Source organism: Lampris incognitus, chromosome 4 (genome assembly GCF_029633865.1).
Source record: "Lampris incognitus isolate fLamInc1 chromosome 4, fLamInc1.hap2, whole genome shotgun sequence".
NCBI classification, from domain to species: domain Eukaryota; kingdom Metazoa; phylum Chordata; class Actinopteri; order Lampriformes; family Lampridae; genus Lampris; species Lampris incognitus.
In genome coordinates, this window is record NC_079214.1 from 19,184,849 (window position 1) to 19,256,937 (window position 72,089).

At 41.7% G+C, this 72,089-nt stretch overlaps 2 protein-coding genes across 4 annotated transcripts; both read right to left on the reverse strand.

The window, feature by feature from the left end:
* Nucleotides 1-10,260: 10,260 nt before the first annotated feature.
* trpm1b (transient receptor potential cation channel, subfamily M, member 1b) lies at nt 10,261-31,748 on the reverse strand. The gene is made up of 8 exons (XM_056279099.1): nt 31,177-31,748; nt 22,578-22,657; nt 20,495-20,533; nt 19,574-19,781; nt 17,696-17,909; nt 15,418-15,542; nt 14,923-15,094; nt 10,261-10,439 (listed from the first exon to the last, which is right to left on the reverse strand). The coding sequence occupies exons 1-8, from the start codon at nt 31,177-31,179 to the stop codon at nt 10,261-10,263; spliced, it is 1,020 nt and encodes a 339-aa protein (XP_056135074.1). The 5' UTR covers nt 31,180-31,748.
* Nucleotides 31,749-32,940: 1,192 nt separating this feature from the next.
* zgc:123258 (uncharacterized protein LOC641502 homolog) lies at nt 32,941-56,824 on the reverse strand. 3 transcript variants are annotated; one of them, XM_056278225.1, is made up of 17 exons: nt 56,645-56,824; nt 55,997-56,107; nt 55,316-55,498; nt 53,813-53,902; nt 52,853-52,986; nt 51,058-51,212; nt 50,844-50,940; nt 50,090-50,191; nt 48,462-48,543; nt 47,397-47,471; nt 46,469-46,525; nt 45,860-45,913; nt 38,034-38,133; nt 36,227-36,307; nt 34,897-35,057; nt 34,306-34,339; nt 32,941-33,527 (listed from the first exon to the last, which is right to left on the reverse strand). In XM_056278225.1, exons 1-17 carry the CDS (start codon nt 56,696-56,698, stop codon nt 33,487-33,489), a joined length of 1,611 nt encoding a protein of 536 aa, XP_056134200.1. In that variant the 5' UTR covers nt 56,699-56,824; the 3' UTR covers nt 32,941-33,486. The 3 variants fall into 3 exon arrangements, with proteins under 3 accessions (XP_056134200.1, XP_056134202.1, XP_056134201.1); XM_056278227.1 differs by lacking the exon at nt 45,860-45,913; XM_056278226.1 differs by lacking the exon at nt 34,306-34,339.
* Between the last annotated feature and the right edge of the window lie 15,265 nt (nt 56,825-72,089).

The window sequence follows — 72,089 nt, forward strand, 5'->3', positions numbered from 1 at the left end:
AAAGCTGGGTAAACCATTTATGCTTGCACATGCACAACTCACATTTACGGTTGACGCAGATTTGGCAGAGACAAGAATATCTAACACTTCCTGTTTTGACTGCAACCTAGAGGAAGTTGTTCCTTTACAACTTTCACATTTTTTGGATTATCAAAATTCTTTCAATAACTTTTGATCATGTCACTGCCCAATCTGAGTCAACCGTAGATGTGAGTCACGGTACGGAGAACAAACATTTTTCAAAGGTTTTGAATCATAGCCACAAGGCCCACAACTGTGCACAAAAAATATTAGCTTGATGGGTCTAGTAGTATGCAAGACTCATACCCAAATACATAATGTTTTGACACTGTCACTGTCCAATCTAAGTCAATCGTACTTATGCACGACTCACATCTATGGTTTACTCAGATCAGGCAGTGCCAGGGAGCAGTGTTGGTCAAGCAAGCTAGAGAGTGAGAGTGAATGAAGAGAGAGAGCGGCGGTACCAAGAACAAATGTTTTGAAAGGTTTTGAATCACCGCAACCACAAGAACTTCTTGATCATGCAGTCATAAATGAGTCATAACTGCACAAAAATATTAGGCTGATGGGCCCAGCAGTATGCGAGATTAGCTGCAGACAGATACACACGCAAACACACACAAACACATGACCAAATGCAATATCCCCTCCAGGCTACCACATGGCAGAGACACTTATTAAACATACCCAGCAGTAAGAAAAAAACTAATTGGTGATGCCATCAACCACATATGCAACTAACAACTGATCGGAATTTTCCTTTTTTTGCTGCAAGCAGATTGACTTGGGTTCAATTTTCCAATGTTAGTGATCCATTTACATTTACTTACATCTCATAAGTATCCTTCTACAGTACTTTGAAGGCCTTAATGTCCATTTCTTGAAGGAATGTTTCCTGACCTCCAGATACTATTAATTATAATTTACAGAAACGGGCTAAAAAGTAATGGGACTGACATATCGGAGGAGAGTAAAGTTACCGAGATAGCAACAGTAAACAACGGTGAGCAGAGCCTATGGTTGATCCATTGCTTCAAATGTTAAAAATCCTTCCTCTGCTTCATTTATAGCGATTAAAGTGGATTTTTAGCAACAGTAGACAACTTTTTTGCTTTAACTTATTATGAGGTAAATGTTGATTGCGCAGTGAAATGGCATTAGAATAATGACACCATCGGCATTTAGAATGGTTCTCTATAAGCCTTGCTTTCACTATGCAATTCTGTTTGCCACCGGGCACGATTTTTCCTGGCAAATCGATTTAACTCGTCAGCCGGAAATGCATCAACCACCCACTAGCGCGCTAGGCAATGGCAGATGGTGGAACAACCGAAGTAACTGTAGAAACTCTAGCCAGCAAAAGAAAAAGAACCCAGTTGACAGAGGAGGCAAAGAAGGCGAAGTGGGAGAGTGATAGAAACAGAGGTAAAACAAGAGTGAACCTCGGACGGGCATTCGCTTGACGGAGCGAGCTCTGGTGTTGTATCGAACTCAGTTTCCTCCATCAATGGGGAAATGGCCTCCAAACATTGCTCTCCACTCATGGAGTTCACAATTGTGAAGTGACAGCCATACTATCTGCCGAGAGAATTCACTGTTGTCGTTACTGTGGCCATGTACTTGCCCCCGAGCGCTAATGCCTCAGAGGCACTAAGCGAACAACACAACGGCATCAGCAAACAACAAACCACATACCCCAATTGATTTTTCATTATTGCTGGGGATTTCAATCAGGCAAACCTAAAGACTCTATTTCCTACATTTTATCAACATGTAAAATTTGCCACCAAGGAAAACAACAAACTCGACCTCATTTACACTAATGAGAAGAATGCATACAGAGCATTCCTCCGCCCCCACATTAGAAACTCAGACCACATCTCTGTTATGCTAATTCCAGCATACAGGCTACTTCTGAAACTTGCCAAACCGGTTCAGTGACAGATCAGGGTCTGGCCAGAGGGGTCTATTTCAGCTCTTCAGGACTGCTTTGAGAGCACCGACTGGGGTATTTTCAAAGCAGCAGCCTCCTCTGGTGAACACATTGATCTGGAGGAATACACAGTGACAGTGACAGCCTACATCAATAAATGTATAGACGACGTCACAGTCACCAAAACCATCTCTTCGTGGCCCAACCAGAAGCCTTGGCTGACAGCAGAAGTCCGGGCACTGTTGAGGACCTGGAATCCTGTATTCTGAGCCGGTGATAAGGCAGCACTCAAGACAGCAAGGGCCAACCTGTCATGTGGCATCAGCGAGGCAAAAAGACAATATCCACAGCGAATCAACAGCCACTTTGCTGATAGCAGAGACGCACGTCACTTGTGGAAGGGCATCCAGGCCCTCACAGGCTACAAGCCTCCTTCTCAGACCGGTGGCAGGGCCCCCACCCTCTCAGATGCACTGAATGACTTCTACACACGGTATGAGAGACTGAACAATGTGCCGGTGGTGAAGACTAAATCCCTGATGGATAACCAGGTTCTGCAAGTGACCGCAGATGATGTGAGAAAGACCCTTTCCAGAGTCAACCCACACAAAGCTGCGGGTCCAGACAGAACCCCAGGCCGAGCCATCAGAGACTGTGCTGAGCAGCTGGCAGATGTCCTTGCTGACATCTTCAACATCTCGCTGTCCCAGGCAGTCATCCCCACGTGCTTCAAGTCTACCGCCATCATACCAGTGCCAAAGAAGTCCCCTGTGTCCTGCCACAATGACTACCGCCCGATTGCACTGACTCCCATCATCATGAAGTGCTTTGAGAGGCTGCTCATGAAGCACATCAAGTCCAGCCTCCCCTCCACTCTGGACCCTCTCCAGTTTGCATACTGCGTTAACCGCTCCACAGAAGATGCCATAACCTCTGCTCTTCATCCAGACCTGTCCCACCTGAACAGCTATGTAAGGATATTGTTCATTGACTTCAGCTCAGCTTTTAACACAATCATATCACGACAACTGATCAAAAAGCTGAGCCAGCTGGGCCTTAACACCTCCCTCTGCAACTGGTTGCTGGACTTCCTCATGGGGAGGCCACAGTCAGTGCAAATTGGCAAGAGCTCCTCCAGGACAATCACACTGAGCACCGGCGCTCCACAGGGCTGTGTGCTCAGTCCGCTCTTGTTCACCCTGCTGACTCATGACTGCACAGCACCATCCACCTCCAACCTCATTATTAAGTTTGCTGATGATACCACAGTGGTAGGTCTCATCAGCAACAACGAAGAATCATCATACAGAGCGGAGGTGGATCAACTGGTGACGAGGTGCAAAAATAACAACCTCTTCCTAAACATAGGAAAAACTAAGGAGGTCATTATTGACTTTAGAAAGACCAGTGCCCACCATACCCCTCTGACCATCAATGGAATGGACGTGGAGAGAGTCAGCAGTGTTAAGTTCCTGGGAGTTCACATCACAGAGGACCTCTCCTGGTCCTCACATGTCACTGCGTTCTCCAAGAAGGCCCAGCAGCGTCTTCACTTCCTGCGGTGTCTGAAGAAAGCGAGTTCCCCCCCACCCATCCTCATCACATTCTACAGAGGCACCATAGAGAGCATTCTGACCAGCTGTATCACTGTCTGGCATGGGAACTGCAAGGCCTCCAACTGCAAATCGCTACAGCAGATAGTGAAGATGTATGGAAAGATCATAGGAGCTGCTCTCCCATCCATCCAGGCCATCTATGATGCACGGTGTACCCGGAAGGCTCTCAGCATCGTGAAGGACCCCACCCACCCTTCCCACATCCATTTCACCCTCCTACCCTCTGGCAGGAAGTACCGGAGCATCAGTGCTGCCTCCACCAGACTATGGAATCGTTTCATTCCTCAGGCTGTGAGGTTCCTCAACAGCCTGAACACTTAGACCTTTCACAAAATGACTTTTTGACTGTCTTTCTCACTGTCCGTGTCAGGTGTGCTTGTGATGCTTAGGTCTTTTTTGCTTTTAATGCACTGTTTTTAATATTTATTGTGTGTTATTTGTTTTTATGCGACACTGTGGTCCTTGTGAAACATAGTTTCGTTCCCTTCTATGTATGAGACATGCATATGAGGCAATGACAATAAAAGTAGTCTAAGTCTAAGAGATCTGTTTCCCCCTAGCCAAACGAAAGCGTTTGCATGGAAACAGGTTAGCTATTGGTAACAATTAGGTTAAGGTATGCATTAGGTTAAGTTTAGGATTAGGTTGAAGTTAGATTAAGGTTACATTGACGTTGGGTTAAGGTTACTCAAGCATCCCAGTGTTGTATCGAACTCGGGCTAGAGGGGAACAGAGATCTCGACGGGGAAACAATTCGATACAACACTAAGAACTTGAGAGGGTTCCAAACTAACATTTAGTTGGCATTCTTACTACTGGATCAGTAAGTAACACAACCTACCTACTTATTAATACTACCGGATGTTTTACTCTACCTTTATCATAGCACTGAGATTGGGGTTTCTCGTTCAAATTGGGATTCTTACGGTTGTTTCTTGCTTTGGACAGTAGCAAGGCTGCTAATAAACGGAAAGTGATCTGGTTGTGCTTGTGACAGCAGCGCAAACAATAAAAAAGCTCAGAAACGCTAAGGGGTAAAATTGAAAAATTGTCTACTGCCGCTTTAACAGGTGATAAACCAGAAATCGTAGCTCAACCTGGTTGGTCTAATTCAGCTTTTAGACATGAATAAGAGTGCAGCTAGGCAGGTTGGGAAAACATTGGTGTTATGTGTGGTCCATTACCGTGTTGTAGAGCTCCTCCAGTCGACTGATGGTGAGGAAGCGATGCATGCTCACACCATTCTCTATAAGTAGCTTGACAAAGTCCACCCTGTCCATCACTAGTGCATCAAGCATTGCCTGCTCAAGAGAGCCAACCTATATACATAAGCAAAAATAAGCAAATTATCATCACGTATTCTTTCCTCCAACCAAATAATTTTTATAGGAGAAAAATTAAAAAGATGAGGACCAAAACATTGCAAAAATTGAATCCCAGAACAGCATAAATAAATATTATCTTTCCCTGCATTCATCCAAGAGTCAAGACTTCCACATCTTAGATCAACTTCATCTGAGGGTTGCTTATAAACAATGACTCTAATAGGGTTCATATTACAGTCAAGACGAATAGTTTACAGGCAGCCCGCTCAAACGTTGTCCCCTGGCTCTTCTGTCTAAAGATTCTGGGCAGCAGTGAATCTGGGGTTATTCTGGGTAAATCTAAAGGTTTTGGGGCTAATCTTAAACCAAGCAAACATCCCTGAAAGCTGCAAATTGCACAGACATGCACATAAATAAATACACAGACGTACCAAGAGCTGCTGGCCATACACAAACACATGATTCTTGGCAATGTCTACACGGTCCCAGGCAAGAGTCAGCACAAGCTGGTCGAAGGCAGATGCATTTGTGCCTAAAACAAAGTAGAAGTGGACATGACCACCCGCCCAGGTAACACATACACATACACTACCGTTCAAAAGTTTGGGATCACCCAAACAATTTCGTGTTTTCCATGAAAAGTCACACTTATTCACCACCATATGTTGTGAAATGAATAGAAAATAGAGTCAAGACATTGACAAGGTGAGAAATAATGATTTGTATTTGAAATAAGATTTTTTTTACATCAAACTTTGCTTTCGTCAAAGAATCCTCCATTTGCAGCAATTACAGCATTGCAGACCTTTGGCATTCTAGCTGTTAATTTGTTGAGGTAATCTGGAGAAATTGCAGCACAAACAGGCTCTAACAGATACTATTTAATGAAGATGCCAGTTGGGGACCTGTGAGGCGTCTGTTTCTCAAACTAGAGACTCTAATGTACTTATCTTCTTGCTCAGTTGTGCAACGCGGCCTCCCACTTCTTTTTCTACTCTGGTTAGAGCCTGTTTGTGCTGTCCTCTGAAGGGAGTAGTACACACCGGTGTAGGAAATCTTCAATTTCTTAGCAATTTCTCGCATGGAATAGCCTTCATTTCTAAGAACAAGAATAGACTGTCGAGTTTCAGATGAAAGTTCTCTTTTTCTGGCAATTTTGAGCGTTTAATTGACCCCACAAATGTGATGCTCCAGAAACTCAATCTGCTCAAAGAAGTGCCCATCCAACCAATCCAACTTGTGGGAGCTGCTTCTGGAAGCGTGGGGTGCAATTTCTCCAGATTACCTCAACAAATTAACAGCTAGAATGCCAAAGGTCTGCAGTGCTGTAATTGCTGCAAATGGAGGATTCTTTGACGAAAGCAAAGTTTGATGTAAAAAAAATCTTATTTCAAATACAAATCATTATTTCTAACCTTGTCAATGTCTTGACTCTATTTTCTATTCATTTCACAACATATGGTGGTGAATAAGTGTGACTTTTCATGGAAAACACAAAATTGTTTGGGTGATCCCAAACTTTTGAACGGTAGTGTATATACACCTATGCGCGTGCACACAAAAGCAAACACATTCAACAAAGTACATCCCAGGGAAGGAAAGCTGTGTTAATGGCGCATTTCCTGTTGGCTAACCAACAGGATTAACTGTAGAGAACGCCCAGATCAGAGGAAACTAACACAGTCAATTATACACACAGGCCACACAGGCACCAAATAATCCCCTTCTTGTCTACTGGTCTTTTCCAATCGATTGGCAACTGCTGAGGTTTATGGATCTTCTGCCAGTTTCATGTTGGTGAGTAGCCGCATGTAGGCTACTCGAGGAATACTAGCATGGAAAATGCATGAGAACCATTCGGTCAAATCCAAGCTCTTTTACTTTGTACAGATCTTGGTCAACTATTATTCACAAATAATTATTGCCATTGGATGTCATCTACTTGGGTGGACCAGATGGGTGGCAGTTAGTGCAAGACAGTGTAAATGCACATAGTTTAAAACAAGTGTACATAGCAAAATTGAAGTAGCTTGAGTTTTAAAAATTCTTTTTTTATATAATCCATTGCTGACAAACGATAATATCACGTTTGGAATTTAAAGGTTAAACAACAAAACAGGAAGGAGAGAGAGAATGCCACAAAATGGAGAATTTAACCATCTTCCTTAATTTCATTCAGTCACTGCTATGAAGGTCATTACATAGGTAAAAGAAATAAAAAAACGAGAGAACTATGGATTGTGCAATGAAGGCAAATATGTCTCTCTATTCACTCTAAGCATTTCTCAAACAAACTGCAGAGAAAAAGAAGGGAGATAGGACAGAAGCATCCATTTAAAAGAAAAGACTGACAGTCTTGAAAGAATGAAGCCCTGTGAATACTGGCAATATGATCTCTTTGACCATGCAAAAAGAAGGGCACACTGATGGGGAGGGGGCGCAATTATCCAAACATATCTATAACACTATAAAAACATGACAAAGACAATCCCCTTTTAATTATATGGTCAGCACCTTCTCCCAAGGGATATGAAAAGACGATATCAAATTGACTTTCAGTAACTTTTGTTTCTAGAACATGATATACTTTATCAGAGAAGAAGGGTAAAAAAAACCCACATATGTGAGAAGACACTTTCTAACCTTTAAGTAATGCCCGCAGAATGGCTACATCAATGTCCTGGTGATCCTCTGAGCTGATGTGAAACACAGTGATCTGTTTTTTCAAGAAGAAGAAAGCACACAATATCATGTTAGCACTGAAATCTTGATTTTTAAACTTCCTCTGATATTCCATCAACTGATATCAGTTGTTAGATGGGAACTCTGGTTATTTTTTTCTAATGTGTTAACTTATAGATGAGAATGCTTAAACAAGTGATACAAGATTTGTAAAATGTAAAATGGCCAATATGGAGATAAGGAACAGCTCTTTCTCTGGTGTTGATTCCGCAAATAAATTAATGCAAAAATAAAAATTAAAGAGTTTGACTATCAAAAGTAAGAAAACAATGCTCACACTACAGATTTTCTCCCTCCAATATGAACGTTACAAATGAAAACAAGCCGTTTTGGCCTAAAATGTATCAAACCTGTTTGGCTGTTACACACCATCAGTTTTTGTATCAAAAGCACAGACATCAGTATAAAATAGGAAGAGTATACGTACATATACAGTGTAGAAATAGCATAATGCAGCTAAGAATTGAAATGAATTGGTGAAATAAATATAATCTTTTATTCAAGGTTCTTTTATCTTCCCTTAGATATTTTATTACATCTGTTGTCAGGGCACTCTGGGTCTGACTGTTGTTTAAATTGGAAAATATGAATCTTACATAATTTATAATGGAATCCCGCAGTGAAACTGCAAATGGGCACATTTTTACCAGTTCTTTGCTCTTCATGCACTCCATAAGTGTCTGGAAAAGATGAATGGCATCGCTGTGGCTGAAGTTGAATGTTTTCTTGATGGTTGCAATGATGTCAGCTTCGACGCCATCAGGAAGACCCCTAGATAGGATTAAAACACAAGTTCATTCATTTACTCTCCAACTGTATGCCTGTATACAGACACACAGCCAGAGAGATCATCTCCTAACTAGAAGTTTACAAGTTTTATCCCTGCAGCAAGTCATACGTTATGGCAAACTATGCTTGAATTAAATAAGACATTAAACTTTTTAACCTTTGAAGATTTGGATAAGAGCATCAGCTAATTACTTAACAAGTAAATGTACTGTCTACTAGTTTTCCTTAAACCTTTTCTTTGCCAGGTGTGCAAGGACTTGTTGCCCTAATTCTAACACTACTGAACTCTGAGGTATTCAAATGTCTTTTGCACTAATCTCATTGCACATGTATTGTTTTTTGTGCTGTACACGGTGTTTAAATTCACGCTAATAAGGGTGAAGATACAGTTTGAACTACTGGGTGGTAAAAAAATAAATAAAAATCTATGTACACACAGGCACAAAGAGCAAAAATTTAAACACAACACTTGTTTTTGCCCCCATTTTTCACAAGTTGACATAAATGATCCCAGATTTTTTTTATGCGCTCAATGAGCTTAATTCTCTCAGATTTTGCACATTTGTATACACGTCTAAGTATTTCATCTGCTGCCAACAGAATCCAGTTGACAGGTGACATCAACATGCTAATTAAACAGCATGATCATCACACAGGTGTCTGTTATGATGTGCTGCAGCACAACATCATGGCAGAAATGCTACAGATGTTCAGAGATCATGCAATTGGCATGCTGATTGCAGGAATGTCTACTAGAGCCGTTGCCAGAATACTGAATGTCCATTTCTCTACCATAAGCCGCCTCCAGACTGGCCTCACAACTGTAGACCACGTAACACCACCAGCCCAGGACCGCTACATCTGGCTTTTGCACCTGCGGAACCATCTGAGACCAGTCTCATAGATGGCTGATGAAACAGTTGGTTTGTACAACCGAAGTATTTTTAATCAACATGTCAGAAATTGTCTCAGGGAGGTTCAACTGCGGGGCCGGTGTCTTTACCTGGGTCTATCCCAGAATGCTGTACGGTAGGTACCTTAACCATCCCGACTGGGCAAATGTTCACCGGCGATGGCCCCTGGCACGCTGGAGAACGGTCCTCTTCAGTGATGAATGCCAGTTTAAGCTGTATCGGGTAGATGGAAGGAAGTGTGTATGGTGCAGTGAGGGTAAGCGGTTTGCCGATACCAATGTTGTTGAAAGAGTGGCCCATGGAGGTGGTGGGATTTGGTACAGGCAAGCATATTGTAGGGACAAAGCACAGTTGTCAATGGCAATTTAAATGCAGAGATATCAGGATGAGGCTCTGAGGGCCATCGTTGTGCCATTTATCTACCACCATCAACTTATGTTTCAGCATGTTAATGCACGGCCACATGTTCCATGGCGCGCATACTCACATGCTTTATCAATGATATTTTTTCCTTTTGAACACCACTTGAAATATGAGAATGGTCATGAAACCACAAAAAATATTAATGATAATTTCTACTGCATCTGCTGGATGAGGCAAATGGTGGTCACACTAGATACTGACTCGTAATTCTGTTCCATGAACCCACTTTGTGTTTTGGGGGGTATCTGACTGACCGAAGCATATTTGTAGTCGAAATGAAGGGAAATCAACAGATAAGTGCCTAATAAATAATTTTCAGCTGATGCGTTTCCACTTAGTAAGTTCAGATTCGGAAAACCTTTGAATGAATTGAGTGTTGCATTTAAATTTTTGCTCAATATATATTAGTAGGCTTATGAGTGAGACAGCAGTAGACAAAAAGACTGCATAAGTGTGTTTGTGGATGAGTGTGTGTGCGTGTGTGTGTGTTCATCCTACCCCCCCTCTTCAGTCTGCTTGTGGACGTAGGCCAAGATGTCAGCAGCACGGCCTGTCCCCTCACATACCACCACTGGGACAGGAGGACTCTCTTGGAGGTACTCCAGCACAGTGAGTATCACATTTGGTCCCCCCTCAAAGATCAGGGCTACCACAGGAACACCCTGACCAATCCCTGCAAGCAGACGTACACATACAACCTGCTTACCATCTAGATTAATTATTCCTCCAACGTGCATCTAATCTCTAATAACAGTTAGCATGAGGTTCAGAAGATAACAGCTAGTCAACCATTATCACCCTTGGCCAGTCTCAAAAAAAAACAGACTGACAACAAAGGGGATATATAATCCGTTTTGGCCAAGAAGCCTGGCATAGAAGTGTGATGATGTTGCGTGGACCAGCCGAATTACCATTAACAGTGCTCCTTTTATAACATCCCCAATCCATTAGATTTGCTGAATCTTTGGACTGTTTTAAGCGGCTTCTAAAAACCAATTTTTTCAGGCAAGCCTTTTTATAGACCCCCACCCCTGCCTTCTGTTTTGGTTAATTTTTTGCTTGGTCTGTTACTCCCTATGCCATGTTCTATAGTCATTCAATTTATTTGATGTATTTATTTGTATTTTGTAGAGTGTAAAGAACTTTGTAACTGTGTTTTTAAAAGTGCTATATAAATAAAAATGTATTTCATCTGCTACAGTTTTGTGGACTGCACATTTCACAAACCTCACTTTTTGGATGAAAATAAACCCATCTCACACTATATTTTATTGTTAAAAACACCAGAACCAAAAACTAATCACAAATCAATTTGAATGACTTTTTTTTAAGTGAGTACTGGAGGGATGGGGTTTTCCCATAAAAGGCAATACAGAGCTAGAAAGTTTGAATAATCACAGAGCTATGCAACAAAATCATAGTATACTTTTATGTGATTTACAACTCACCAGCTGAATAGTCCCTATGCAGGCAATCCCATTCATTTGGTAACCAAGGGTATTAAAATAAATGCTGCGAATTATAGAGTGCTGCAGGGATGATGTATTTTTGTAGGCCAACCTGGAAGTTAGCATCACCCTGGTTCCCTTGACAAAAAGCCATTTTTCCATTTGATTTTGGATTACGGCAGAAAATTAACTCCGTAGCAAACACAAGTTTGTGATACTTACACGTTTTATTCTGCAAGCTAGTATTCCCGAATGAACACCACTTTTATGATTTTTGAAGCGTAAATGCAATCACTAGATGTAAAAAGCTAACATTAGGCTATAAACGAACTACAACTTGGTCGCATGACTTCAACATCTAAGCTTCCAACTCACAATTTCATTTGGTGCGCTTACCTTTTCTACAAAAGCCTTTCCTCTTAGCGTCACCTGATTTAGCTAGTGGCCATGGCTGTGTCAATTGCCAGTCTCACATGCTCTTTCAAAGACAACCAGAAAAGTGTAGATAGGGGCGAGAACTACCACAAGTCAGGACATGTAGAGCAGTACAGCCTACGTAGATGCTGGTCTACTTACAGGTGCTATCAGGGCTAGCATGAGGGACAAGGTCTATCTTCCCCTCAGTCAAATCACTCAAAAATATGACATTTCCATCCACTGTTACGCTGATAACACTCAGCTTCATCTCCTCCAGAAACCAAACAATCAGTCCAGTTTAGTCAGCCTCTTGAACTGCCTTGAGGACATAATGTGCTGGATGGCAAAAAACTTCCTAAAGCTGAATGAAGGCAAATCTGAAGTTGTCCTATCTGACCCCCCTGACTCCGTTAAAGTGTTTACCAACAATCTTGGCAACCTGTCCACCCTCATCAAACCTCATGTCAAAAACCTTGGTGTGATATTTGATTCTGCCTTCAAATTTGACAAGCAAGTTAATGCAGTCGTGAAATCCTTTTTTTTGCAGCTTTGCACTATTGCAAAAATCAAGCCGTTTCTCTCTTATTTTAAAGATACGTACTGTAACTATTGTTTCTATGAGTATGGGCGCAGCCCTCTGGCTCCATTATATAATGGAGCTATAATGGAGCCAGTGGGCTCCATTATAGCTTTAGAAAAATCTTCTGGGAGGCGATTGCACGGCCTCGTCTACATAGAAAGATTGCGGTCATAAATTGACGTGAATCTTTTCAGTGCTGCGTGCATGCGTGAGGGGATAAAGCCACTAGCGATAGCCTTAGAGGGCTGCACTTATACTCAAGAAACTATGGTTACAGTAGAAAACTATCATTCTGTCCCCTCTATTGACTGGTGGCTCAAAACCTACTTCTATTCTCTAGAGTTTGAATCCTCCTGATGTGGCAGATTTTTGGCTTGTGCCTATGTCCATGTGTTGTTTATGCATGCCTACGAGCTATGTGCCTTGTTTTCTATGTCGGTGTTTCTTTTTAGCTCGGAAAGGAGTCAAGCCAGACATTTTGGCTGAGATGGACATTATAGCGGTGGAACACGTGTCTTTCGGTTTAATTAAAGACATTGTTAGGGGTTCTGTTATGCTACAGTATTGTTGTTTGTACTGTTATTTGTTAAAACATTTTCCAAAAGGTTTGGTGTGTTTTAAGCATGTTTGTAATCCCGAGGAATTTGGTTGAATGAGGTTCTATTTACGCACTTTTTGTGACATAACAGCTTGTGACAATTTTTTCTTATCATGGATAAATTATAGATCTATGTAAATGCTCATTGTAATAGACTCCGAATCCGAGACAACGCCCGAAAGCACTGTGAAACAAAATCACAGAAACAGCATACTAGCTCCAACAAATTCAAGATTTGACATTTATTTAAGATTTATATTTATAATTTCTTTGTCATTTCTCAATACACGCATACGTTGAAATTCAATTTGTCCTCTGCATTTAACTAGTGCTGCATGATTAATCTAATCGCAATCGTGATGTCAGCCTGTGCAATTATATAACTGCAAAAGCCTACGATTTAATTAATTGTGGAAGTGTGGGGGCAACACGTACTTGAGCAACATAAAGTCATTGGTTATATTACAGAAAAGAGCAGTAATAATTATTCATAAAGTGGATCCAAGAGAACACACCAACGGAATGTTTATTAAGTCAGGATTAATGAAACTTAAACATTTAGTTGAGTTACAGACATTGTTAGTTATGTACAGGGCAAAAAGCAGAGTATTACCAGAATATTTACAAAAATTATTTGTTTTTAGTTCAGAGGACGAGGACCATAGAAGGAAATTTAATTATAAACATCAGTATGCACGTACTACTATAAAGTAGATGTGTATGTCAGTATGTGGCGTCAAACTGTGGAATTCTTCAGAGAACGATCTAAAGGGTTGTATAAATATCTTTCCGTTCAAGAAAATATATAAGGACACAATAATTAGACAATATGGAGTTGTCAGGTAATGGGTTTTCAGTTGATGGTGAATTATTGTGTATGGCTTTTTGATTCTTTTTCATTTCTCGTGTTGCTGTAAGTATTGAGTAACCAACTGACTGACAGAACATCTGTTCTGTTGTTTATTTATCTTTGAGTAAGGGGCAAGCAAAGTAAGATTTTCTTCTCCCTGCTCCTTTTCAATTATGGAATGTGTAAATTGAGTTGTGTTTGATCATGAATTGCTTGTTGCTCTCTGGAGCTGTGCATTACCATGAGCGGAATAATAATGAAATGAAATGAAATAATATATTATAGATGAGTGATGTGTATCTACCCAACACTACAGTAGTTTTCCCCCTGTACACTCTGAGTGTGGTTATTTTTTTATAACCATGTTGCTGCGATTATGGGGCTTGATGATATCTGCAGTTTAACTCAAGTGTTTGCTATATAATTTTTTTTCATGCCCAATTATTGCTTGAGTGTAATATTAATCTGTCAACTGATACTAGGTGTGTAGTACATTTGCTCAGTGCGCGTTTGAAACTAATATGGAGGCTGCTGAGATTGAGGCCTGGTGTAATGAGAAGGGTCTTTCCACTAGCTATGTTTGTGTATTGAGTAATGTGTCAGTTGAAATTAGCAATGACACTTTATTAAGAGCACTAAATATGTTAAAGCTTTTGGGAAAGTCAGCTGATTGACCACTGCCTAAATGAAGCTGTTGGAAAATATTTTGTGCTAGTGCAGACATCCAGTGATGTAACTAAACTCACAATACCTGATGCAAAATGCATACCTGGAGAGGTTGGTCTATGGCCAGTACATGTGTTTAAAGCTGCATAGAGTACAACTCCAAATGCTGTTACAGGTGAAGATTTTCAGTCTAAGTTGCTCTCTTTTCTGAGACATGAAGGGAAAACTGGTTGATGTGAAAAGTCTCATAAGCCTCTCTGATCATAAGATCTGTTGATCTGAACTCAGAGCTGGTTTCTGCTATCACCTCTCTGGTAGACAAATGCCACAATTTCCTTCGGAGATCCAGGGTTATCGTAAACTCCGTATGTTCTCCAGAGTCAAACCTACACCAAGTGGGGAAGAGGATAATGATGCTTGGGCTGAGCAGACATCTCAGGTGTTAGAGGAATGGCAGTGCTCAGACAATGTAAAAAAAAAAAAAACATCACTTGCCCTGGCTGATCGTTGAGAGGTATGTTTTTTTCCCCTCTCCCCTTTTCATCTCAACTTGGCATGTCAAAAAGTTTAAGTAGATTTTTGAAGAGTTTGCCTTACGTGCATGAATTCTTTGGAGGTTGATGTGCTTCTCCAGTTCCCGCCGTAGTTTGACCTCGGCACCATACTTGCCAACTGTCCCATCATCTACCAGAAGGAAGTGGGAGTGGACGTTGTTGAGAACGTTCAGTTTGCTGAGAGGGTTCAGGAGGGTCTGATATGGAGCTATTACCTGTAAAGAGGGTGAGTTGGAGGTTGGGTAGATAGGGGGTAGATAGCATGGTGGTTGTAAAACATTTTAAGAGTTAGGAGAGGGAAAGATAAATAGAGTGTTTACTCCTATATAAGATATCCATAATTTGAACACAATCTTAACATTGACAAGGTAGCTGTTCCTGAAAAAATAAAAATTACCATGGATTATTTGAAATATGAGCAAAAAACAGACCTTCAGAAAAAATACTTAAACAATATAAGAAATGATTAACATTATGTATAATTTCATACTAGGTGAAGTAGTAAGACTAGACATGAAATCTGAGGGTTGTGTCTCACGTCTCTTCCAATGAGATCGTTCCTGTTCTCGATGACCCCCCAGGGTGCAATCCCGATAGTGCAAATTTTTTTTGCCGATCTGGAACTGTGTTCTTTCAGTGCATCACCCACATGCTTTGCAACACCTTTAAGGATAGAGAGTGGAAAAAAATCAACTGATAAACTGATGTAGAAATACAGTCACATTTGCAAAAATTATTTTAGCCTTACTCGCTCCATATTATTAGTACAAAAATATTGACTCAAAACTCATATCCTAAGGGTCAGGCCATTTAACTCCAAACTACTCAACTACTTAATTGAATATATAATTGTTAAGTGCAAATCAGTGACTGATTTGAGGAAAAATAACTGTTTGGTAGACATTGCATTAACAACACTTATGAAAGGTGGTAGCCTTTCTACATATCAAAAGTCAAGAAAACTTTTGATCTGACAACATAATGGACAGTCTGTCTCCATTTTGAATGTTGTCCATGGGAATAGTCTTCAGTACATTAGTACTTGAGTTGCAAGCCACACCAGTCCCCAGCAAATTAACTCCATGGATACTACAGTAATTTGCGTGCCAGAAGTCCATTCTTACTGGCCAGGGTGCAAAAAAGGCATTAGAAGTAATCACTGCTCTGGGTAATTGGCCATGTGGGTAATGATTTAAACACTATGATCAGATCACAGTGTCTTGACAGTGAACTGCAGCTGCAGACACGCCTCTGCTGTGACACACAAATAAATGACACACTCAGAACCTAGTATTATACTGTCTGCTATATCAGCACACTGAACAGAGAAAGCACTATGGGTGGTAAACACCTAATGTAGAGCTATGCCCTTGTAGTGGCTATTTGTGGTAGTGTGTGTGTGTGTGTGTGTGTGTGTGTGTGTGTGTGTGTGTATATCATGCCTTTTCCAGATTTGAACACGTTCCTGAATTGTGACATAGAACTTCACTATTCAGGAACGCTTTCAAATATGGATTTCTACTCCGCCATAGGCGTTGCCTTTAATGTACAATTGACAAGCATTTGTGTGAGAGAAATGACAAGTAAATTTTACATACGTACATCTCCTTTGTCAGATTGTGTGAGTTGAAGTGACATTACTTTCACATTGTACAAACCACGAGGCTACAACTAACATCAGCTGACAGCTAGCTGATTGACTGCCGCAAAAGGCGATTTAGGCCAGGGCCATTTAAAATGAGCTTGTGGAAAAAAAAAACATGCAGTTGGAATTAATGACAGCAATTTTTCGCCTCAAGAAACCCCAAAAGAAGGGGCATGGGTTGGCAACTCACCAAAGTGAGATTGATGTGCAGTAATATCTACAGCCATTTTACTCAAAACTGTCAATCTGCACACAGGTATTTCAGACTAGCGAATTACTTTCACTGAATCCCAAAAGCAATACACACAAACACTGAGAATGAGAGAGTATTGAGCAGCGTGATCCTAAAAATAGCTATATATTCTGTTAATCACAAACTAGGATGTAGTCATTATGCACTATAGCCATTTTATTACCCAGTGAAATAATGACAGTAAATCATACCACTAGCATAGAAAAGTGTATCAACCCTTTAAACTGTCTAGTAAATAGACAGGGCACAGATACTAGATTTGTTAGTTTTATTATTCTATTTGTATTAATTAATTTATTTCAATTCAATTTATTGTCATTAAAAACAATGTGCACGCTCATGTTAAAAATGAAATGAGGGCTGTGGCTTCACCAAACAGTGCAAGGCAGACACAGACAGACACAGCAAACACAGTATAAGATATACACACATGAAGACCAAAAGCTAAAAATAAGTTAAAAAAGAGCAAGAGTACAAAATATTTAAAAATATCTACATATCTATCACAAGTGATGCAAAGAAAAATGTATTACAATTTAACAACCTAAGGTATTTTCAATGGAGTTATGCTTGTTTCTATTCGTGGCAATTCATTCTGCAATTTTGGCCATACTGGCCAATACTGAGTGACAAAAAGGACATACCCTCAGGCAAGGGCCAAGCCCATACAAACCCACGTGAGATGTGTGTATGAAAATGCAATTCCCTAAAAATTCCATGTCATTACAGTTATTTTATTTTCAGAGTACGCAATCTTTAGTGGATGATAAAGATGGTATTCAAGAGTGATACTAAATAAGAAAATTCCAATTTTAACCTGTGTTGACCATACCTTTAAATTTTGGCTAGTGATGACAGTTTCATAAGAGCTCTGTCAGAAGTACTTGCCATGTGCTGCAGAGCCAGAACAGTGCATACCTGTGTTTACACCTCCAGTAAGTATCCAGGCCCCTGTGGTGACAGCCGCTTTGATCAGGCCCTTGCCTACCACTTGCTTGATCCGCGGGTGCATCTCAAAGTTCTGAACACCCCCATGGACTGAGATGAGGATTTTGGGAAGCTCCATCTGCCATTCTTTTAACATCAGCCAAAGGATGCTCTCTGGACGGGAGTCGTGTGACAAACGTACATACTGCAGACATTTAAATAAAAAATAAGGAGAAAATAGATAAAACAAGCAAAACATGTGAATCACAGCAAATAGGTACAGATCCAAGAATACACACTAACAGAAAAAGCATCAGAGTCTGGCCATGTTTCCCCCTCATGTGTACTTATTTATGGGACGAGTTAACGTTCTAACACTCATAACCTGGCCAACATGAATTTTCTCATTCCCTTGCTTTCACCTCTCATAACATGGTGTTATTGCTAAACGCTGGTTATGTACACGGACCAATAACTAGCCAGATAAGCAAAAATAATTCAATGCAATTTTAAAAATTTTCAACAATTTGTAAAATTGAACACACAGATTGGATTAAGTATGCCTTGTAGCCTGATCAATCTTTTGTTTCCTTTTGAACACTTTAAATACGAAAATGGTCATGAAAGCATGGATATTATTACTGATAATTTCTAAAGCAACCTGCAGAATCCTGTCATCTGAATTAACCCCTATGGCTCAAAGTAAGACAAGTTTCAACATGAGATTCAGGCTAATGAACATACGTTATACTATATACGTTACACAAATATCTACAAAATATAAAAATACATCAACTGTTTTCACTACTAGTCTCTACTAGCTTACAAACTGATTTTCTTTCCAGGGTTTCTACATGTCTAAATAAAGTTAAATTCAAGAATTTTAAAACATGGGGCATCCGGGTAGCGTAGCGGTCTATGCTACAAAACCCACAGCTGTCAAGACTAAAAGCTTACTTGGCTAGTCCGACATCTTTCAGGAAGATCCCATTTGACAGTATTCACAGCTTTGAGTTTAGAGAATTCGAGAAATAGCAAATGTTGTTTTTTGTTTTTGTTTTTTTTTGGATTTGTAGGGTAATCCGTTTTAAAGAATGACTGTTTCTTTGTACATCTTGGATCTTATTTTTGCCATCGTACACATCGTTTATGATATATAATTTCATTCACCTGCTATCATTTTGGAGATTTTAGACATGGGACTACTGCATAACACAGCTTTACAACAACGTAACAAGGCAACTGAACATGAGCCTTAAATCTGTCCTCTCAGCAAAAAAAACAAAAAACAAACAAGAACAACAAACACCCTACTGCAGTGGTATTCAATTATGTGCCACAGAAATCCATATGTATGCATAGACCTCTCTTTATCACCTAACCAGTGGATTTTACTGATTAGTCCTCCTGTCTGGTTGAAGGTGTGTTTGTTGGTCAGTGAAATCAGCTGGTATAGTGTTCGGTTGGAGAGGAAATCTGAATGGCACATAACCACTGCCTGGTGCCTCAGTTAGACTGTGTACATGGTTTCCCAGTATCTATGACTTCTCAGTTGTGTTGGCCGGGTAGATGGTCAATGAGTAATGAACATTTTGGGTAATAAATTAATTTTCAATTCCAAATATGGGGTTTACGTAATTGGATATGTTGAAACGTGTCCGATACTTGTCCCTGAAAGATACTGTTGGTAAAGCTGTGTTTTGTGGTGTTCCCGTGTCCAAAATCTGCAAAATGAAGCTGGTGAGTAAAATGATATAAGACCCAAGTTGTTAAAAAAACAAAAAAAACAAACAAAACTGAATTATCCTTTGAGAAATATTTGTCCTTCCTCCTGAAAACAGGAATTTAGGACAGAATGTGCCTCCTCACCTTGGCCCTGTAGGAGTGAGACCCTCCCTGGAAGTTGACAACACCATAGGCATCAGTGGGACTCTCCTCTGTGTGTTTGTCCACTGACCACTCCTCCAGCTCCGGAAGGGACAGATTAGGGTTGTCACCCAGCTTCACATCCGAGTACTTCATCGCCAGGCTGGCCGTGAAGCCAACGTGTTGCCGCACCAGCCGCCCGCAGCAGCACCTAAAGGGGAAACAATTAGGTATGTCGACCAATATATAATTTAGAGAGTACAAGAAATGTAAATGAATATTCCCTTGTTGGCACTGTTCCAAAACAACACTATCTTGAAAGGGCTGTGAAGACGACTAGGGGATATCTTCAGAGTGATCACAAGGACACCTCAGAAGGTTCTTTGGAGAACCTCTTCATAAAGTGTTCATTAATCCTGACGAACAAGGAACCCTAAGGTGTTTGCAGGCTCTTTGGCTCTTCGGGACCTTGAATGAACCATTACAATTTAGTATACACAGTTGTGCAGAGGATACTAGGTACTACAGCATCAATGTCCCACACCAATAACACTTCTGAAAGAAATAACCACTCCTTTTGTCTTTGAGCAAAAACTACGGGCTTTGTTTTCTGTTCATGAATGGTTGCTAAAAAGTTAATCAACTATACAGACTACATTCCAAATCTGGGCCAACCCCTATATCTCTTCCTGAGCTCCCACTAGTAACCATAGGTGAGAATGTGTATCCTGACACACAAAGCCTGGAAATTAATTGTTTCCTGAGGAGGGGTGTTGTACAGAGGAGTTACAATGTCAAAAAGAAATTCCACTATGGCTCGGGTGCTGTACCAGGTTGAAATGGATTTTCTGAGCCTAATCCTTTCGCAATGATTCTCACTAAACTTCTCAGACAACAGAGAGCATAAAACAAATTGAAACTTACCGCACCAACTGTTGGCAGATTTGGCATCCTGGAAGGCACCTGTAAGAGGTTAAACACCAAAATCATGTAACTAAATAATCACTTGGTTCACATTTGTAAAAATATATGGAGTAACACTAAGCTGGAAATAAGTTTGAAACAGAGTACATTTTACTAGGCCCAATGGGATACTTCCAAAGCTGGAGGAAACAAGACTAGGTCAAAACCTAGTATATGGCTGGACCGTGTATGGTCAATGTTTGAAATCGTGGCCAATTTGTTAAATGGTCATCTGCAATGTTCTGTAGTGGTCCCAGTAAAATTTGTTGTACTGAAGCATATCACATGACATGGTTAAGCTAAGTTCGAATAAAAAAAGAAAAAAGAAAAAAAGCTATAAATGCAGTTGCAAGACAATACTTCCCACTCATATCTTGGAATGTTTGATTTGAAAGAGAACTTAATTTAATTATTATAACTATTGGAATTATCTGTTAACCCCCCCCCCCCCCCCCGTTTCATCCTTTTCTATCTGTGGATGTCTCTCGTTTTTCTAAGACTCACTCTGTATTGAGGGTTTTGTCAGATGGGACTGTTATTTGCAGTGCTTTAACTGTGTGCTCTCCCTCATGCCTCTCAGCACATGGAGGGCTGTTTTCTCTCCTACTCTGCTCTATGCTGCACTGTTACAGTGTGTAACCAGATGTAGGAAGGGCAGCAAAATATCCCGTTCGTTCGCGTGCGATATCTATCTGCCAACCAATCGTGTAACTTCAGTGACGTCGTTGGTCACCTGATCCAGCGGCCCAGTCGTGTAACTTGTTCTCTCAGTCACTCTAACATGATCAGCCATGGACATTCACGGCTGTAGGGCTGGCCCTGCTGGCCAGTCCAGCCAAAAACTGAGTTTTTTAAAGAAATGTAGGAAGGTTATCCGTCAACTGGGCTACATGCCTGGTCAGATTGGCTTTTAACCAACAGAGTTATGAAACCTGCCAAGAAGCTTCTCACTTTGAAAGTGGTCATATGTAGTCCCAGTGTGGTGCTGCATGGGACTGCATGTGCCAACACCTCTAAATCATCTATCAGCAGCCACCCATAGCCAGCAGAGAAAAGCCAGTGGCAAATTATTGATTTCAAAGAAAACACAAGAGGAAATGTAACTGAGTAACGATGCCAGTTTATGTGCAGAAGTGCCAGGAATGCACTGAACACAGAACTGTTAAGTGTAATTAAAACTAGAAATGACTAACACACAGTGGGGTCTGTTAACATTCAGCGAATAAAGAAAACCTGACATTTTATATTGCAAGTCAAGTGGTTAGTTCACATGTGCCTCTACTGGCCCAAGGCTGAACCCTGCCTGAACTTTCTCTCCTGTGTTCCCCTACCTTTGTCTTTCCGTTAGCCTTCCTACTGGCTAAACCAATGAAACGACAGGGGAAAAAAAGTCTTACTAATAAACATTATTTTATTCACAAGCGGACCAAGACTCATACCGGCTTCATTTTGTTTGTATGTGCCTCTGAGGTGAATGTGGTAGGTTGTGAATGACTGCTCTGCACGCCAAGTCAAAAAACAGCCCTTCACACAATTCTAGCACTGGTATGTCACATTCCAGCAAGTTCACATGGGAATATAACCAACTATACTAGAAGGAGAACACTCAAATCAGTTCTTTACAAACACAAACCCACATGCAAAGGATATCATTTTCTACAGGAATGTGATTAAAACAGCACAATAAGACAGGGGAAAGATAATGGAAATAAACACGCTACAAAGCAAAGATGATATGGTATCCACAAAAGACGAAATAATTTAAAAACTAAATCTAAAAAAAAAAAATCCCCAGTACTGGAAAAAAACATGATGCAATTTTTCAGTACTAGCATTCACTTGAGGCTGTAATTACAGTGGTAAAGACAAAAACAATAAGATCATGTGGGAACAGACTCCCTTAACCCTCTGGAAGGTGGTGGTTAGGGTTTAGGCTACGCACACAGATACGCACACACACACACACACTAAAATTATCCTGTTACCATCACCTTCACCACAAGGCAGACCAAGTCTAAACTGGGGACACCAAACAAACACTCACCTGTGGGGGTCTTTTGACACTGGAAGTATGTACACACATTCCCTCTTGGTGAAAGTGCTCTCTATCCAGGGTTTCTGGGACTGCGAAGAGAGACAAAAGCAGTGAGACTGTGAGCAGTGATTAAACAACAGTGTCACTGGTCTTTTGTGCGAGCGCTGACCCACCACTAGCTGTAATGAAAATTGTCCCTTGGGAATACTGAACTGCAGTATCCCCGAGGAGTTCAATGCAGTATTACTGCATTCCATTCATTATAATTTCACAGAAAGAAGCTTAAAACGTTGACGGACAGGGAATAGATCAAATAACCAACTTACACTTCCCGATCCATACTAGAAAAGTGGCTTTTTTTTGCTTTTGTTCTACAGCAGGACAGCATATGTTTTGCCTGTAATGAAAGACTCTGAGATGTTAAAGACCTAGCAACTTCTTAATATCAGATTAGTTTGTGAACATCAAAAAAGACAAGTTAGCGGCTTAATAAAACGAACATTAAAAACGCTGAGGAGCCATGTAAGCTAATGCTAGCCCCTACATGTTCACATGCAGTAAAGAAATCTCATGTTGAATTGCCGCAATGTCAAGACAAGGATTTATGTCGCACGTTTTATTTTTCAGTTAACGGCTCACGCCTTATTGTTCTCTCAATAAAGCTCGGTGGGCCCCACACATGATTAGCATCCCTAATCCCTCTCTGCACAAAGATGGAAACCTGAAAAAAAAAAAACCTCACTGCACTATTCCACCATTCCACCATCACCAGAAAAGATTATCCAACTAGGTGCTTAACACCAAAGCCTTTCAACTATTCCCGTAGTTCTCCAACAATGGCATTACAACCAGGAATGGTGCAACAGAAATGCAACACTACTACGTGCATCTATGCATTTTTCTGTTAGAGTACTGGAAAATTATCCTCATAAGGCAGAATCTGAAGGAAAAACAAAACAAAAAAAAATAATGACAATAGATAGCCCTTTCTACTTCACTCTCTAAACTATCAGAATAACGGCTGCAATTCTTTATCTCCCCCAATCACACCTCTAGCACCTGCACCCCAAATTCTGTGCTCATTTCTCAACACTGCATTCATAGTCTCCATAGGCGTTGGAGGCGGGTTACAACTAATCGCCGTCTCCCAGAAAAATCAGAACAAAGCGGTCGCTCTGCTTGACCAGGATCCTTGTAAAAATGACCCATCAAGTACGTACCTGGATGTCCTCCTCTTCATCTCTGTGTTTAAGGGCTTTGTAGAGGAACATACCAAGGCTCCTTCTGCATCACCTGGGCAAACCACTGTCACCACAGCCTCTCTGGAGCACTGGATCATCAACTACAGATCTCAATTTTTCTCTTGCCCCCCACCCCCCCACATACACATACGCTCAAAAAAAAAATCTCCCTTGCTTTCTGTATTCCTGTAGTTCCACACAGGTCTCAAAGTCTAGAGAGCAGCACTGCTGCACAGCCTTGGTTAAAAGCTGAGTGATCAGTGTGAAGTTCTAGCCCCTAAACCATACACTGTTAATCTGTAAGAAGCCACTCTAGGACCTGATGAATGTGTCTGGGACAACCTAGATATTATACCTAGGCCAGAGAGAAAGAAAGAGGTGGGGTGTGGGAGAGGATTAGTTGGATGGGCAGAGGCCTCCGTGATATATACCTAGTTTTCTACTGAAGACACACCACCAACTGTGACTCAGACACAAAAACACTCTTCCAGCGAGCAGACACACTAGGTAGACCCCACACCGCTGCTTCCATGAGCCCTCCATTATTTTGTTCCCATTTTTTCAACAGGTGATTTTTTAACTTGGTAATCAAGGAACTGAAGTTTATTCTACTGCTGAACTTACTGTAAATCCTTTGGGGTAAGTGTAATGCAATGATAAGTGTAGATGTAAAGGGAAAAGGGGAAAGAACAAAAACTGAACACAGTAGGAAATCCACCAACAGTGTTGGATGGTATGGAAATAATGATTATCACAATAATCATGTTGAATTTTACATAATAATGATATGCATCACCATGTCCGCTTATACAAAAATATTACCTCTAAGATTCCAACTAAGGTAAATTACATTGAACTGCTTGATAAAGAAGAATATCAAAGAATATCAAATCAAAACTAGTTTTCAAATACTCAGATATTTCAGACTTAATTTTGTCAAACATTTTAGACAACATGTTCTTGCTAATAATCTCACTGATAAGCTCATTAATTTAGACAACAAATGGTGCATCACAATATGACAATATCTGAATATCGGACAATAACCCAATGTCTACCACGTGGTTAATTACGTTGGCCTGTTGTGTCGGACTTTCTAGACGTCTAATCACAACATGTATGTAGAAAGACCAGCAGTACTGTGGTAGCCCAAAACACCGACTCCAGAGATTCAGTTTGATCACAACCATTTTTAAGCTTTGATTGTAGTGATTTTAACTCATTTCATCACTCAGCTCTTTTCATTTTTGCAATTCCTCTTTTAATATAAAGCCTGCTAGTTTTCATTGCATTTTCTTTTACTCTCCCAAAATCCTTTTCTTTGAGTCTTTGTATTTTGACTCGACACAAGTGTGAGTGAGGGATCCTCCTCAGTGGTCTCTTGAGGTAAAATAAAGGTTGCATGAATGAACAGCTAGGACTTAAGCAAGCTGCCTTATAGGTCAAAATTTCAGCTATTATATTAATCGCCTGCAACAACCTCATCTAGTGTGGATGCATGGTGAATCTTTGAGGACACGCCGCAGCTGAACAAAGTACTGAGTATGTATTGATAACATGATGTGAAAGAATATGTACATTACAATGCAGTTAATGTGAACATACTTTAATTTTACAATACACACACATATACCTGACTGCCCCAAATAAGCAAATTAAAATTCCTTGGGTCATCCAACTGGACAAAGTGTAATGCTGTATGCAAAGGATGACAGGTAAATGTATTTCCATAGGATTTTATGTATTTCCATAGGATTTTACCATTGTAATAGAGCTGGGCAAAGGGTTTTTAAACTATATAACAAATAAAATGCAGTGTAGAAAATGGATTTCACAAGCGTAACAGTCACAATTTCATGTCTCATCAATATATGCGGTCCCAAGAAGACAAACTATGCACCAATAACAAATCTTTCCACGGACAACACTCGTTTCCAAGAGACCCCAACTCAGCCTCCAAACTGACGGCGCTCATTATGCGCCATGTTACTCCGTTCATTCGTGTGGTCACACATCAAGAGCTTAATTTCTCCACGGGATGTCTCTGCTGCCTACTTGACCATCTTATCAGGATCAGGCTCTGTCTAACCAAAGAGTTAACAAAGACATATCATAGTGGGTTTGGACTCCGCTAACCTGTAACCATGGTACCTGAGAATGTCAGGGAACAAAAGACTCCGGCACATTAGAGACGCTGCCAAAATCACACTCACCCTCACCTCTCGTTCACTCCGAGCTCCGAGGCGGTGTGTGTGTTTTATGATCACACACTATTGCTGTAGGAAACAAAACACCCCACCTTTTACAATATCACAGCTGAATTAATGATTTAGGGTACTGCTCCGAAGTTTCTATTAGGGCCAAACACAACTGTTTACACGTGTGCCTGTTTTTTTTGGGGTTTTTTGCACGTACATGTGTGTTTGTGTGCTGGTGGGCTCCTACGAGGAGACCCCATGTGTGATCAAATGTTATTTTCTTTGTTACTCTGATTTCAGCTTCTAGCACATTCGCATGCACACCCACACAGCGAAGGGGTAAGGCCCTGTAAGTCCAGCAGAGTTATTTTCCCCCTTGCCCCTCCTGTTTTTCCCCCAAATAGTTTAACAAGACTTGCTGGTCAACCTGTTATTCCTCTGGCCCAGCCTACCAGAACAAGAAATGAGCAATTCTCTGACTGATTAAAATGATAAGAAGCCACAGGGGTTGGCCATTTGACAGAGCAAAAAAACAAAATGAACAAGGTGGGCTGCATCAAGATGACAGTAGACATCTGCTCTATTGGTGGACCTGGTATCAAAAGGTGCCACGTGCATTATGGTGCCAAAGTCTTACAATTCACTACTACATTTGGAGGGTTGAATAAAATACTGTAGTACCGTTGACTAAAACCAGCATTTTTTTTAAATTTATGCTTATTTAATATCCTACAGTGGAAAGCTGCTTTGAAAGCAAGAGTCCCTGAAAAAAAAAACAGACAAACAAACAAACAAATGAAAGCCTTGACTAAAAAAATAAATAAATAAGAGGAATGAGAGGATGAGCAGTTGTGGGTGCCTCTCTTTTACAAGCCGTTTTGTAAACATGCAGTCATTTACGTGATGCTATCAATTTAAAATCATAAGCATGGTTACACAGCCAGGGGTGTGCTCCAAGACCCAGCCAGCCAAAGCTCAAACCGTACAGGCCTGCTGCATCACGAGTTTTGGTTGCTGCTCTGGACCTGCTCTTCCATGTTAAAACCTGCATTCATTCTCTCACTATCTCTCTCCAAGAAAAACAAACAAAAACAAACTGACAAACAGAAAAAAACAGTTGGGAATCTGTTGTGCTAAGCAAGTCCCAAAGTGCTGTAATAATTGTAATACAGCATGATGCTGGGAAAGCATACCTGCCCAGTAAAACTCCTGCCCGCACAGGGGTCACATAAAAATAAATGGGGATTCCATTTATTTATGCAATTTAAAAGTCGAGCATTCTGAAGTATTGCGTAACACACCATTTGATCTAAATTATACTCGGGATCAGCGATAAGAATCTACATTAGTTTGACCCTTGGTGCATGAAGCAGTAAGGAGAGTTTGGGAAGGAGTAATAATTAAGAACTTTGTGCCTACAAATTAGAGATAGGGCGACCCAGTATTATGGCATGTACAGTATTATTACTAGGTAATCCATCCAAGATATCAATCAATGTCCACATAAAAGCTGAAGAATCTGAGGAGGAATTAACTCTGATCTATGTCAGGAGCATGCTGTGCTGTTGCCACTACATAGTTTAAGACTACAGTCTATGGCAGATTACTATGAAATACATGTAGTGCACTTTAAAGGAATTAGGGCGGCACAATATATCATTTTGGCAATGTCATCGCGATGTGCGCACGCACAACAGTCACATCGCAGGACGTGCGATGTGAAGTAAGACAAATTAACTCAAACACCTCATGCTGCAATTTCTTGCTGCTTGATACAAAAGGAAAACTGTCACTCACATTTTCCATGACTAATCTACAAGAGAAGTCTAACATTATTTACTCTGATTTAAGGGTTCTTGAGTACACCAAGAATGTTGCTAGTGAGTGACATGATGTCTCTGCATGCACAGCAAACCACCAGTCACAATCATTCTCCATCAGTTTACCGAACAACCAAAGCAGGCCCTGCTAGTCGTTGACCACAACCGGAAAATGAGCGAGGAACAGCAGAAAAACACTTAACAGGAAGATCTGGTTGCAAAAAGAAAAGCAACGTCAATTGTATGGATTTTTTAAATTTTAAATTATCTTAAGACCAGGTGGGTTTTTTTTCCTTCCTCTCTCATTCATTGTTTTTACTTTGGTGACGTGCAGACTACACATTGTGAATTTTGGACCGTGAGTATTTTGGGGCGTCTATTTCCAACCCGTTTCAGGATGCGCGTTTGTTCGCCGTTGATCCTTCTCTGCCTGGGGTACACCGGGCGCAAAAAGCTTTCAGCTCGCACAGTAGCAGGGCTACATATTTACACACTGCTCAACAAAAACCCAAAATCTCTGCAATTCAGCTTTTTTTTCAATTATTTTTATTTGCTATGCAGATGCACTCTTCTACAAAAATCACCCCAACCATTCTAGAATGATCAATTCTTTTCAAATAGTTACTCAAGTCATTTGGTGAAAATCCCAGTTTTTTTCATATCGCTATATATATATATCTCGAAGGAAAAAAATTGCAATGCAAGTTTTTTCCAATATCATGCAGCCCTTAAAGGCATCATTAACCCAGTGCCAAAAATTGTTTTGTGGAGGTAAAACTTTTATGTCTCGCCTGACCTAAAGAATGTTGCACTAGAAACAAGGCTGTTTTTGACCATGTCAAATTCAGCCTTTTACATCCAACTTCTTACAAAAAACTTGAAACAAACAAGCAAAACATTGCTATTGTACTGAGTCCTAATAAATCTACACTCAACATTTTACTGTGGACACAATGAACACTGGAAGTATAGCCTATGAATGAATGTAAAATTAAGTGTTAAGTTAGAACTGTCAGTCGATAGATGAACAGAAGTGGATGCCTGCAAGCAGGCACACAGTAAGTCAGCTCATGTCATCACAGGACCAAAGCGTGATGACTCTCAAGCTCTCCTAGTTTTGCCCTGTGGAAATAAATGGTAAATGGACGGCATTTTATGTAGCGCTTTTCTAGCTGCAACAGCCACTTAAAAGTTTACAATTAATTAATGACTTACATTCACCCATGCACACACATGCTCATACACTGATGGCCGTGTCAACCGTGCAAGGTAACAACCAGCTCATCGGGAACAGTTAGGTGTCTTGCTCAGGGACACCACGGTATTTTTGCCAGGAAGAGCCTCTATCACCCAATGTAACTTCCTGGAGGAATGTAAAGTGTTTTAAGAGCACATGACACCTTTTGCTACAAACCGCTGGAAAATATAGTTATGTGAACTTATATAAACCCGTGCTCCACCAGAGAAGGGATATTGGATAGCAGCAAGGATGGTGCCATGTTAGTACTTCCAAAACTCTCACCTTAAGTAATATTGAGAGGGACCAACTGTCAGCATAAAACCTCCCCCTCTCTGCACAGATTCCACAAAACGAGCAGGGGGAGAATTACAGGATATCTTGTGTCATAATACTATCCGGTAGAGGAAGGCAATAATTTAATATCGTTTTTCCAATGGTATTGTGTCAAGATGAAATTGGGCACTGCAATATCATGATACACAATGAGAAGAATACGTAATGACAAGAATCTATCATCTAAAATTTCTGACAACATGCGGTCTGATATTATCAGAGGGTGTAGATTTTGGTTTCATATTATACTTTACCAGTAACAGCTGGCTACACTTCACATGTACGGCTCAATATGATGAACTTCAGCTGGATGTTTAAATAAATATGGTATTTTTGTATAGGCACACACATCTCATGCAAAATTCCCTATGACCATCGGGATAATAATATTTTCCACATCGGCCAGCACTACCCTCCGGTGTCTTTTGGCTGGATAAGCATTCACCTCGCTCTGCTGTTTGGCTGTGGGCTCCTCAACAGACCAGGGGCCAAAGCTTGAAAGGGTGGGAGAGTCGTGTGGGTCAGCTGAATTAAAACTACAGCAGCAATCAATGTTATGCAATTCTTTATAGTCCTCCTCTCTTTCCGTTCCCTAACCCCTATCTGGTCCCCGTCTAGTCCACAACAGCAGTGGCACAGCCAACAAGAGCGATGTACCTCAAACCATCAGCCTGGCATTAGTTGGGGCATGTGACTAGCTCTAGCTATTACTGTGGGAAATAAGAACCACGTTATACTGAGGCTTAAGAATGATGCCCCGAGCCTTCTGGTGGGGTCTGCTGGTTCAGTCGCAAACCATGTACTTGTGGCATGATGGATCTAAATGTGGGCCATAGTCACTTTTATGTCATCCCTTCTTACTGTCACTCTGCTGTGCTAGGTGTTACTGACTGGAAATTGCACAAATTAGAAAAAAGTCCCATATTTGTAACATGGGGGGAGGGACGATCACTACGCATTTACCCTAGATATCATTAATGTTGTCCGCCAATAAGTCACATTTGTGCTAAGATATGTTACATTAAACAAGATGCGGCCATTAAAGAGGACGCACAGAGGTCCGGGTTAAAATTCACAACTCGCTTTGCAAAAATGCCGGACCACTGCGTCACTTCACCCTTAGTCTGAGACTGGCCACCTTTCTTTCACCCTCATCTGAACGGATTTGGGAAAACATTCAAACCGGCATCGACTCGTTGCGGGACACCGGCACTGTCCCGTGTCTCGTACGCTATCGAAGACGGTTTGCAGAAACGTCTGTAAAAGCAATGTCACCTGGCTCCAACAGCACGGTCCTCTCCCCTCGACCGCAACACACAAAACCTACAAGACATAAACCACTTCACCATCCCTTTAAGCGCAATCGCCTATCTTTCAGCCGTGTCACCTGCGAAGACAACCCAGACAGCCGCCTGGGCTTACTCGCTAGCCTCACTGGTTAGCTAAAGTCGATTCCGTAGCATTTAGCCTTAGCAAACGAGCTTAGCTAGCCTGCCGACGTTACGGCAAAGCGAGCTTTATTTAGGGGCTCTCAATAGCCAAGTGCGTCACCTTATGATCGTAATATGCTCGCTCATAGGGTTCAGTCAGTCAAATTACCTGAAAATTCAGTGATCACGGCTCCAGTCTGACAAACAGGCAAGCACGCATGAACCTGCCACTCACCAACCCCCCCCCCCCAACAACTGGTCACGACAATTCTCGCATCAATTTGACAAGCATAAACCCGCTGGAAGTTGACCCCCCCCCCGCCCCGCCGGTCGCCTTCGTACGCACCATTCTCTTCACCGTTGAGACTCAGGAAGAGCTGCGTCGTGGCTTTTATCCATCTATCGGCGGTGTTGTCGGTAAGCCTCGCAGGGAAAGCCCGATTGATGTTGGGGAAATATGCTTCGGCTGCAGCTCCAGCGGAAGGTTGCTTTTTCATAATTGTGCGACTCCAGACTGACGTTGGCCGGCCAAGCTGAGTCAGCCTGCACGCCGTCACATGACCGGGCGGAGTTAGACGAGCCAACGTGCGGGTAAGTCTACAGACGTCGGCGATGGGGTGGGGGGGGTGACGGGAAACTTAAATCGAGTGAAATTTGAATGAATTTGATCTCCTCGGAACAGATTTGTCAATAAAGCTCTCGTTATTGAATTCAAGCGATCGTTGAGTAAAACTCGGGGTTTATCACTGACAACACTATCTGAAAGGGAAAAAAATGAATAAAAATAAATTACAATTAAAATTTTCCTAAGTCTGTCCCGTGACTTTCCGTTTTACTCGTGCCCGGGGATAATCTCAAGGAGGTCGAGGGCAATTCCTCCCCATCCACCTGCCAATTAAAAGCATTCACGAGAGGGTAGCGAAGCAGTCTATTCCGTTGCCTACCAACATGGAGGCTGCTCGTTCGAATCCCCGTGTTACCTCTGGCTTGGTCGGACGTCCGGATGTGTGTATGTGTCCTGGTCGCTACACTAGCGCCTCCTCTGGTCGGTTGAGGCAAAACAGGGGGGGGGCTGGTCGGCTAACTCAGCCTTCCCGCCGGCTGCCACGCGCTACGTCCTCCTGGCGAAACTCCTCACTGTCAGGTGACAAGAAGCGGCTGCCGACTCCACATGTATCGGGAGGAGGCACGCGGGAGTCTGCAGCCCTCCCCGGATCGGCAGAGGGGGTGGAGCAGCGACCAGGACGGCTCGGAAAATGGGGGAATTGGTCAAGTACAATTGGGGAGAGAGAGAGCGAGCTGCTGGGGGGTCAAAGCGTTCACGAGACGAAATAACGGGAGTAACAATTTAAAAAAAATGTTTTGTCTTTCCACACAGATTATGCAACTCGCTTAAATTCCCATATTCATTCTCCACGCCGAGGTTCCTCTCTACGGGCTGAACAGATATTACCAGGTCTCCACACATAACTCTCCCCACGCTGAACGTGATAGATGTTGAATGGTTGAACGTGTCTCACAACAAAAGGTGTCTATATTCAAGACACGTATTCAAGCCCTGAAGGAGCACAGACAAATATTGGATCCTTGAACACAGGTCTATTGTGTGGTGCTAGTGCCTTACCCCACCTGTGCACACATCCTCCATACGGTCATTATAAACATTTGGAAGTCTAACAAATTACTGTCTTAACCAGAAGTCTATCCTGTTTATTGGGAAAAAAGTTTAGGTTTATATTCAGAGAATGCAGTTATGACCACATTCATCTCTGATTTTAATTCTCAACACCAACAATCTGCAAATTTTATGTGGACTTGTCAAGCTTGGCTGTATTTAGCCCAACTGCAGAGAGCACAATTCTCAATATATAATTAAAAAAAAACACCTTTTAGAATTGACTTTCAGATTTAATGGGATAAAATACCTCAGTTTCTTTACTGACATCTAGAAAATGTTATCTCAGCTACAGTTTAGTAAGCTAAACTTGTCAGATTCTTTTTTCCCCCTCAACTTGGCAGACCCAGTGGTAAGCTCTGATAGTGAGACTGAAAATAAAAGTACCCATACGTGAGGGCAACGACAGTTGTTGCTGTTGAATGGACAGGGGTATAAAGAAGTATTTTTTATTCAAATAAACCTCCGCAAAACAGAAATAAGCAATTCATTTGATATATAAGGCAATGAAAGAAATTATGTGAATCAGTTTCACAATTTACACAGAAACCCAAAACACCATTCAAAAAGTTGTCATTTTCTGGCTAGTTGTCCAACACCCTAGCCCCATCCTTGAAACATCAGCAGAAAGTGAGTATTCTAAAGTGCTTTCTCATTCAGTTGTATGCTATTATCACCAAGGCATCATATGTAGGCAACATCATAGCAGGTTTCCTGACTTGAACTTAATGTCATGATGTTTGTGCCATTTTCAGAAACAAATCAGCCTATGAAACCTGTAAAGCATCTGTCTGTTCTATCTAGGCGGTATTTATTAGTCACCAGAAAACTACCCTCCCAACCCTTCAAATTAGTTACAGTGAACAATTTTTACTAAAAACCTCTGTTGATCAAAAATTATGTTCCCTTGCTCTGCAAATGTTCATAACCAAATGGTCATCCAAAAATGTCAGCAGTTGGTTCCTTTCCCATTAGCATAAATCAGCATCTTTCTCCTCCTACGGAGCAGTCAGCTCTTCCCTCTGAGAAAAAAAAAGAAAAAAAAGGGGGGGGGACAGATAAGTCAACAGAAAAGGAAAAAGATGAAGCAACTAATTCAAGTCCAGTACAGATATAAACACACTGCTTAGATGGAATTCACATTTATATGGTCACTGCATCAGTGGACTAGCAATGCAGTCTCTACAAATGTCTACAAAACACAGACACATAACCATACACAATCCATTCCATAGCCCTCTCAGGATAACTCCAAACAACAGCATGCAGAGGGAAACATTTTCATACAGGTAAATGCATGAAGGATGCAGTAAAAAAAATATTCATTCTGGTTTCTTAAAAAAGATGGATGGCTACTAAGAAAACGCAAAGGATGATGAAAAGACCGCAAAAGACCAAAGTGCAAGTTATGAGTCAGACTGCAAAAGTTAAGAGATTATGAGGTTAATGGAGTATGGTATTCCAGGGTCATGGCTTTTATTCAAGTCCATTTGTGAAAGTGGCTGAAACGTTCAAGGTACAAGAGACACATTTGTTACCCAGTTAATATTTAACGATTTGGCGACACCTAGTGATCAACTAAAGCCAACTAGCACGACTGCAACTTGTTTAGCCCCATTTTCTGATGTTTTCCATTGTATATGATTGTATTCCTACTGACCCAAGAAATCAGGACAAACTATCAACAGAAACAGACAAGCAAATCAAAGCTGCTGCTGAATACAAAAGGCAATGCAATAAGCGACACGGTAGGGTGGTGGGACAGATGCAGGAGCAGGTCTGGGTTAGAGAGAAGCAAACCTGGCAACAATGGTTCCCTGGATGAGTCCAACACCTGGTGGAGATGAGGCAAGTTCAGAGTTTCATTATTTCTCCTATTCCCTCTGGCTTTCACACAAATATACTCATATAAAAACATAATAGCCTTCCAACAGCCATACCTTGGGATGCTGAGACAATACTTGATACTGTCTCGAGATGTACTCTAACAAGTGTAAGAAATTAACATCCACCATTGGTAATACATATTTGACTTCAGCTGCTCAGCTTGACTTCTTTGCCAGCCACAAATTGTAGGTCTTTTTCTATTCTTTACCTGGCTGGCGAGATGACTAGTAAAACTTTTTTTTTCTCCATTTTTTGAGCTAAAATTGTTGGTATTGGCCTAGGGAGGTAGAACAGGTTGCCCTCATAATAAATTCGATGCAAAATGAGATTGATCACACAGCTTCTTTGAGGGAGAAAATCTATGCCCCGACAACCACAGCTGATTTTTAAGATATTTTCCAAACCCTACTGAATTCAACAACAAAAACACAACAAAACCAAAAAAAACAAAAAAACAACCCTGCTTGGATTATAGCACAGTAATTGCCCTCCTGGCTCTCTCACCTCATATGTAGTTCCTGCCCAGAATTGCTTAATCTCTCCCCTATAAACAGCCACCAGGCATGAGGTTATCAGGGTGAATGGCACCAGGTAGAGCAGAGCGGGCTGGCCCATTCCTGATAACAGCATCACAGCAAATGTCACTCCCATGCCCAGGAGATATGCTATGGAGAAAGGTACAATGAAGGAGAGAGAGAGACATATACAAACAGACACAAATACAGAGGGAGTGAGACAAAGTCAACCTCAATTTTGCAGCATGCACGCACACACACACACACCCACACACACCCACAGGTAAATCCAGACATGAAATCCATTTCAAGTAAAGAAATTCTGGGGTGAGAATGGGGAAAGAAAACACCTAGTAGACACCTAGCGTTCAGGAGAGGGAATGTCTGCACGATCCACTAAGCATTTCCATCATTATTAATGTAGATGTGTTGTCATAAATAAAGCATTTATCTTAATAATGCATATCATGTAACATTTTTCTGTTTGCATTAGCCTTCACATTCTTTTCATAAACACTTCTGTATAGTCTAAGAGTAATTGCAGAGGTGGTATTGCACATTGAACAATGTAGAGGCAAATAGTATAGCCCGAGTGCATTGGTATTGTATAAGTATATGTAAAGCCAAGAAGAACCCGCACACTGAGATACTACGAGACTAGAGCCATCATTATTTTAAAAAAAAGAAAGAAAAAAAAAAGTTTCCTTACCGACAGGGAATGAGGCAAAATGCATGTGTGGAAATATTTCAGTCCTTAGACTTTCCTCGGTGCAAAAAATGACCATGATGATAATGTTCTACACTGGCCTTTGTTGCACAGAGGAAAAGTCTAAGAACTGAAATGTTTGCACTCCTGCACTGTGCCTCATTCCTTGTGAATTAAGACACGCTTTTGTAGTAAATAATGTTGACTTTCTAGTCTCTCTATATCCCAGTGTATGGGTTATTCCTGGTTTTATATGTATAGTCTAATAAAAAGAACATTATTGAATGGATGGGCATTCTTTTTTCAGTAGCTCTTACAGTGCTACTTCTATGCACTATGCAATTAATGCAAATATTAACATGGGGAGTGACTGCAGATAATGTGTAAACAGTATATCAGTGTAATGTGAATCAACGACTCAGTATTCATGATAATATTAGTAACAGCCAGTTGGTTAGTGCATAATTCAAGTTACTCATATTGTCTAAAAACTCTTTTAGTAGATAAGTCAGAATATTGTAGCTAGACCTGAGCAAGTATCATACATGTTCAGTAGCTGAGCTGCATATTTATAGATCCTCTAAGTAGTATGGCTGTGAGAGAGCTTGTCTACCTATGCAGCTGCTGACGAAGTAGATCTTCTTGGTGCTGTTGATCCATACATCAAACCTGCTGCAGTAGGCCACAAGCAGACCTGTTGGAGTAGTGAGGAAATCAAGTGTAAGGACCATATATGAATGGAACATATATGAATGAAACCTTTTTTTCCCCCCTGACTCGTTATCACTTCCCTTACATTCTGGCATTTTGCAATAATTTTATTATGCTCAACACCTGCTTCAATGGGGCAACAATTGGTGACAGTTGGATAATGCTACATACTCATTTCTGACTGTATTTAGCTTGTATTCAGATGTAATCATTATGTGACTAACAACTTGAGTCTTCATGAAGGTTGGCTCTGTTCTGAATAGACATACACTACCGTTCAAAAGTTTGGGATCACCCAAACAATTTTGTGTTTTCCATGAAAAGTCACACTTATTCACCACCATATGTTGTGAAATGAATAGAAAATAGAGTCAAGACATTGACAAGGTTAGAAATAATGATTTGTATTTGAAATAAGATTTTTTTTACATCAAACTTTGCTTTCGTCAAAGAATCCTCCATTTGCAGCAATTACAGCATTGCAGACCTTTGGCATTCTAGCTGTTAATTTGTTGAGGTAATCTGGAGAAATTGCACCCCACGCTTCCAGAAGCAGCTCCCACAAGTTGGATTGGTTGGATGGGCACTTCTTTGAGCAGATTGAGTTTCTGGAGCATCACATTTGTGGGGTCAATTAAACGCTCAAAATGGCCAGAAAAAGAGAGCTTTCATCTGAAACTCGACAGTCTATTCTTGTTCTTAGAAATGAAGGCTATTCCATGCGAGAAATTGCTAAGAAATTGAAGATTTCCTACACCGGTGTGTACTACTCCCTTCAGAGGACAGCACAAACAGGCTCTAACCAGAGTAGAAAAAGAAGTGGGAGGCCGCGTTGCACAACTGAGCAAGAAGATAAGTACATTAGAGTCTCTAGTTTGAGAAACAGACGCCTCACAGGTCCCCAACTGGCATCTTCATTAAATAGTACCTGTTAGAGCCTGTTTGTGCTGTCCTCTGAAGGGAGTAGTACACACCGGTGTAGGAAATCTTCAATTTCTTAGCAATTTCTCGCATGGAATAGCCTTCATTTCTAAGAACAAGAATAGACTGTCGAGTTTCAGATGAAAGCTCTCTTTTTCTGGCCATTTTGAGCGTTTAATTGACCCCACAAATGTGATGCTCCAGAAACTCAATCTGCTCAAAGAAGTGCCCATCCAACCAATCCAACTTGTGGGAGCTGCTTCTGGAAGCGTGGGGTGCAATTTCTCCAGATTACCTCAACAAATTAACAGCTAGAATGCCAAAGGTCTGCAATGCTGTAATTGCTGCAAATGGAGGATTCTTTGACGAAAGCAAAGTTTGATGTAAAAAAAATCTTATTTCAAATACAAATCATTATTTCTAACCTTGTCAATGTCTTGACTCTATTTTCTATTCATTTCACAACATATGGTGGTGAATAAGTGTGACTTTTCATGGAAAACACGAAATTGTTTGGGTGATCCCAAACTTTTGAACGGTAGTGTACATTCTCTTAATTTATTTTTTTGGTTTAACCTTTTGCTTTTGTTTACACATTTGTTACAGTATATTGTAAATCCTCCTAATCAGTTAATGAAAATCTACATTATGTCACTGTTAGATGCATACACAAGAACTACTGCTGAAAAAAATAATCTGATAGAAATATATCCTGGCATGATCTTTCTTGTACGTGGCATCTACTTGGCGAAGACTAGGCTATAGATTCAAGTGAATATTTAGCCCACCTGGAACGATGATGTCGCCATATCCCAGAATAGAGAACTGCATCCCACACAAGTTCTGAGCCCAGGCTGCGAAACGTGGGACACGCATCACCACTGGCAACTGAGAAGAATGAGAGACAGACCGAAATCACTTTCTCAAGTCCCCCTTCTTAATCAGTGCAGGTGTATTTAAGACAGTTACATATTAAAAACAAGACAGCACAGAAAAGTGAATCAGTTCATCTGAACACAACATTTAGTGGGAGAAACGTTTCATCACTCATCCAAGTGATTTCGTCAGTCTCAAACGACTACAGGTATCCCTCAACCTTATAAACAGCACAGTTGCATAATGACCAAAACCAACTATTGGTTTCATATGCAAACAGGTGTGACCATTAACTAGAGTTACAGTGGCCATGTGTACTATTCACAGAGGATTGGGGAATAGTTGCAATCACAGCATTGTAAGATGGTGACAGCTGTACTCTTAGCCCCCCCCCCCCTTAGTTCAGGGATGGTCGTTCCCTCTTCACATATAGATGGCCTCTTTTGACTCCCCGTTCAAACCAGCGCTCCTCCCTATCAAGGATGTGCACATCCTCATCCTTGAAAGAGTGGCCACTGGCCTGTAGATGGGTGTAGACTGCAGAGTCCTGGCCTGACGTGTTAGCTCTTCTGTGTTGTGCCATCCTCTTGGCCAGCGTCTGTTTGGTTTACCCAATGTACAAGTCACGGCAATCCTCCCGGCACTTAACAGCGTACACTATATTGCTCTGTTTGTGCTGGGGACCCGATCATTGGGGTGGGCCAATTTCTGGTACAGCGTGTTTTGGGGTTTGAAAGCAACTGAGACGCAGTGTTTGGAAAATATGTGGCTCAGCTTTTCTGACACCCCCGCCACATACGGAATCATCACTGGTTTACGCTTAGGCAACTGTTGTCCTTCTCTCTCTTTGATTGACCGGTGCACTGTTTGGGCATCTTCCTGGCTTTAACAAACGCCCAGTTAGGATAACTACACTTAACCGCGGCCTGTTTAATGGGATTTCTCCCCTTCTCTGGCCGCTGTGTCAGTGGGGACATTGTCAGCTCTGTGGTACAGCATCCTGATGACTCCTAGTTTCTGCTCCAGTGGATGATGAGAGTCAGACCTTAAGTTCTGATCAGTATGTGTTGGTTTACGGTAAACATCAACAATCAAATGTCCCCCATCACCAATTGCAATTTCACAGTCTAAGAAGGCTAATCCGTAATTTTTCACATCCTCCCTGGTGAACTTGATGTGGTTGTCCACCAAGTTAATGTGGTCGATGAAATGTGGTACGTCCTGAGATTTAATTTTAATCCAGGTACCGTCCACAAATCTGAACCAATGGCTAGGTGGTGTCCCTGGATAGGACATCAGATCCCTCTTTTCCACTTCCTCCATGTACAAGTTGGCCACTACAGGTGAAACTGGGGAACCCATAGCACACCCATGCTTCTGCCTATAGTACTCCCCCCCCGTATGTGAAATACATGGATACACAGCTTCAGGAGTAGACACACTTGGTCAGTGTTAAGGGTGGTCCTATTGCTAAGGGAGGGGTCATCCTGTAATTTCATACAGACTCCACTGCTTCATCAACAGGAATGCACACGAAGAGAGACGTAACATCATATGAGACCATTGTTTCATCCGCCTCCATAATGATGTCACTCACCTTATCCACAAAATCCAGTGTTCTGAATGTGATGTTCATTACTGCCTACCAACGGGTTAAGTATAGATGCCAGAAAATTAGAGATGTTATAGGTCACTGAGTTAATCATACAAACAATAGGCCATACATCCTGTTTATGTGGGCGAAACGGTGGCGCAGTGGTTAGCGTGGTCGCCTCACAGCAAGAAGGTCCTGGGGTTCGAGCCCCGGGGTAGTCCAACCTTGCTGGGTCATCCCGGGTCATCCTCTGTGTGGAGTTTGCATGTTCCCCCCGTGTCTGCGTGGGTTTCCTCCGGGGGCTCCAGCTTCCTCCCACATAAGACATGTAAGTCAGGCGAATTGGCCATACTAAATTGTCCCTAAGTATGAATGTGTGTGTATGTTGGCCCTGTGATGGCCTGGTGAGGGTGTTTCCCCGCCTGTTGCCCAATGACTGCTGGAATAGGCTCCAGCATCTCCGCGACCCTGAGAGCAGGATAAGCGGTTCAGATAATGGATGGATAGATGGATGGATCCTGTTTATGTATCTTAAGTAAACCATACAGACTGGATGTAGCTTCCCTTGGATATAATCTATGGTATAAAATTCTGTCAATAGCATTGTCCTGTTCTAACAGCTTCAGACAATCTATCACCTTTTTCTTGTAACCACTGCCTGGATCTCGTTTCAGGGGCTCATAAGTATTCATATCACTGAGTAATGTCATAACTTTCTCATGATAGTGTGTCTGGTTTAATGAAACAGTACATCTACCTTTGCCTGCCGGAAGGATGGTGATGTTTTTGTCCTTATTGAGAGTCGTGAGTGCCTTCCTCTCATCGCTACTGATGTTGAACAAAATCTTCGCATTGCTTAGGCAGGCTGAAACTTTCGTCCGCAGTTGCTCCGCTTCTGGGTCCGCTATGTTGTTTTTACGGATCGCTGATTCCGTGGCTGTGATTGGTTCCACTAGTGGGATTTGCCTCGGCATGATAGCAAAATTCAGCCCCTTAGCAAGCATGTCTTTCTTCGCTTGGCTGACGTGTCTGTCGGGCAGATTCTTCACCCAGTTGTCCACATTGTCGGCGTGTGTTTGGCATCTGTCTCTGTCTGCCATTGAGGGCGCCGTCTGTTGTCTGCCAATGTCTCTGGCATGCAGCAAGTAGGTTGAACTTCTTTTGCTGCCTGGTTTTTGACTTTCCATGTTGTGTTAGATGAGCCTTCTACGTGGACTCAGTCACATGTTGGAAAGTGGTATCATCTAGACATAATGTGAGTCTTTGTTGGATCTGCTCCTCTTTAGCTTTCAAAGCGTTGATGGTAAAATTAGTTTGTCTCACCCGTTCGTTTAACAGCTGGCTCTGTGGCTTCTGGAGGCTCTTGTTAGCTCGGTGGCCCTTGACCGAAGATTTCATTTGCAGGCTCTTAGGTGTAATCCCGCTCTGTCTACATCTAAGGCTGAATCTCAGGTAGTTAGTCAAAGAGGCCATCTATGTGAAGAGGGAATGACCATTGACCATCCCTGAACCAGGGGGCTAAGAGTACATCTGGTGCCATCTTACAATGCTGTGATTGAAACTACTCCCCAATCCTCTGTGAATAGTACACATGGCCATTGAAACTCTAGTTAATGGTCACACCTATTTGCATATGAAACCAATCACTGGTTTCAGTCATTATGCAACTGTGCTGTTTATAAGGTTGGGGGATACCTACAGTCAGTTGAGCATGATGAAGTCACTTGGATGAGTGATGAATGTTTCTCCCATTAAACGTTGTGTCCAGATGAATTGATTCACCTTTCTGTGACTTCCTTACCTGGATTATTGAGCATGCATAAAGACTTTTAAGACAGCAATTTTCTTAAATATTAACATGTTATCCTACAGAGAAAAGGGGTCACACTTTTCGTTGAGCTATTTTAAAATGGCCTTGTTAGCATCTTTGATTGCAATCAACTGATACCTCAGTGATGAGGTATTAATTGGTTAGGCAAACAGTACACGTTGATTTTTTTTTTAAGATTTTTTTTTTTTGGCATTTTCTGCGTTTATTAGATAGTGATAGTCGAGAGAGACAGAAAAGGCAGGGGGGAGAGAGGGAATGACATGCAGCAGAGGGCCCGGGTCAGATTCAAACCCAGACCGCTGCGGTAAGGACTCAGCCTTATGTGGTATGCGCTCTATCAGGTGAGCAACTGGGGCGCCCCCGAGTACCAGTTGATTTTAATGAAAAATGCCAAGAATGCTAGCACAAAGTTTGTTTTTTCCCCCTGCAAAACCATGCTATGAGGCTGAAATATGACATGTGCAGTTTGCTGAGGGAAACACAATGTGCAAGAGACCAAAGCAGGCCTGGATACAGGTAGCCATTTCCCATTAGAAATCAAGTTTCCTTTTGAACTTGATTTCATAACTTCATTATGGTCTCAGGATTTAAATCAACTGCTGGTTGAGTCATGCAACACCTATAAGCTGTCCCATGTGACTGTTTTAGATCAGTGTTTCTCAACCCAGTCCTCAAGGACCCCCTGTCCTGCATATTTTCTTTGCAACCCTGAATAGATACCTGCTTGTAGCTATTCAACCAATCAGCAATGAATTTTGTCAGATGTTGCACACCTTGCATAATTAAGTGCTATGAGATGATTGGTCGAGTAAGTACAAGCACGGCTACCTATGCAGGGTTACAATGAAAATCTGCAGGATAGGGGGTCCTTGAGGACTGGGTTGAGAAACATTGTTTTAGATAATATAGAACATTCTAGTTATCAGCGTCCTCCTCCTGATAATCATGTGAAAGTCCAAGCATTTGTGCTGTTTCTCCCATTGAGTCACTTTTGTGAAAGGATCAAGAAAAAGAGTGTTTTAGTGGATGATTTTTATTATAGCTGGGGGGACGTTTGACACTTAAAACGTAGAAAAATTTTCAATTAAACTGTGGGAAAAAATCATATAGACAATAGGGCTGGGCGGTACATCGACTTTTTACGTTATATCGATATATTTTCAAACATGATATAGGATGAGACAATACCATTTATATCGATATAGTTTGATGCTGTGTTAAAATACAGAACCCGTGTCTTAACACTAGAATGACCGGGATTTCGCTCCTACCGAAAACAACAATGGGCAGTCAACATGACCACCGGTCGCCTGTTTTTAAACTCTATATTCTGTCAAGATAAATACCCAGTTGAGATATTAATGCATTACATATGTTAGAGTGTCTGTTAAGAAACTAACTGACACCAAAATTAACATTTTAACAACTTTTAATAATATTTTTAAACGATTTAAAATGTCCACGTTCAACGTCTGTAATACTGCAACACCTCAGGTAGTCACGGTGCGTCTGTAACCAGACATGTTGGCAATAATCAAAAATCAAATTTAGACTATTTCTCTGCACTCGAGAATGCTAGTTTTTTTTCTAGGACAGAGCAACAAACTTCACGAATGAAATTATGCGACCAAAACATGTCATAAATAGTGACATGACATGCACGATCACACGCACATTACGAGCAGCCATTTTTGACCGCTTGTGGTCATTTTAGGTAGATCTATCATAACTTTTTTTTCTTGAGCATTTGATCTAAAACTAATTTTAAATGCAAATATGTGCAATTTTAGGAGCATTCAGGGAGCGGCAGGTCTGTATCTTTTTTCCACAAAGTTATTAAACTTTGAAAATCACGCTGTTTGCATTCTCAGAGATAGGCCTATTTTTATTTAATATAGGCTATTTATTTTAGATAATTTTTTCATTTACATTGATATATTGTGCAGCTATATATTTTAAAACAGGGAAGGAAGCCCTGTCTTTGCATTTTGATCTGTTTTAATAAAAGTGCTTGTGACATCTCACATGTGGTTTTGACTTGCAACTGAAGATTTAGCCCACTTTGTAGAAAATACCGAGATATACATTGTGTATCGCCATTCGGCCTAAAAATACCGAGATATAATTTTTGGTCCATATCACCCAGCCCTAATAGAAAAACACAAAGGTACAAAAAAGAATAAGCGGGGGCGTCCAGGTAGCGTGGCCGTCTATTGCGTTGCCTACCAACACAGGGATCGCCAGTTTGAATCCCCGTGTTACCTTCGGCTTAGGTCGGTTGTCCCTATAGCGGCTGGCGACTCCACATGTATGGGAGGAGGCATGTGATAGTCAGCAGCCGTCCCCAGCTTGGCAGAGGGGGTGGAGCAGCAACCAGGACGGCTTGGAAAATAGGTTAATTGGCTAGATACAATTGGGGGGAAAAAGGGGGGGGAGAAGCCAAAAAAGAAAAAGGAATAAGCATGCTTGAGGACTACACCACTCAATCCTGCCGATTCATTTGTCCCCTCTGTCAGTCAGCGAACCTAATTCAAGTGACTATTCTGTTTTTGATAACCTGTTAAGATAGTTGCCAGGCTAATTTTTACACATTCCCCTTTTTACCATTTCCCCTGTCAACGGAACACAAAATGGTGATATAGAAAGACTTCGTAGTTCTAACAATTTAGATAGCTGATAAAAAAGAAAACACACACTCAATGACCACTTGTAAGGTACCCTTAACAAGTACCAGGTAAGTCCCCCTCTGTCGTTCATAAAAGCCTGAATTCTTTGAGGCATAGATTCTACAAGGTTCTGGAAACCTTTCAAAGGGAACCATGCTGACTTGATATTATCAAACAAAGTACCAGTACATTTTTCAACCACAAATCCATGTGAGGAACCTCCCCTTCTACTTTATCCCAAAGGTGCTCTAATGGGTCAAGATCTGGGGTCTGGGGTGTCCGGGTACTATGGTGGTTTATTCTGTTGCCTACCAACACGGGGATCGCCGGTTCGAATCCCCTTGTTAGCTCCGGCTTGGTTGGGTGTCCCTACAGACACAATCGGCCATGTCTGCGGGTGGGAAGTTGGATGTGGTTATGTGTCCTGGTCGCTGCACTAGCACCTCCTCTGGTTGGTCAGGTCGCCTGTTTGGGGGGAGGGGGAACTGGGGGAATAGCGTGATCCTCCCACGCACTACATCCCCCTCGTGAAACTCCTCACTGTCAGGTGAAAAGAAGCAGCTGGCGATTCCATGTATCAGAGGAAGAATGTAGTAGTCTGCAGCCCTCCCTGGCTTGGCAGAGGGAGTGGAGCAGCAACCGGCACAGCTTTGAAGAGTGGGGTAGTTGGCTAAGTACAATTTGGGAGAAAAAGGGCCCAAAAAAAGATCTGGGGTCTGTGCAGGCTACCGAAGGAAACTTAAGCTATTGCCACGTGGCATTTAAATGATGCTCATTTTGGATTTTAGGGCCCTAATGTGTGCCAAGAAAAAAATCCCCTCACCATTATACCACCACTACCAGCATTTACCTTTGTCACCAGGCAGGATGGATTTATGGATCTGTGACAAATTCCAACCTTTACAATAAAATTTTGTCATAGAAACTAAGATTTGTCAAACTTGGTGATGTTTTTCTACCTTTTAATTATCCAGTTTTAGTGATCACATGCCCATTGTAGCCTCATCTTATTCTTAAATGACAGGAGAACCTGACATGATATTCTGCTGCTGTAGCCCATCTGTTTCAGGTTTGTCAAATTGTGCATTCAGAAATGATGTTCTGCACACCACTGTTTACTCAGTTGTTATTTGCTTACTTTCAAACTTCCTGTTAGTTTGGAAGATTATGGTCATTCTCCTCCAACCCTTTCCTCATTAAGAAGGCACCGTCGCTCACAGAACTGCTACTGACTGGATGTTTTTGTTCATAAAACTATTCTTGGGAAACTCTAAACACTATCAAGTATTTCAAACTCCCATAAGGGCAGCTGTTTAGGACATGCTAGAACCACCGAACCACCACATTTGGCACCAAAGGTCATAACACTTTGAAGGTTGCTTAGATCCCACATCTTGACCATTCACAGCCTCATCAATTGCTGTCTGGGAGAGCTGGCTGTTTAGTTTTAAAGGCAGCAGTACCTAACAAAGTGGCCACTGAGTGTAAGTACATCACACAGCATATATTTTCTAATCTGTATGGATGAGGGATCTGATTTGAGAGACCCAAGTATGACAGATGAACACATCCACTGCATCGACCCCAACCTACCCTTGGATGTAATATAAAAAAATGGAGCGGATTGAGTAAGGAAGTGGGCCTTACTTTCTCAGAGGGCGCCTGGGGTTCGGCAGGGACCTCCACCATGTTACCCTGTGTCTAAGACAGAGCCCACCCAGCCCCAACACAGTTAATCAATCAGTCTATCATTCCCCTCAAGCAAGCAACAACAAATACAAAACAGCAGTCCAGCTCAGCTGGGTTGTTAATAAAGCCAGTGCATGTAAACAAGTTTCAAGAGGAATTCCACCAAAGCTGACATTTAAGTTATTATTTAGCAAAAATAGAGATATTGCTTAGTTCTCACAGGATTTTTTCGCTTTTAAAATATTTTGCCTCAGGGGCTCTTAGGATCAAGAAGAATTAAATCAAATAACATGATCGGACTGAAATGCCTCAGATGGTTAAAGGAAAACTTTATGGACTGAAAAAAGCTGGGTTCATTTACCAGTTAATGTGTCTATAAAAGGTTCCTTTCAACCACCTCAAGCAATACCTTTTACACACATCATTTTTGATCTTAAGAGTTCAGACTCTAACTCAAAACTGAAAGAAGTTAAAAAAAAAAAAAGCTCAGGAAATCTAAGGAGGCTCTAATTGAAAAGTCAATTTCTGTGGAGTTCCACTATCACTATCAGCTAAGTGGCGACTTACTTTCTCTCCAGATGCATCAGGGCCCAAAGCAACCTGCACCATAATGCTCACTCCATTCTGTTGAGGGAGAGGGAAACCATGCTGGGCATTAAAACGCATGTCCTGCACAGCCTATAGAACCATTACACTGTCCTGTTGCCACATCAGTCAAGCAGTCAGGGATAAGGGCACTTACACAGCAGGGATCAATGTATTAATGCATATCTTTTAATCTCTGGTCAACACAATATACAAGAATACCAAAGCAGTCAACATATTTTTACAATCATGTCATTTCTATGCACATTTCCATTACTGTACATCCTTTTGTGTGTCTCTATATGGTGCCTGACAGCAAAATGCTTTTAAACCTTAAGACGACAAATGGGTTTACATTAGCAACAGATAAAATTGTGTAGAGAAATGCATGAAGTGTCCATCCATCCATTATCCAAGCCGCTTTATCCTGCTCTCAGGGTTGCGGGGATGCTGGAGCCTATTCCAGCAGTCACTGGGCGGCAAGCGGGGAGACACCCTGTACAGGCTGCCAGTCAATCACAGGGCCAACACACATACACACACACACACACACACACACGCACACGCACATTCACACCTAGGGACAATTTAGTATGGCCGATTCACCTGACCAACATGTCTTTGGACTGTGGGAAGAAACCGGAGCACCCAGAGAAAACCCACGCAGAAACGGGGAGAACATGCAAACTCCACACAGAGGACGACCCGGGACGACCCCCAAGGTTGGACTACCCCAGGGCTCAAACCCAGGACCTTCTTGCTGTGAGGCGACCGCGCTAATCACTGCACCACCGTGCCGCCTGCATGAAGAGTGATATCTAAAAAAATCCATAGTAGTTGTGTGAAAAACTCATGTAACCTCAGAAGAAAACATATCGCTGATTCTTTGACAAAAGAGGACATCTTATACCTTAGTGAAGAAAGGAGTGATGAAAACGAAGAAGACATCGTACACAAGCAGCAAACTAAGCAGAATCACACAGATCTGTGGGATAAGGGATAAAGACAAATGGTATAGATGGTTAGTCGCTTTAAAAAAGTAGACCACAGTTCTAAAAAAAAAAAATCGATATTAATGCTTTATTGTTACATATTCAAACTACCTGAAGTGCATCTCATCACAAACAGCATCAATTTATCTGGCAAGCATAGAATGGAGATTTGCTCTGGTGACACATGGACAACAAAACCTCTCAAAGAAAAAGGGGACCATGCAATACACTTTATCAGCAGTAGACTGTAAATATTACTTTAAAATTTATTTTTATTTTTTTATTACTTTATTGATCCCCGTGGAGAAACTCTTCCTCTGCATTTAACCTATCCTAGCTGTGTAGCTAGGAGCATTGGGCAGCTGCTGTGCGGCACCCGGGGACCAACTCCAGTTCGTCTTGCCATGCCTCGGTCAGGGGCACAGACAGGAGTATTAACCCTGACATGCATGTCTTTTTGATGGTGGGGGAAACCGAAGCACCCGGAGAAAACCCACGCAGACACGGGGAGAACATGCAAACTCCACACAGAAAGGACCTAGGATGACCCCCAAGGTTGGACAATCCCGGGGTTCGAACCTAGGACCTTCTTGCTGTGAGGCGACAGCGCTAACCACTGCGCCACCATGCCACCCCAAAAAGTAATTCTTGTTTAACATGGGATATATAAAACATATTCAGATACAACTCTAACACATTACACCTGAACCAGTGGGTGTTAGTTAACTGGCCAACACTCTTATCCAGAATGACTTGCAATGAGTAGGCTACAACTAGAATAAGGTCAAATTTCTAGATAAATATCACTGCAAACAATGAATATAAGAATTGTAAAGGTCACGGCAGCAGTACTTCGAAAATAGATATAATCAATATTACAGCTTTCCTAAAGTTTAATTGTTAATGTAGAAGAGTAGTGAGCGAGGAAACTTCTAACACATCTTGTATTAAAATGTTAGTATTTGTTGTCAGATGCCAGGTACCTTGAAATTGGACAGTGAAATGGTCTTCATGAAGTTGAGGCAGAAGGCAATGCCAAGAAGGTCCTGCAAGATCCAGATCCATCTACCAGTACAAAGCTTAAATTAATCTCAGTTTATTAGTGCAACAATTAAAATAAAACTAGTAAAATAAATTTTTATTGGCCTTCGATCAATTTTAGAGTGGCACCTTTGTATGTTGTCAAACTAGTTCATACTCTGGTGTAATGTAGGCCATATTTATTCATTTACAAATACATTCATAGTACCAAATTTTCCTTTGAAGAAGGAATCAAGGCCAGTATAAGGGCATTTCTTAATTTTATAGTTACATACATCATCGTGTAGAATATATTTGTAGTCCAGCTCAAGAAATGATAGTATACGCATTATCAGTAATGACATGTTAACTATGCCTTTATGCATGCTCAAAAAAGTTTGAAAATGAGACAAAGCTAAACGTTGCACACTGAAAACAAAATCTGAAATTGACTTGACAGTGACTATTAATTTTAACTTCTACATAAAATTTGACTTGGCTTTACTGTACTGCTCTGAGTACTGTCGCAGACAAAAAAAATGCCCCTCTCATTCACAGAGTGGTCTTATGACTTGTCTCTTAATGTTAACCAAAAAAGTCTGGAGTTCTTGGCTTCAAACCCTGGACGTGACTGATTCACATTCACAAATTAAGACTAGACTCTCTGAAATCAAGATCATAACAAATGTACATTTATTTTTTTGTTTCGTTTACAAACATCTTCTTCTTCTTTTGGCTTGTTCCCTCTTTTTCAGGGGCTGTCACAGCAGATTTTTTAGTTTCCATCAGTACCATGTGAGGGTACAGCGCCAATGGCGGCCATTGTTAACACAGGCCTCATCCGATCCAGTATGGTCTTGTCAATCCGCAGAACGATTTGGCAAAATTTTACATCAGATGCCCTTCCTGACACAACCACTAACCCTATAGATGCACAGATAAAGCACTGGATGCCATCCCAGTATTCATGGACTAAGACCCATGCCTGTCACCTGAAAACATAGCCAGCATTTATTTTGGGAGGCTGCAAATATATGCAATTGTACAAGGGACACTGAAATCTGTATTACTAAATATATCCCAGAATGAACCTCCCTCATTGTTAAGTTTTCAGTTGGCTACCCAATTGTTTCATATTTAACAAACAGACATGAAGACCACCAGTCGATAAGTCTGTATTGCATGTCGCAATGGTGGCAGCACTGCTGGTGGAGTCAGTATTTTCAAAACACTCCAGACATTATTTTTTTCTGGACTGGATTGGGCAGTCCATTCATTTTTAGCATTTTTATCCTTTGTTTAAACAGTGGGAAAGTAAAGATGAAGGCAGTGTAGGACAGACTCAGTAGAGTAGGCTCTGACTGGGTTAAATCCTAGGCCTGAGGGAGCCAACATGGGTCCAGAGTCAAAAGACCTACCCACCTGACTATTCCTGGCCATAATTTAGACAGTCTAAACCAAGAACCACTTCCTGCTCTACCAGTCAAAACACTCCCATGGACTTTACCTTGTTGACCCGTTAGTCAGTATGAATCAAACAGAAAGACAATGGCAGCGTATGCGTGTATGTGTGCGTTTGTCCAGACATTACCCATCTTCATTCCTATAGACCCCCCAGATCACAGCTATGCTGATGCACACCGCAGCCAATATAAGAGACCTCACAGAGAAGCTCCAATTCCGAATAGAGAAACTGGGGAAAGAACACACACGCACGCACGCACGCACGCACGCACGCACGCACGCACGCACGCACGCACGCACGCACGCACGCACACACACACACACACACACACACACACACACACACACACACACACACACACACACACCTAAGGTTTACCTTCCACAGTGTGGTTCAGACATTAAACAGGAAGCTGGGGTTACAAAACACCAGTTCATAAAAAAAAAAAAAATACAGTCACATCTTCCACATCTCTCCATGTAACCACAATGGATGTCTTGTGTGGCTATGAAAAAAAAAATCCAGCTATTTATGGAGTGACTTAGGAAAAGGTACCACTGTGTGTCAGCAGAGCTGACAAGTATTTGTTATGTTTATTAGCTTTTGGTTGTTTTGTTTTTCTAATTAGACATCTACACAGGAATTATACTTCACAAAAATACAATATTGACATTTTCCAAATTTGTTTGTCAAATCTTACAGAGAGATAAAAACTTTTTGTTGGGAACATTTTGTGTCTCAGAAATTATTTAATTTGTATTTAATATAGTTGTTACTGAGCAACATGTATTTTATCTTCTATGTACTATTTTACCTCTTTATATACCCCATCAGTAGTTAGGAAGATGGATTTGTGTGTGCGATTCTGACGGACTCATACCTCATAGTGCCGCAGCCTATCTTGTCCAACACTGCGTCTAGACAGCTGAACAGTGCTGTGGCAGACGCCAGGCAGAATATGGCAATGATGACGTAAACTGGAGATGTGGGTGGGGTGGGGGTGACATAAAATCGCATTAAAAAAAGAAAGAAAGAAAAAAAAGACATAGGAAATTCCATTTGCAGAACAGAGACCAGGTTTTGGTTCCACTCACCAAGAATATTGTAGAAGAAGTACATAAGGACCAGCATCCCACACATCAGGGCTACAAAGATGACCACTTTGAGAGGAGAGTAAAGGGACAGATCTCCACTATCTGCTTTGGGTTCTCCCTTCCCTCCACCAGCTGCAATATTGCTCAAGCGCTCTCTGCAAGACACAAGGAACACTTAAATGGATTCGCCTTTTGGCTTGTTTTATGTCTGGTGTTTGTTAAAACGACCACAAGATCTCCGTCACTGAATTAAGAATGCTGATGTGTTTCTCACAGGTTCAGAGAGGATATCTGTGAGCTAAGCTGTGCAGTCAATGTGTAGGTTATTGTGTAAGATGTAGTAGATTTCCACCTATAAATGCATGTATGGCAAATGAATGAATTAACATTTGTGGCAGAGTGGGGTGTGGATAGCTGCTCTGGACAGATTAAACTGCATCTGCACCCACACAAAAGACGTACCAGAGAAAGGAGGAGAGTGAGATATAGACACAATACTGCACCCCCCTCTCCCCAATGAAAAGACTTTGTAGGACGTCTTTGTGTTTTAATCAAGCATTTTTATCATCAAGCATGTTGAGCCCTTCATGCCATCGAGTGGCTTTGTGCTGGAGAACCCCCAGTAGTGGCATGGGTTTGCTATGAATCACTAACAGAATGCAAAAGGTTTTGCATCCTTTTGTGAACTCATTCATATAATATATCAAGTCCTAGTACAATTTTACATATGCATTTAAGAGTGGAACTTAGTTTGGAGCTCATTAGCATCCATCTCTGTGTCGTCTTTATTTGACTAGATAAGGAGACAAAAGGCACACGTGTGTCCTAATGGCAAGACTGTCCTGAAACCCAAAGGTCAATGCTTTCCATTTCTGTACACTAACTGCAATGTGTCCTTATTCCAAGACACCTAGCCCCAACAGATTCACTTACTCCAAGATGCTCTGGATAAGAGTGTCGGCTAAATAGAAAACTGAGAAGTCTAAGACACAAAAACAGTATTTACAAAGAAAAGTTAAAAGTACAGTCTGCAACTAATGCACAGTGGCTGCTCATCTCACTTCTGCCGTTGTTTTAGTTAGTCTTTGTAAACGTAATTTACTTTATTACTTGCAAATGAGAAAAAAATCCAATGCCGCATCACTAGGCATGTTTCCATCCAACTGTCAAGTGAATTCTAAGCAAACTTTTCTAAAGTTGCAAAAAATAAAATGAGCATTAGTTGCATTTCCATCAGATCTATTTAAGCAAATAAAACACTAAACCTAGTTTTAAATGTCCTATGTCATGTGCCCATACTTCAACAACCACATCAAAGATAGACCAGTTAAGATGGAGGAAAAAGAAAAGCTGATCATATGATTAAAATCTATTCGAATTTCAATTCAAATTTATTTTTCAATTTGGCAAATGAGTTTCCATCGGCCATTTAGTGCATGCATAACATTTTTATTGAAAAAAGCAAAAACCACCTCAAGCAAGCATAAAAACCTTTTTGCAATTTTGGGATATTTTTTTTAAATTTTGTTGTTTAAATTCAGTATTTTCCTTGATCAAAAAGTTAAATTTCACATAAACTAGCTTGATGGAGACCCCACTACTTTCAATTTCTTTTCAGGCTTTCTGTTGTCTCCATTTCTCAAACAAATACACCCAATGGCGAGATGTGTCATGTTTCTTATCAGGTGCGCGCTCATGTTGCTGCAGCCCTCCACATAGCCAGAGTGGTGCATGCCGTTACGGATGGTACCTTTAAAGAAAGTGCTTTAGAATATGTGCAACCGTTATGTTTCACCTCTCACAAGCCCCACTCCAGTACCCTCCCAAGGCAACAGTGGAAATAGAAATCAGCAGCATGACTGCAATGCTTGGATCAATTTTGGTTTGTGGTGGAGCATACAGTTTCACTTCCATCCTTTCACCAAACACCTGAGGAAAAAGAAAACATGATGGACAATCAACAGGTTGTGTTGTAGTGAGCAAAGAAAAACGGTTTAAAAAAAAAGCATTATCTTGGCCATTTTGTTAATTTGAGTATATCGACACAAATTTGTAATTTTCCAAATGCCAACTGTAGGGGAAGCTGCACAGCACCCCTAACATATGTATTTCTTCCAGAAGCTCAGTGCATGCCCCAGAAGCAGTTAGAAAGAAGAAAGCAAGCCACTTTATTTTGTCATTGTATTCTTACAATGAATTTGTTCTCTGCATTTAATCCATCCTATTGTATAGGAACAGTGGGCAGCTGCAGCACCTGGGGACCAACTCCAGTTTTTCTTTCCATTGCCTTGCTCAGGGGCACAGGCAGGAGTATTAACCCTAACATGCATATCTTTTTGACGGTGGGAGGAAACCAGAGCAACCGGAGGAAACCCACACAGACACAGGGAGAACATGCAAACTCCACACAGAAAGGACCTGGGACGGCCTGGGGTTCAAATCCAGGACCTTCTTGCTGTGAGGCAAGAAGTGGTTAGCAACAGTGCTAACCACTGGGCCACCGATCTGCCAAGGCATCATGCCAGCTCAGTGGCACTTATGGTGTCAAAAATGTCTGTTCCATATAGTATTTAATGAATACAATCAAGCAAAGTGTCTCACAGTAAAGTGAGTACATTGACTTCTGCTGAGGATGTCTAACTAACTAACTAACTAACTAACTAACTAACTAACTAACTAATTAACTAACTAACTCTGTCAGAGTCATAAAGCCTATGCACACAGTAAAGTGGTAGTTGCAAAAGAGGTTACTGACCTTTTGTGCATCAAGGAAGTCTCTATATCTCATGAGAGCCAGAGGAATGTAGACCTTTGCATACTCTGACTCATTGGCTGATGGAGTAATCTTAAGAAAACAGGTGCCAGAAAGAAGAACTATGTTAGAATTGAATGCATTGCATATTTCAATCTATGTGTAGAATTTTTAAGTGATTGTATTATTCTTGAATATCTTATCACACATATGCTCTTCTGTAGAAAAATTAGACAACTGCAATGAAAACTGGTTTATTCTGCGTTTAGTTTCCACTCTGTATCCTTGGGCTCAAAACCCGGTGAATGGTGTCCTCTTTGTTACATCAAATTCTGGGACCCATCAGATTACATGACCCTGCCCTTAAAATGGGTTATTTTGGCCGCCCCCCCAGATGGTAAACCTTCAATTAACCATACCAAACCCACGTCTAAAATTAATCATCTCTAACTTAATGCCTAAACTTAACCTTATCTAACTGCCACATCCTGGCTAAAATAGTGCATTTTAAAACCAGGGTTTCAGATTTTGGTGTGAACACCTGTTAACTGCTTTATGGCAGAAAGTGTTAAGTCCAGTAAGCCAACAGATGTATGTCTTCGTTCCTTGCTTTCGTTGAAGCTATGTGAGGATCGCAGAAACCTCCAATGAGAAAAAAGGAAGAAACCTATCACAGGAGGCTAACGGGGTAAAGGAGGACAGTGATGGGCACAATCGAAAATGAGAGTAAATCTCGGCTGGATGTTCACTCGTTAGCGAGAGCAACGAGAGCCGAAGGGGTTCAAGACTTATATGTGGAGCTGGCTTTTTCTCCTGAACCTGAGTGAAATACTGATGAGGATATCAAACTGTGTTACTGAAGCCTGGTAAAAAAAAATTTCTGGACCAGTGCTGCCCATGTCTGTGGTTGTGTGCGAGTGCTTCCAAAGTGAAAACTAAATGCAGAGTAAAGCAACTTTCACCGTGAGTCTCACTTTTCTACAGACAAATATATGTGTAATTACAAGAGATTTGAGGATGATACAATCGCAAACATTCTACACATAGCACCTTTACAGTCTCTTGTATGATAGATCATTTCTATAAAAACACATGGACTGCCAAGGGGTGCAGAAGTTTAATTACACACAACTGCACACTACTGTGACTACTCATGGTATGTTCTACAGTTATATTTTCTTCTAATGCCAAGGGGCAGCAGACAGCAGAACACATTAAATCTGACATCTTAAAACCTCATTACAAAAACAAAAGGTTTAGATATAGGCTTATGAAGGAAGTCCATAGTGTCGTATCCATTTTTTCATGTTTATATATGCGTATCTTCAATGTTATATCAACGCATACTTTTAACAATTCCATTCTTGTGTGTGTGCAGAAAAATTAAATGGCATTTAAAATGAAAGCTCATTGTACCTGAATCTTCAAACATAAAAAAACACGTGGTTTTCTCATCTTTTCACGCAGAATTAATTGACACAATAAAGGTAAACATCAATGCCCTACCAAAGAAGTGTTGCTGGCAATGAGCAGAGCCTTGGCTCCAAGGCCCTGAGCAACCAACACTTTCTGGCTGAAGTCACATTCGCCCCTCATCACTACCGGCACCTTGCCCTGAACTGCATCTGGTTTGACCCCTGAGGGGTCACACAGCACAGTGGATGTCAGATTCACCAGTGGATACGGCTCCTGTAGGAGTACAACACCTCGATATGTTAAAATGCACTGACTGACACTGAATAAAAACCAAAAACTGGAATGGTTGGTAGGTTTCCTTGCTCAAAACTATAGTGAACAAACAGGATATGACAAATTTTGAGTAACTACTAACATAAGATGGGTATTCTCTCAGGAAGTACATCAGTAATCCCCTTTAAAATATTACAAGCTCTGTATTGATCATCTGGCTTTAGGCGGTGATAAGTGTGGGAAATAACAACCAGCCAAATGCTGGTAAATTTTCTCTGTGGGTGGCAACGACGTCCAGTTCCACTGTTTATATAGCAGTTCTTTTCAATTCTAAAAACCACAAAAATGTAGTAATATGAGTAATATGAGCTGGTGATAACTTTGGATAAGTTGGTCACCGAAGCTGAAAGGCAAAAGAGTAGAGTTCTTTACTCAAACACTGATCAGTTACTTTAATCAACTGTGAAGGCTTAGCTCAAGGCTTCATTGAAAACTTACGGCATTCTCAAGAGTTTGCGAGAGGGACGTCCAACTCTGACTGTAAACAAGGCAGTACTCCTTGTTTGCAGTTCCATTGTCTATGTGGAGGATAGCCTCTTGGCAGTCTATCTACACAAACAAAAGCAGGGGGGAAAGCGTATTTTAACTGGGAACAACATGACATGACATGACATGACATGAGAAGAGCAAGCCCAATAAGAGAGGAGGAAGCGTCAGGCTGTACTTGTAAAGTAAGTTAGCCAGCAACAGCTGACGCGCCGTGACCAAGTCCAGTTGGTGGGGATTTGTTTTTACTGTATTTTCACAAATCCGCAGCTGTGTGCTGCTGGAGATAAAGCTCGCGGGTTATCCGGTAAAGTAGTAAAGGGTTTAGTCACATCCCCTCACCCAACTGACTGCGTTCCGCTCGTCCATCGATACGTCTCGTCCCCTTTCTATTTCTTCGTTTTTCACTATAACGGCTAGAATATGAATTAAGCTAGGTAGGTAAAGACTGGTTTGCCGTGTCGTTATAACGGTGGCGTTATAACAAGCAAGGCGATGGAGAGGAGGATATGTTTGTCGGGTTTCCGCTCTCGTTATCAGGCCTACCCATAGCGAACGTCAACTTGGTTGTACTTATTTTCTCCCAATTAGCCAACTTACCTGCGACGTCCAGAGGACCACCGATAAAATAACGATCCCGACGGCTTTTGGCATACTGGTAACATTCGCTTTTCCACAAATTCGCGCAGCACCCGCATTAATGGACTTGTATAAAACACGCAATACTTCCCAGCTCGCCTCGTTGGTTATGTTACTCGTCGTATTGGCGTCATTGTTGTTCCGCTTACTAGCGGCTGCTGGGCCACTTCCTGTTTGAGCTCATGACACATGACACGGTAACCCAGTCGTTTCTATTTCAGTCCATCAGAATCGGGGTCATCACAAACCCGAGTTACACTATGTGTATTAATATTATGAGATATTTATCTATCTCTCTGTGTGTGTGTTTGTTAATATTATGGGATATCCATCTGTGTGTGTGTGTGTGTGTGTGTGTGTGTGTGTGTGTGTGTGTGTGTGTGTGTGTGTGTGTGTGTGTGTGTGTGTGTGTGTGATTTTGCTTCTTGGCACACATAGCAGAGAATATGGCTTTCTAGCTGGCAACTACTAAAGGCACTTGCATAGTCAATATTGATGAATAAGTCAAAGAAATCTATTGAGATTACTTGACATTTTCAGATAATGCTAACCGAGAATAGTGTCTATGCCGGTTCATTTTGTGATAAGCCAATGTGGTATGGCTGACGTGACAAGAAACTGCTTAGATGACTCAGTAGCAATGCTTGGAGACAAGTGATCGAGGTTAAGCTCTTCCAGTTAGTGTTCTCGTTTCAATATGTTTAAATGTAGACGATTCCAGCGATATACTTGAACTGGCGTGAGCTCCTGAACCGGAATTTTCCTTGTCTTGTGCTTCTGCATGGTTAGGAGGTACAGACGAATGAAGCTGACCCACAGTTGATCAACTGTAAATTGGCAATGGTGCCACCTACATTTGGTGAGGGGTTATGGTGCATAGACAACTTGGGGCAATGATGTGTTTTGGGCCAGGATTGGCCACATCAGAGGACACGTATCTGGATGGTTTGGGCTTTATGGTTGCCCTCTACCTCAATTAGCAGTTTGTTGAAAGTATTAGGACATTGCTTGATGTTTTATTACCATGACAGAACTTCTTACACTCAGACATGTCTAAAATGTGGGTCATTGGGAGAATTAACGTGGAACATGATTTGGTAAGGGCCCTAAATTCAGCTTAGGGCCCCAAAAAGACTTGGGCTGGTCCTGGAGTAGGCAGAGCAATCAAGTCAGGAGCTGGTGGCACAACGGTATGTTAGACTAGTCTGAAGAGTTAGACCAGTCTTAGTTTTGCTCTTAGGTTAGTCTAATGTGAATTAGACAATTCTACAAAAATAAAGACTGACAAGTTTTATACCTAATAGGTTAGCCATCCACAATGAGAAGGGAAGGAATATTTAGAGACCTTTATAGAGTGCAGAAAAAAATATAACTATATCCCATCCTGAAACTAGAGATTAATTTATTTAGACTAAGTCTGTGGTCGACACTATTACAATTCCTGCCGACACCATTACAATTTCATCTGTTTGTCCAACAATGGCCTAAATTGTTCTGTAAGGGGGACACCACAACACTCTTCTTGCATGTGTCAGGAAAATCGAGCATGTCCAGCTTCAGTGATCAGCTGACCTCAGTCCGAATTGAAACAAAGTTAATGTCTTTTGTGACAAGTGGGACTGGTGCCACCATTTCTTGGTGTGGCTGTCTTGAGTCTCGCTCAGTGCAATGCAAAGACACGTTGCATGTGTAAGGCATAATCTAAAAATTCAAGCAGAGGAAACAGATTTGCCAACACATTAAAGTCTTTAATGCCTCTAAATTAGCAAACTGTGACATGGCCTCCTCGAATACGCAGGAGTTCTTAAGAGCATTCAGTACAGAGCAGGTTTACAAACTTTATGATGAAAGGTTCAACTTTGGTTAATATTGATTCTCGTTTCCAATCTGTTTTGGAGGAGTGATTGCTCACTCCTCCAAAAAAAAAAGGGAGTTCAGAGTTCATTTTGACTGCTTATCACAACCTCTATCCACTTATCTCACCAACTCAAGTCTCCTTAACCTGAGCTTATTATGCGTTAGCTTCCTCTACTGTTCATTTCACAGCATATGTACATGTAAAGGCTTTGGTAGAATGAACTACTGTACAATTAATTTAAAGAGGGACAACCTTGGCGGAAAATGGTGGCTTGCTCCCTCTGGTTTGGGGATGAGTTGTTGCCTCAAGTGAAGGAGTTCAAGTATCTCGGGTCTTGTTCATGAGTGAGGGTAGGATGGAGCGAGCAGGAGATTTACAGCATCAGCAGTAATGCGGATGTTGTACCAGACATTGTAGTGAAGAAGGAGCTGAGCCGGAAGGCAAAGCTCTCAATTTTCCAGTCAATCTTAGTTCTAACCCTCACCTATGGTCATGAGCTTTGGGTAGTGACCGAAAGGGTGAGATCGCAGATACAAGCGGCTGAAATGAGTTTCCTCCGTAGGGTGTCTGGGCTCAGCCTCAGAGATAGGGTGAGAGCTTGGACATCCTGAGGGAGCTCGGAGTAGAGCCGCTGCTCCTTCGTGTCGAAAGGAGCCAGTTGAGGTGGTTCGGGCATGGCATCTGATTAGGAGGCCTCCTGGGCGCCTTCCTTTGGAGGTTTTCCGGGCACGTCCAACTGGGGGAAGACCCCAGGGTTGACGCAGAACTCGCTGGAGGGACTACATGTCCAATCTGGCCTGGGAACACCTTGGGATCACCCAGGAGGAGCTGGAGGGCATTGCTGGGGACAGGGATGTCTGAAGTGCCCTACTTAGCATGCTGCCACCGCGTCCCGACCCCGGAGAAACAGCTGATGATGAGATCAGGTGAATCTAAGGAGGTGTTGCTTTCGAGTTGGGCTGCTTTTGCAGCAAAGCTCTGTGTAACGTGACACAACTCTGACACCTAGTATTTTCCTGGTCTAATTGTCCATTTTACTTGTGGTATTAAAAATTGTATCAATATCCAACGCTTGCTCGCATTTATAAGTTATATCAAAAAGTCAAAGGTTCTCCATTGTCTGTCTTACCAAGTTACCAGACCCCTTACAGTTTCATGGCTTTGCAGAGAAGATTCTGCAACACATCAGACAGGAGAGATGTGCCAGTTTGGGCCAGGAGAGCCAGGAGAGCCCAGATCTCCACCAGATAATAATACAGGGGAAAGAGGAGCCAGAATATTCAGATTTCAGTTTTTCACTATCACGCTGAAGCTTCTACTTTGATCAAACCTTTATATTAGCAACCAATGGAAGGACTCTTTCTGTAAACCTCTAAGTACTATTTACCATTTTCACTCAAATAGCAGATTTGTTTAACTTCATTTGCCAAAATGTACATACAAATCTCATGAATAAGCTCAGGTATCTGTATATTTTCATGTGGTGATCACCGTCATTCAATATGCAAAACTCCAGCCATTATAATTTAAATCAATGACACTCAGTTGTCAAGGTGCAAACACTAACAAGCGTAGCTGTTTAGAAACACCAGTCAGAACCTCATGTGGAATACATAATGGCCACAGGTAGTCAACGTTTTAGAGAAATTGATACCAATGATGGAAAATATGAACAAGTAAAGACGGAAGGGAAAGGGCATGAAGGACTGTCTGTGAGATTCGTGCAACCTTGGTTAACCACGCTCTCTTGTCCATGGTGTAATAATGAGGGAGACTGGATAGAGAGTGCAGCCAAATTATAGTTGCTTCTCTGGTGCAGGGTTAGCTGCAGGATGATGTGCTTTGCTCTCTTACCTGCTGTTTGCTCCACTGTTTTATAGAACTGAGAGCATTGATGTATATGGGACAGGAAAAATATATCACATGAACTAGAGAGTTGTATTCATATTTTGTAAAAATGGAGCACAGTGGCTCACCGATTCATTTGTTTTATTTTTTATTTTTGCAGAATTGAGAGAGACAGGTAGGTACAGATGGGTAGTGGCCGATCACACATGTTCTAAAAAGAGCAAGAAACTGCTATTATAAACATGGTTTTTGCCAACAATGTTATTGCGTGACATACATATGAGGAATAATTCAACCAGACCTCATCCTTCAGTGTCACCAAGTGTAAGCAGTGTGAATGAATGAAACAAGTGTACCGTGTCCTATTTGAGGGTAACTCTGAAAGGATAAAAGAGCCGCACTTACAACTTTTGGCAAGTAAGTCTTTGAACAATGATGTTGCGTAATGTATTCATCACTATGTAGTACACTGTAGGGCACATGATGGCTCACTTCTTGTGGAAAGATTTGGCTAGATTACAACACTATTGACTGCAGTGATCTATTTCTGTGATCTTTTTGAAGAGACTATTTAACCTTGAGTCCAGAAAGTCCCCACACGAACAAACCTTTTTAGACAAGGTAGGATTTAACCTGACCAAGTGAAGAGGAGGACTGCCATTGTGGATATGCCTGACCTCTGTTGAGGCAACATCACACTTTGCACTGCCATCATGGGGTCTTTCACCGCCATGCCATCTCTCTCCCAAGACGGACAATGTGCAATGGATGTTGTGTTTATACAACGTACAGAATACAACATTGAACAGAATTATAATGTAATTATAAAATATATGAAGAATATGATGAGGAGGATGCCAAGCAGTGTCTAGACACCACTGGAACAGCCCAGGACCCAAGCCAGTATCAACTAGTATCACCATAAAAAAAGTCACACATCTTAGTGACAGCAGGATATAACATTAAAACAGGATAATAAAATTATACATATTTATCCATCCATCCATCCATCCATTATCCAAGCCGCTTATCCCAATTGGGGTCGCAGGTTGCTGGAGCCTATCTCAGCAACCATTGGGCAGCAAGCGGGGAGAGACCCTGGACAGGCTGCCAGTCCATCACAGATATGGATTTATAAGATACATAAAAAGAAAATGTGATGAGGGGGTGCCAAGCAGTGTCCAGGTGGCGACCACTATCACCATGGAGACCTGGGAGGAGGACAGACTGCACGTGCACACAAGGGAGACTCACATCACACCATTCACACACAGAAAAAGAAAAAGGAGAAGACATCATTCAGAGAGAGAAAAAATACATGTGAGAGAAGAGAATAGTTTGCAATAGTCAGTAAACTATATGCTATAATCTTGTCGGCAGAACAGTGCTTGGTAGATTCATTGGGACAGAAACTGACCCACCATGCAGTACAGGTTGTGAAGCACTCAAAGGCAACTAATGGTAGGCTAAGACAAAAAGATAAGTTTTAAGTTTGGATTTAAAGGGCTCAACAGACTCTGATTGTCTGATGGAAGCAGGTAGGTTATTCCACAAGAATGGGGCCTGATAGGAAAAGGCCCAGCCACCAACTGACTTCTTTTTTACTTTGGGTACACACAGGAGCCCTGCGAAGAGCTCGAAATGGACTGTACGGTTTAAGGCCTCTACCAGAGGTCTGAGAGTTTGAGGGGTTCTTGTGTGGTATCTTAGCTGTTCCTAGGACTGCACTCTTCTAGACAGAGACCTCAGGTGTTATTCCTGGAATCTGCTGGGGCCACTCTCCCAGTTTTGGGGTCACAGCCCCTAGTGCTCCTACTACCACTGGGACTACTGTGGATTTGACCTTCCACATCCGATCTAGATCTTCCCTCAGCCCTTGGTATTTCTCTAGCTTCTCATGCTCTTTCTTCCTGATGTTGCTGTCACTCAGGATTGCTATGATGATCACTACTGCTGTCTTCTGTTCCTTGTCCACCAGCATAATGTCTGGTTGGTTAGCCAGCACCTGCTTGTCAGTCTGGAACTTGGAAGTCCCACAAGGATCTTAGCTCTGCCATTCTCAACCACCTTTGGCGGTGTCTCCCATTTGGACTTGGGGACTTCCAGTCTGTATTCAGCACAGATATTCCTGTAAATTATCCCAGCCACTTGGTTATGCCTTTCAGTGTACGCTTTCCTAGCTACCATTTTACACCCTGCTACTAAGTGCTGGACTGCCTCAGGGGCATCTTTGCATAGCAGACCCCAGGAGAGGGGCTATATGAAGCGTATATATGTTACTCTAGTTGGAATTATTTATAATAAAATTTGTTGTTTGAGTTTTATTTTTGCTTGTTTCACCAACTTGTTGGCTGGTAAATTCAGTTTTCAATATATTTCAAAAAAGATTTAATTTGATATTGTGCATTGTTTTACATACACACTTATTTACATTACAGTAGCATGTTGTTGCAAAACGTATTGAGGTTGTTCTGAAAAAGTACGGTTACTTATTAAATTCATGAATGACTTTAATAGTGTGTCTTTTTTTTCATTTAAAGGGCATTCAATAGTATTTATATCTTTGATGGCTTTAATGTGTCATCTGAAGACAAAGTTTAATCATACGGAAAATTACATGTTTGAGGTTGTCATTTTTGTCTTAGGAGTTGGAAATTAATCCACAGCATTGTGTGTTTTGGTTTTGTGTGTCAGCAGTAATGGGAAAACTGTAAAGACATAGAGGAGGAACTCCAGAGCAGTCAGAGGGGAGAGCAGCTCCATGGTTTTGAGGAGGCGCTACAGATATACAATGTAAAATGTAAATTCTGAAATTGTACAAAAAGACAGTGAACAAAACCCAGCTTCAGTTCACAAGTGATAAAATTTAGGATTGAGAAAGAGGCACAGGAACTCAGTCAAGTTTAAACGCGTGCACGCACGCACGCGCACCCACGCACCCACCCACACACACACACACACACCGTCATCATCGGCGGTCACTCAGGGTCGAGTATGACTGTCCTCCTTCTGGGTCTTCAGGTGGGCGTAGAGGCCGATCCTGGAGCCCCATAATGGGAGGACACTTGCATGTGACAGCTTTTTATGTGGAGTGGCTAATGCACCTGCAGCCACCACTCGGTCCTTGGCCAAGGCTGGATTAGTACCCCCAGGGGCCCTTGGGCACTGAGGCTCATACCCCCCGCACGCACACGCACACACACACACACTCCCTGCACCAGCCATTAAAATAATTATTACCTTAATTATTTTGTGCTTCCAGTCAAGCTGGTATGTCAAATCCACCAGACCATAATCACACACCTACTGGTCAAAGGCTGAATAACCAGTCAAGCTGAGCAGGTATGCCTATACAGTTCAATAGACCAAGTACTGCCATTTCACTCACAAATCACAAGACAAGGAAACAGGGGATTAAATCATCCCAAGGCAGTATATGACTCTAGACTATGGCAATATTTGTGTTCATGGAAAACCACCCAAGCAGACAGCACACCAGTTATTACTGATACATAATAATGTGACTGACTAGCAATAGGCTTACAACAATGCCATCTTAAGGTAATCACACAGCACAGCTGAATGCAGGTTTCAATATAAGGCTCACTAAGTGAGCTCGGCAACTTCACACAGAACTGCAAAAAAACAACTTAAAATGAACTTGACAAACTGACTCCAATACAATATAGCAGCATCACGCCACAGCGATGCAGTTATGCAAACAGCGTATCAAATGAACGCATCCACAAAATATACAGCAACACACAATCACAACAGATAATACTGTTCAATGCACAGACAGCATAAACCAAATGGTTTTTGCCTTTAGAAGTGCTTTCTTGACTTATTTAAAAAAAAACTCATGTGATCAAGTCCTCAAAATCAAGATCCCTCACAAGCTAAGACTCGATAGCCATCAAAGAGAGCGCTGAAAGCCTTTTTTGACCCATGGTTGTTCTGGGTTCATTTTTTTACCCGTTTCAGTTGTGAAAATGTCCTCTCTCCCTCGCAGTTGGATACAGGCAGTATGAGGAAAAGCCCGAGCGCAACAAAAACGTTGGGGAAGGTCGTCTGTGTAATGGCCTACTTTTCACTCTCACAGATGATAACACCGTTTCTGAAGTAGCCGTGGAACTTCGGCATGTTTATTCCGCTCCATGCATAACGTGCACATCATCCGACTGACCCTCGTCTACCTTCCCGCTCCCGTGGCTGCTCTGTTTACTATCCCATAATTCCCTGGGTCCTTAAAGGTGTATTCCCCTAATACTGAACATCACAGTCTGGAGTCCATTCCTTGCTTGAAGTAACGTTACTTTCCACTGATTGGTCGTCCTTGTCCATTTCTTCTCCCGTTTTTTCGTCGACTTCTCCCTATCTTCTTGTACCCCTAGCAGAGGCAGCGTGTCGCTGCTGGAGCTAAAGACCTCCAAGCTAACGTTTTCGTTGCTACTGTAAACTACTAATAAGACACGTTAGCCCCTAGCTAACCAGTCTGACCCTTTAGCCGAGCGGTTAGTGATGTCGCCTTGTGGTGCAGTACACCCCGTATCGAATCCCGCACCGAGCAAGAAAACAACCGGTTACACTAGGTAGCTGAGGCGGTGCATTGCTGCAACCGATGGTAGACGCTTCCGGGCTATCATTACTACTTGTTAGCTCCACATCCTCCATCGGAAAGCCTTCTTCACTTTTAGTTTTTTTTTTTTGAAAAAAACAAAACCTACTTATCAGCGGGCCACTTCTTTCACTTCCTTTTCTTTTCGTTCTTTTGGCAGCCCCGCTGGGCTTTTGGATAACGCCATCCATTTTCTGCTGCTTGGCCATTTTCCCCACTCGCACACTTCTCACTAATACAACCCAACTGACCGTGGGTCAGGTAAAAATTAATTCCACTGCGTTTAACCTTAACTCTGCTTAAGAAAAACTGATCTTGAATCTGTGCAATGTAAGCCACCTGCTCTCTATGCCCATAACATTGACCGTTAGCCAATCTACACAGCGTATTGCCGCTTGCTCACCAGTCACCACTTGTTCACAGTTCAGCCATCTCACCAATATAATAATCGATCATGAAACTTAATTTTCTCGGAAACAACTTTTATTTCATTCTGATTGGATAATTATCAAGAGAATGGGTCAAGCTTTGTGTCATATCTGTGGAGCCCGACATAAAAAAAACATATTTTTTTTCTCCCATCGCAGAGGGCTCTTTTTCACTTAGGGGCCCCTGGCCACATGCCCAGGTTGCCCATATGGTAGATTCAGTGTAGTCCTTGGCAGGGGGTGGCCAGAGTCCAGTGGCATCGAGAACCAAGACGATTGGGGACCAACAGAGGCTGCACCCTCTGTTGCAGCCTTCACCCGCCTTCACAGCTGTTGTGACCTGGAGACATCTTCCGCTGCTGAGGTCTTTGTTGGATCACACTTCGTCTAGAACCTCCCCCTAGACCAATCCGCCTTGGTTGACCCTACCAGGAGCCAAGCTCCGGATGGCGTAGCTCTTAGGATCATTGGTACACGCATGCTTCAACACAGCAAGGTGGCGATCCAGGAGAACGCACACACACGCACACACACACACGCACACACACACACACGCACACACACACACGCACACACACACACACACACACACACACACACACACACACTTGTGCGCAGTGAAAAAACTCAGTACCTGCCTTTGTCAGGAAACATGTAAAATCATACATCAAAGATTCACCATGTCTATGGTATGAAAATAAAGTATATCTAGCCCAAAAGGATTGTTAAACAAAAACTCCGGGTCTCAAAATAAACCTAACAAAATATTTTAAAGCCGTATATGTGTTGTTTTTGTGTACATGAATTCCGCTCCAGCTGAAGTCCAGCACCTCACTGCCCCGATATCGAGGATTTACTTGGGCGAAAGACAATACAGTTGCAGCAACTGCTATAGAGGATTCAGTCAGGTTGAATTTATGTAGACCCTCACAGAAATAGGAGAGCTCACAGCTCAACAGTTTGTGGATAGATCGATTGATAGATAGTTTACTTGTCCTCAAGGAAGAAATTCTATTCCACAGTAGGTGCATACATAGCACAAACAAGTAAGACATACAGAATTATACAAAATGCAGGATCTACAGGGACCCTTGATTACAGTGGTCACACAGCAGAGACAAAAGCATAGACTGACACTGTACACACCACAGACTGGATTTCTTGTAACTCAAGAGAAGGTTACACATTTAAAGCTGGTATGGCTGTAGGAACGAAGTTCTTGCTAAAACATCCTTTCTGCACATAGGTAGCATATACCTGTTTCCAGAAGGACGGGGGTGAAGTGCTGGCTATGACAAGATCCAACCTTGTAAAGCACGCAAGAATTCATGAAGGGGGAAAAAAACCCTAAAACATACTGTTGGAGTATCTGCAACAAGAAATTCAGCCTGAAAGGCAACCTGACAGACCGTCTTTACGCATGCTCAATAATCCAGGTAAGAAACTCAAAGAAAGTTGAACCAGTTCATCTGAATACGTTTATTGATAAATATGTTTCATCACTCATCTAAGTGGCCTCTTCAGTCTCAGCTGACTGCAGGTATCCCCACCCTTATAGACAACACAGTGGCATAACCTGACAGACCAGGGCGTTTTCAGGCATAGGCACCCTAGGCAACTGCCTAGGTTTATTTGTTATGAGTGAGATGAGAGAGATACACCTGTTGTTAAATATTTGACTTCACATGAGTTAATATGTATCTTATCATTTACAACTTTTGGGGGGTTGGAGATCTCACCAAGGGCGCCAGAATGGCCACTGTGACAGACCATGAGATGATTCACAAAGGTCAAAAAATTAGTTTCGGTTTCAGCCTTTGTGGCTGATGATTTAATACCCACATTTACAAAGAGTCGCATAGATTCTGACTCTGGAGTGAAATCCTGAAATCCTGCTGTTGCAGTGTGTGCAGCAGGGAGTTTAATCAAGCTGGACTCTTGAATATTCATAAGAGGACACGGGATCAAGAAACTGCATGGTTGTGCACATTGTGGAAAAGTTTTCATTGTTAAGTCTGTTCTTGTTAATCTCGGGAGGGCTCATATGGGGGAAGACTGTCTAAAAAACATTTCAGATTTTGGTATATTATATAGAACTGCACGAGAATTCACAGGGAGCAGAAACCATACAGTTGCATCATTGCATTTCCCATATTGGAAATATAGATACTCCTAAGTGTTGGCTGTGTCTGGTAAGGTTCTCTAGTATACCAGACACTTTGTCAGGCAGGAAATCATCACTGGGAGACACTCCTCTATTCGAAAATCTATTGTGGTGGGAAATGTAGTGAATTTTGGGATTTACCACCCACTGTGGCCAGAATGCCTCTGCCTATTTTCCAACGACCAACAGCATAGCAGGTGTGTGGCAAAAAGACAAATTCATGTATACTGATTGGTCTTGGCAATAAAAGCAATTGTGATAACTGAGCATTTAAAAAAAAACTTCATTTATTTAGTCATACACCTGCTATTATTAAAAGGAATCAATATATTTATTTTCAATGTACTTCATAATACAATGTAACTACACTCTGTCTCATAGCTGCTGCTGCACTCAAACAAATTAAGAGCAAGAAAGACTTCAGCTATTAAAAAATAATGCATTGGATTGACGCGTCATGGTGTTTCTAAAATGATCGGCTGCCAAATATCTTGTCTGTCAAGGAATAATTTAGCATCCCTATAAAGTCAGACAATTTGATTATTCTAGTATTTAATAATAATAATAATGGATTACATTTATATAGCGCTTTATGTTGACACCCAAAACGCTTCACACTGAAGGGGGTAACTCACTTCAACCACCCCCAATGTGTACTACCCACCTGGGTGATGCACAGCAGCCATTTTGCACCAGAACACTCACTACACATCAAAGAGCTTGAGGTGGAAAGGGAGGAATTATGGAGTGAATTACATGGGGGGATGATTAGGTGGCCAGACAGGGAGAGCGAGGCTGGAAATTTTTTTGCCAGGACACTGGAGGACCCTGTACTCTTTGCTATAGGTGCCATGGGATCTCTAATAACCACAGTGAGTCAGGACCTCGGTTTAACATCTCATCCAAAGGACGGCATCTCCTACAGCAGTGTCCCTGTCACTGCACTGGGATTTTGATGTTGTTAACCAGAGGGAAGACTGCCCCGTACCGGCCTACCAACACCACTCCCAGCAGCAACTCAGTACGAGGTCTCCCATCCAAGTACTAGACAAGCCCATACCTGCTTAGCTTCTGTCATTCGGCAGAGCCAGGGTACATGTTGGTATGGCTGCCGGCAGTTTGGCAATGAAGGTGGCCTTCTGAGTGATTTCATTTTTGGGGTTACAAATTTGTTGATTCGTTGACTATACGAATACCCCTATTAGTTAAACAGATCATATCATGATGTGCTTTCCCTCTGTCTCTACAGAGCAGTTAAAAAAAAAACTAACATGAAACTAACATGAGGTGTTATGTAAATTGAAAAACTTCAGTTAATCAAATAAGCAAAAGTAGAATTTCAATGAAATTGAACATAAAAAGAAATTTAACATGTAGATTTAAAAATATCATTATGAATTGATGAAAGACAGAATTATATCATTAACAAGCCATTTCAATTGTCAATGTAAATAATAGAATTAATTTCAAAGTGATTCATTAATAAATAAAAATCAATGTCAATGTAAATAATAGAATTAATTTCAAAGTGATTCATTAATAAATAAAAATCAAACTAAAACTGTGACTCAAATGTTACAGCAGCACACTTGTGGCTCCATGCCTGCCGATGACAGGCACTTGTTCTACTGCATAATGGCAAAATCGCATGTCAGATAGCCTATGCCAGAGTAATATGATTTTGAGTACATTGCTCCTATGGCATATGTGTTCCTATATACCTTGTTTTTCTAATTGTTTTGTCGTCTCTTTGCCCCTATATCAACTTAATCCCCTGCTTTTGTCTCACTGCTCCACACTCAGTGAACCTTTTGGCCACAAGCTAGCAGGGCACTTGCGTAGCCACAGGTAGGTCTACATGGGTAGCAAGCTAGAAAAGAGGATTAAATGCAAAAACTGTTTGCTGTAGCATGACGCATTCATGCAATCCAATTAAGGACAGTATGAAAACAAGAGGCAACACTCATGTAGGTCATATTTCTGATCCAAGTCTGTAGTATCAGCCAGAGTGATGTCAGCACCAATTAGCTAATAGCCTCTCTACTCATTCATCCAACATGTAATCAGATGCTTGCTTAAATGCGCTGTGGCTAATTCATCCACTTTCATGGGATTTGTTTATTTTTTCCTACCTGGTCTTGCCAACCAAAATGAAAATTAACTTATTAAAAGAAAAAAGGAAGGAAGGAAGATAAAGTGCTCCCACAACTCAGAAATTAAAGGATAACGGGCAACCAAGTAGACCAGCTGCTAATAACCTGACCATGATTGCCCTCAAGTTTTGAGATGTTCTGTCTCATTTGTATGTCAAAGCAGTTGTTATAGGAATAGGTTAGCTAATACAATGGGATTTAATTTTTGTGTTTTCCATATTGTGTATTTTTAAATTTGAAACACCTCATGAATCCAGCCTCTCACTCACAAACTCATATTTGGCTGTGAAAAACATATGCTGTTAGAAGATGTAAAAGATTTTTTTCTAATTAACATTATAATCCTCATCAGCAAGAAAATTGGTCAAATATATTTTCTCTGCACCCCCACGTTATTCTCTTAAGGTGCTTTCAGACTAGGGACCCAGCAGGGCCCGGATCCAAGTGCACTTGACCCCAAAGCCCAGTTCGTTTGAGTAGTGGGAACACTGCATACCGTTTCTGGGTCCACTTGAAAAGGTGGTCTCGAGTTCGGTTTGTATCAGGTGCGAAAGCAGCTGTACCTAAAACACGGAAGTGGACTGCTGTGCTACAAAGACATTTCTCAACACCACCTGTCTCCTCCGAAATCTGCATATGTGCGCTGTATGCGCCGATCTCGTGTGTACATATGAAAATGTACTCGGGTATGGAACGACATTAATAATGTGAAAGCAAGGGGGCGTCCGGGTGGCGTGGCAGTCTATTCCGTTGCCTGCCAGCACGGGGATCATCAGTTCAAATTCCCATGTTGCCTCCGGCTTAGTCGGGCATCCCTGTGGACACAATTGGGCGTGTCTGCGGGTGGGATGCCAGATGTGGGTATGTGTCCTGGTCGCTGCACTAGCGCCTCCTCTGGTTGGTCAGGGCATCTGTTCGGGGGGAGGGGGAACTGGGGGGGATAGCGTGATCCTCTTATGTGCTATTTCCCCCTGGCGAGACTTCTCACTATCAGGTGAAAAGAAGCAGCTGGCGACTCCTCACGTATCGGAGGAGGCATGTGGTAGTCTGCAGCCTTCCCCGGCTCAGCAGAGGGGGTGGAGCAGTGACTGGGATGGCTCGTAAGCGTGGGGTAATTGGCCGGATACATTTGGAGAGAAAAAGGGGGGGGGGTTGATAATGTGAATGTTGACTGGCGGGGTGGGGGCAATTGTACTCAGGTACAGTACGACGCGATCATACGTAATCTGAAAACGCCCTTACGTCTCTCCCTCATACCCTATCATTTGGTATTGACCATGCGATTTCATTCGAAGTAGGATTTCACAGAACCACCACCGACAGAGATGCAAATAAAATGTGCTTTATCACATTTAATGCGCTCAAACAAATCAACTTTTTCATAAAAATTACTAAGTTTTTCTGATGTGTAAGCTTGCTTTTCTGGGTTTTTGGTTAGTTAAAAACATAACCCAGCCACTGGGGATGCACAAGCCAGTACATTCTTCGTGCCAGTCCCAGGAAGGGCGTCTGGTGTAAAACTTTTGTCAAATCAAATATGCGGGTCATAAATCAGATTTCCATACTAGATCGGTTGAGGCCTGGGTCACCAATGACCATTGCTGGTGGAAACTGCTATTGTTGGGAGGTGGGAGTTGGAATGTTGAATGTTGGCACTATGACTGGTAAAGGGAGAGAGCTGGCTGATATGATGGCGAAAAGGAAGGTAGACATACTGTGTGTGCAAGACACCAAGTGGAAGGGGAGTAAGGCCAGGAGGATCAGAGGTTGATGCAAACTGTTCTACCACGAAGTGAGTGGGAGGAGAAATGGGGTAATCCTGAAGGAAGTGTATGTCAAGAGTGTTTTGGCGGTGAAGAAGGTGTCGGACAGAGTGATGAGGAGGAAGCTGGAAATCAAAGGTGTGATGATGAATGTTGTCAGCGCATATGCCCCCGTAAGTTGGGTGTGAAATGGAAGAAAATTAAGAATTGTGGAGTAAGTTGGATGAAGTGGTGGAGAGTTTACCCAAGGAGGAGAGAGTGGTGATTGGAGCAAACTTCAATGTGCATATTGGTGGAGGAAACGGTGGTGATGATAGATATGTTGTCAAGGAGAGGAATGTGGAAGGACAGATGGTGGTGGCTTTTGTGAAAAGGATGGAAATGGCTGTGGTGAATACATATTTCAAGAAGAGGGAGGAACAGGGTGATGTGTAAGAGTGGAAGAAGATGCACACAGATAGACTATCTTATACAGGAGGTGCAATCTGAAATGAATTGGAGACTGCAAGGTGGTGACAGGTGAGAATGTAGCTAGGCAGCATCTGATGGTGGTTTGTAGGATGACTTTGGAGAT

Excerpts from the sequence above, each read along its gene's own strand:
- trpm1b (XM_056279099.1), bottom strand. Across the intron at positions 19,782-20,494 it reads ATCTGCCAACAGTTGGTGCG|GTGCTGCTGCGGGCGGCTGG; the intron begins GTAAGTTTCAAT and ends TTTCCCCTTTAG. Across the intron at positions 17,910-19,573 it reads CTCACTCCTACAGGGCCAAG|TATGTACGTTTGTCACACGA; the intron begins GTGAGGAGGCAC and ends AAATGTCTGCAG.
- zgc:123258 (XM_056278225.1), bottom strand. The coding sequence starts at position 56,698 with ATGCCAAAAGCCGTCGGGATCGTTATTTTATCGGTGGTCCTCTGGACG. Across the intron at positions 50,941-51,057 it reads CTTCTTCTACAATATTCTTG|TTTACGTCATCATTGCCATA; the intron begins GTGAGTGGAACC and ends CCACATCTCCAG. Across the intron at positions 46,526-47,396 it reads TCACTCCTTTCTTCACTAAG|AATGGAGTGAGCATTATGGT; the intron begins GTATAAGATGTC and ends CTCCCTCAACAG.